At 35.2% G+C, this 72089-nt stretch overlaps 1 pseudogene; it reads left to right on the top strand.

The window, feature by feature from the left end:
- The first annotated feature begins 18809 nt into the window (after positions 1-18809).
- LOC110212351 (cell division cycle 5-like protein pseudogene) lies at positions 18810-46792 on the top strand (annotated as a pseudogene).
- The last annotated feature ends 25297 nt before the right edge of the window (positions 46793-72089 follow it).

The raw sequence follows: 72089 nt of genomic DNA, 5'->3' as shown, positions 1-72089 counted from the left end.
CCTGAGCTCTTACAAATTCCCTTGAGGCATTAAAATTATGCCTCAACAATGAATTCTGGAGTGACAGAACCAATGAAAAGCATGGAGTGAAACAATTTTCCAGCCCAAGATCATTTAGTAGGTCAGTAAAAATCGTCTGTCTTTCTAAGGTCAATAGTAGAGCACAGTGCAGTGTATGCAGCCCCTGGAGGGCCAGAAGTATATACCTGGGGCCATGAGTAGCAGGTCATACCCATTGCAAGGCAATTGCAGGCCTTCAGAGCAACTGAATTGGCAGCAGCACCTTCCAGATGTCTAAGACCAAAGATGATAAGGAGTTTGGACAACTACTCAGAAGGACATTATAGGGGATACCTTAAGAAGGACTTCAGGAAAAGTCTGTCTCACTTGGGTAAAAGGGAATCAGATCAGCACAGAGGTTATCTGGGCAAGGCAGGAGGACACTCATCCCCAGTACAGATAAGCATCTGAGGTCCCTTTTTCCTGGCTCAGCAGGCCAGCAGTGAGGCCTCCAGACCTAATGAAGGCAAATTGCAGGTCCCAGCATCCAGGCACAACAGACACGACTAGGCTAGGCCTCCCCCATTTCAACAGGCAAGGCAAAAGCCTTGAGACACCAGTATGGAAAGCCAGTGACCAGATCCTTGGACCCCAGCATAATAAGCTTGAGATAATGTTCCCTGTGTCCCAGGGGCAGAGCTCAACTTTAAAAGCCATGAAATAGGCTTAAAAAGGAATAAGAAGCAGAAGAGAACCCTGATCATAGAAAGATACTATGGAAACTGGGAACATCAAAACGTGAACTCAGAAGAGGACAACAGCATCAAATTGTGTATATGTGAAGCCTCAAAGGGGACTATAAATTGATCTCAAGCCCCAAAGTCCTTTTGAAAGAGTTCAAAAAGTATCTTAAAACTCAAATGTGAAAGGTAGAAGAAAAATTGAAAGAAATGAGAGTTATGCAGGAGAATTATGAAAAAAAGGCAACAGGTTGGAGAAGGAAGCACAAAAACTCACTGAAGAAAATAACTCCTTAAAAAATAGAATGGAGGGGTAAAAGCAGTGACTTGCTTGAGCTCTCCCCCAAACCCCTGCAAATACCTATAAAAATGGCTCTAAACAAATTCTAAAGCAGCAGAACCCACAACAAGACAGAGTGAAACAAATTTCTAGCCCAAGAAAATCTGGATGGTTGATTGGAAAGGTATATTGTGCTGGGCGGGGAGAGGGATGCAGTTTGGCTTGGGAGCTCAGACTGCAGCAAACCTGGAGCAGGCCTCAGAGGGCTGAATCACGGGCAGCTGTGGCTGTTTCCTGACTTCTCAAGCCACACACACCAAACACAACTTAAAAGGTCAGTGGCGAATGTCTGTGTCTGTGGTGGTGAGAGAGGAGCATGGGGACTGAGCTCCAGCTCTCGAGTTTGGTCCCTGGGTGGCAGCTGCCTCCTGAGCTTCTGGCCCATAGACTGAGGGAGAATCGACTGATGGATCAGAGGGGGATTTCAGGGATCTCTCTGCTGCTGCAGGATTCTCTGGCTTTGCCTGTTCTTGGATCTGGGTCACACTTATGGGTGGCGTGGTGGCGCTTGTAGTGGCTGTGGAGAGAAAATCCTGCTCACAGCTTCAAGACACAAAAGAATGCCTGTGGTCACTCATAGACCAGAGCACAGGACAGGAAAGGAGTATACACCTCACCCTTGATCATAGCAATTTGGAAGAACTGAAAACTTACAGGTCCCTAGAAGTATCTCTGAAAACAGCTGCACAAAACCCCTGAAGCTTGGGACAGTACATTCTCCACACTGGAAACATACTCCTACCTTAACAAAGAGTTTATAACTCAAGTAATTCACCAGGATCATGAACAAGCAGCACAAAAAGAGTCACACTACATTATCTTACCTTGGTGACAAAGAAGATCAAAACATATAACCAGAAGACAACAAAGCCAAAGCTCCTATATCCAAAGCCTCCAAGAAAAATGTGAATTGGTCCGAGGACATGGAAGAGCTAAAAAAGGATTTTAAGAAGCAAGTAAGAGAAGTAGAGGAAAAACTGAGAGTGATGCTAAAGGAGATCCCCAAAAATACTAAAGAAAATGACACTTTAAAAATAGCCTAACCCAAATGGCAAAAGAGCTCCAAAAAGCCAAGAATGCCCTAAAAAGCAAAATTGGCCAAATGGAAAAGGAAGTCCAAAAGCTTACTGAAGAAAATACTTCCTCAAAAATTAGAATGGAGAAATTAAAAGCTAGTGACAATTTGAGAACTACAGGCACTGTAACACTAATCTAAAAGGATGAAAAAAAATAGAAGAGAATGTGAAATATCTCACTGAAAAAAACAACTGACCTGGAAAATAGATCCAGGAGAGAAAATTTAAACATTATTGGAGTATCTGAAAGCCATGGTCAAAAAAAGAGCCTAGACATCATCTTTCAAGAAATTAAGAAGGAAAACTGCCCTGATATAGTAGAACCAGAGGGCAAAATAGAAATTGAAAGAATCCACCGATCACCTCCTGAAAGAGATCCCCAAAGGAAAACTCCTAGGAATATTGTAGCCAAATTCCAGAGTTCTCATGTCAAGGAGAAAATATTGCAAGTGGCCAGAAAGAAACAAGTCAAGTATTGTGTAAACACAATCAGAATAGTACAAGATTTAGCAGCTTCTACATTAAGGATTTGGAGGGCATGGAGTATGATATTCCAGAGGACAAAGGAGATAGGACTACAACCAAGAATCACCTACACAGCAAAACTGAGCATAATCCTTCAGGGTAAAAAAATGATTATTCGATGAAATAGGGGACTTTCAAGAATTCCTGAGGAAAAGAACAGAGCTGAATATAAAATTTGACTTTCAAATTCAAGACTCAAGTGAAACATGGAAGAGGTAAACAGGAAAGAGAAATCATAAGAGACTTATTAAGGTTGAACTGTTTACATTCCTTCAAGGAAAGATTATATTTGTAACTCATGAGTACTTTTTCAATATTAGGGTAGTGGGAGGGAAAAAATATATGTATGTATACATAGATAGAAGGCACAGGGTGAGTTGAAGATGAAGGGGTGATATCTGGAAAATAAAATTAAGGGATGAGACAGGATTATACTGCGAAAAGGGGAAAATAAGAAAGAGAATGGGGTAAATTATCTCACATGAAACAGACAAGAAAAGGCTTTTACAATGGAATGGAAATGGGGGATGGTGAGAGGGAATGAGTGAATCTTATTCTCATAGGATTTGGCTTAAGAAAGGAATAAAATACACAATGGGGTGTGGAAATCTGTCTTACCCTACTTGAAAATAAGGGGGGAAGGGGACAAGAGAGCAGGGGGTTGATACAGGGGAGGGCAGATTGGGGGAGGGGATAATCAAAAGCAATAACTTCTGAGGACGGACAGGGTCAAAAGAGAGAATAGAATAAATGGGGGGTATTATAGGATGAAGGGAAATATACTTAGTTTTTCACAACAGGACTACTGTGGAAGTGTTTTGCATGACTACACATCTATAACATGTATCAAGATGCTTGCCTTTTCAATGAGGGTGGATGAGGAGGGAGGAAGGGAGAATATTTGTAACCCAAAGTTTTAAAAACACATGTTAAAAATAAAGAAAAATAATTATAATAATAAAATTAAATTAGAAAAAAAGTAGAACTGGGCAAATGGGGGGAAAAGTCACTGGAATAAAGAATTCCTTTAAAAGTAGAATTGGCCAAATGGAAAAGGAGGCACAAAAGCTAATTGAAGAAAATAATTCCTTAAAAATTAGAATTGGGGGGCAGCTAGGTGGTGCAGTGGATAGAGCACTGGCTCTGAAGTCAGGAGGACTTGAGTTAAAATCTGGCCTCTGACTAAACACTTGACACTTACTAGCTGTGTGACCCTGGGCAAGTCACTTAACCCTAATTGCCTAAAAACATAAAAAAAATTAGAATTGGGCAAGTGGAAGTTAATGAATCTATGAGACATCAAGAAGAATCCATTAAATAAAATCAAAAGAATGAACAAAAATGGGGGGGAATACCTCATTGGAAAAACTGACTCAGAATTAGATACAGGAGAGATAATTTAAGAATTGTGGGACTACTCAAAGGACATCATAAACCAAGGAGTCTGGACAGCATCTTCCAAGAAATCATTAAAGAAAACTGCCCTGATATCCTAGAACCAGAGGGTAACATAGTCATTGAAAGTATCTACTGACTTCCTCCTGAAAGAGGACACATGAGAGTCATTAAAAGCTTAAAAAAGACTGAAATTTCAAATGCACTACATAGATCTGAAGATGACACACTGTGGCAGAATGACTACAAAGTAAGCACAACTACTATAAGTGGCACTGAGGATGACATGTCAGATAGAGAAACTAATGATACTGGTGCAGAAACTTCAGACACAGAAGATTAAATTTTGTAACTCCATACTTCACAACACTGTAGTAAATTTTTTCAAGTGTCATATTTCAACTACAATGCAAAAAACAATAACAACTAATACATTAACTTTCTCTTTTACACCAGAAAAATGCTCCCAAATGGTCACGAAGAAATAATGTGGATCGATTTGAGCTATTCAATTTTAACATATATTCATGAGTATTCTCTACATTCTAATCTTGCATCAAAGACAGTTTACTAATAAATGATTTTTAGGCAGTTTGAGAACATTAAAAAAATTTTACGTAATGGTTACACCCCAGTTTTTGGCAAAAATATTTGGCATAAAATCAAATTAAGCAGTGATTATGCAGTGAAATATGGTGTACAGCAACTGGTATAGCATCCAAATTCTTACAGAAGAAGTTAAGTGAGTTACAGGAATAAGTAGACAGCAAAATTATCTTAGTGACGGACCTCAACTTCCCCCTCTCAGAAGTACATAAATCTGATCAAAAAAATAAGCAAGAAAGAAGCTGAGGAGGTGAATCAATTTTTAGAAAAGTTAGATAGGATAGACTGTTGAGGAAAATTAAATAGAGATATAAAGGAATATTCTTTTTTCTCTGCAGCAAATGGCACCTACACAAAAATTGACCATTCTTGGGTCATAAAAACCTCCCAATCCGATGCAGAAAGGTAGAAATATTAAGTGTGACCTTTTCAGATCATGATGCCATAAAAAAAAAATATGCCCACCCACTTTATGTATACCCCTTTAACGTGGTGTAATAAAAATACAGTTCTCAAGACTTACAAGTGTCATCTTCCTTTTTAGGGATGTGAACAGTTTGCCCTTATTAATAACATATTGTTTATTTCTGTCCCATTTGCCTTTTTATGTCCTCTTGAGTCTTGTATTAGAAGATCAAATTTTCTGTTGAGCTCTGGTCTTTTTATCAGGAAGGTATGGAAGTCCCCTGTTTTGTTGAATATCCATCTCCTCCCCTGAAAGATCATGCTCATTTTTGCTGGGTAGTTGATCCTTGGTTGTAATCCAAGCTCCTTTGCCTTACAGAATATCATTTTCCATGCCCTACACTCTTTTAATGTAGAAGCTGCAAGGTCATGTGTAATCCTGACTGTGGTTCCATGATATTTCAATTGTTTCTTTCTGGCTGCTTGCGGTATTTTCTCTTTGACCTGGTAGTTTTGAAGTTTGGCTACTATATTCCTTGGTGTTTTAAATTTGGGATCTCTTTCAGGAGGTGATCAATGTATTCTTTCTATGGCTATTTTACCCTCTGGTTCTAGGACCTCAGGGAAGTTTTCCTTAATAATTTCCTGAAAGATACCATCCAGGTTCTTTTGTTCCTCATGATTTTCAGGTAGATCAATAATTTTTAAATTGTTTCTCCTGGATCGATTTTCCAGGTCAGTTGTTTTACCAATGAGGTATTTTACATTTTTATCTACTTTTTCATTCTTTTGTTTTTGTTTGACTGATTCTTGCTCTCTCGTACAATCATTAGCTCCCATTTGATCAATTCTAATTTTTAACAAATTGTTTTCTTCCATTAGATTTTGTACCTCCTTCCCCATTTAGCCAGCTGTATTTTTTAGGGACTTGTTTTCTTCAGTGTACTTTTTTTTCCAGCTGGCCAACTGTATTTTTAAGGACTTGTTTTCTATGGTTATTTTTTGTCCTTACTTTTCCAAGCTATTGACTCTGTCTTGCATACCTCTCTTTTCTCTTCCATTTTTTCTTCTACCTCTCTCATTTGAATTTTAAAATCCTTCTTGAGCTCTTCTAAAAAGGCTGTTTGGGCTTAAGACCAGTTCACATTCCCTTTTAAGGTTCCAGATGTGGGTTTGTTGTCAATGTTGTCTTCTTCAGAATTTCTGCCTTGATATTCACTCTTCCCGTAATAAGTATCTATCATACATTTCTTTTTGCTCATGGTGTTTGACTATTTCCTGGCCTTTAAAGAGATTGGCCTCTCCTGTGGGGGAGCAGAGGGCATTGACCCAAGCTTCTTGTGTTGGGAGCCTAGTTCTTGGTCACTGGCTTTGCCTGATGGGGCCTCCAGTGTTGGCAGTTGGAGGCTGTAGGATTCTGGCAACTTACCTGGTGTTGGGCTGGAAACATCAATACTGGAATTCTAGGCATAGGATTGGATAGTGAGGCTCCTAGAAATTTCCTGCTTACCCACACCTTTCCTTCTTTTTGCTTTCTTCAGCTCTTTTCAGATGGATTTTGTATAGTGTTTATTCGCCTGCAGCCCCTTGGAGAACTGCTTCCCTTAATTTTCCTGAAGCACTGGGAGAGCTGGTTGCTGTAGAATGCCAATGCATCTGGTCATTTTCTGAGCTGGTTTCCACTGGTTCCCCCACCCTCAATGAGGTACTTGGGGTCCAGGTGTTGGTGTTTCCCTGCTCCACCATTTGGGCTTTAGGATCTCCTCCTGGTATGCTGAGGTGGGACTTTCAATAGCTTGCCAGAATGCCTCCCATTCTATACGGCTCCTCTTCCTGCTGGGTAAGAGGGGCCTTTCCAGTTAATCCTTCAAGCTACCTGGGTTGTTGGATTGCTGCACCCCATCTTCTCGTTCAGCTTTTCCAGAGGCTTTCCTGGGGTGATAATTTCTGGGCTTTCAGCAGTTAATGAGGGAGATTAAGAGAGACTCACCTCTTTGCCATCTTGGCTCCTGGAAGTGGAAGTCTCAAAGATAGGATAAAAAATAATTAGAAACTAAATAATCTAATCCTGAAGAATAAGTAAGTCAAGGAACAAACATAGAAATAACCAATAATTTCATCAAAGAGAATGACAATAATGGGACAACATACTGAAACTTTTGTGATGCAGCCAAAGCAGTTCTTAGGGAATGCTTTCTATCTCTAAATGCTTGCATGAATAAAATAGAGAAAAAATAGACCAATGAATTGGACATGTGATCTAAAAAAAAACTTGAAAAAGAACAAATTAAAAATTCCCAATTAAACACCAAATTAGAATTTCTGAAAATCAAAGGAGAGATTAACAAAATTGAAAGTAAGAAAACTATTATAATAAATAAATGAAACTAAGAGCTGATTTTATGGAAAAAATAGACTAAACTTTGGTTAATTTGGCTAAAAAAAGAAAGCACAAAGCCAAGTTACCAGCATCAAAAATAAAAAGGGTAAATTGGCCACCAATGAAGATGAAATTAAAGCAATAATTAGAAGTTATTTCTCCAAAGTATATGCCAATCAATCTGACAATCTAAGTGAAATGGATGAATATTTACAAAAAATATAAATTTCCCAGATCAACAGAAGGAGAAATAAAATACTTAAATAATCCCGTTTTAGAAAAAGAAATTTAACAAGCCATCAGTTAACTCCATAAGAAAAGAATCTCCAACAATTTGGAGCTATGCCCAAAGGGCTACAAAAATGTGCATACCCTTTGATCCAGCAATACCACTTCTAGGGCTATATCCCAAAGAGATCAAACAAATGAGAAAAGGACCCATATGTACAAAAATATACATAGCAGCTCTTTTTGTGGTGGCAAAGAATTGGAAATTGAGAGGATGCCCATCAATTGGGGAATGGCTGAGCAAGTTGTGGTATATTAATGTAATGGAATACTATTGTGCTGTAAGAAATGATGAACAGGCTGACTTCAGAAAAACCTGGAAAGACTTATATGGTGTGATGCTGAGTGAAGTGAGCAGAACCAAGAGGACTTTGTACACAATAACAGCCACATTATGCAATGACTAAGATTGTTAAACTGAACCTTTCTCAGCATTATTAGGATCTAAGACATTTCCAGAGGCCTCGGGATGGATAATGCTGTTCACATCCAAAGAAAGAACTATGGAAGTCGAATTGCTATCACTTAGTTTTACCTTCTGTTGAGTTTTGTTTCATCTTTCTGATGGTTCCTCACATTGGTTTTAATTTTTACTTACAACTTCGCTAATGTGAAAATATGTTTAATGGGTATGTAAATGTGAAGCGTATTTCAGATTGTGCACCATCTTGGGGAGGGTGGGAGGGGAGGAAAAGGGAAAAAAATTTTCAACTCAAAAGCATATGAAAAAAATAAAAAAATTTAAATAAAAAATATTTTACAAAAAAGAAAAAAGAAAAGAATCTCTAGGCCCAAATGGATTTACAAGTTCATTCTGCCAAACATTTATAAAATAATTAATTCCAATACCATATACATTATTTGGAAAAAATAAGCAAAGAAGGAGTCCTGTGAAATTCCTTTTATGACACAAATATAATGCTGATACCTAAACCAGGAAGAGCCAAGGCACAGAAAGAAAAATACACACCTATTTCCCTAATTAAACCTGATGCAACATTTTTAAATGAAATATTTATGAAGAGATTACAGCAACGTATCATGAGGATAATATAATATGATCAGGTGTGATTTATACCAGGAATATAGGGTTGGTTCAATAGTAGGAAAACTATCAGCATAATTGACCATATGAATAACAAAACTAACAGAAGTCATGTGATTATCTCAATAAATGCACAAAATGCTTTTGATAAAATACAGCACCAATTCCCATTAAAAACAATTGAGAACATAAGAATAAATTGAGTTTTCCTTAAAATGATAAACAATCTCTACACTTAAAATGATAAACAATATCTATGTAAAACCATCAGCAAGCATATGTAATTGGGAAACATTCGTGATAAGATCAGGAGTGGAACAAGGATTCCCATTGCCAGCACTATTATTCAATATTGTACTAGAAATGTTAGTGTTAGTAATAAGAGAAGAAAAATAAACTAATGGAATTAGAATAGGCAAGAGGAAACAAAATATCACTCTTTGCAGATGATTTGATGATATAATTAGAGAATCTTAGAGTATCATGTAAAAACAATTAGAAATAATTAACAATTATAATAAAGTTCCAGGATATAAGACAAACCCACATAAATCATAAGTGTTTCTATATACTACAAACAAAGCCTAACAGTGAGAGAAAGACAGAGAACTTCTATTTAAAATAACTTTAGACAATACAAAATATTTTGGAGTTTACCCGCCATGACAAATTCAGGAACTTTATGAATATAATCACAAAACACTTTTCTAACAATTAAAGTCTGATCTAAATAATTGAAAAACAATATCAATTGCTCACAGGTAGGCCAAAATATTATAACAAAAATGACAATTTTAACTAAATTAATTCCCTTATTCAGTGTCATACTTATCAAACTGTCAATTAGAGAATTAGGAAAAATAATAGCAAAATTCATCTGAAAGAACAAATGATCAAGAATATCATGGGAATCAATGAAAAATAGTGCAAAAGAAGATGATTTATCTGTACCAGAACTAAAATTATATTATATTATATTGACAATTATATATATTATATTGACAAATTATATTATAGTGACAATCACCAAAGCTATTTGCTCCTGGCTAAGAAATAGAGTGGTTAATACATGGAATATGTTAGGTATACAAGACACAGTACTTAATGACTAGACTAATCTACTGTTTGATAAACCCAAAGACTCTAGATTCGGAGATAAGAACTCACTATTTGACAAAAACTGCTGGGAAAACTGGAAAATAATATGGCATAGACCAACATCTCATATTGTATACCAAGATAAGGTCAAAATGGATACATGATTTAGACACAAAGGGTGATACTATAAGCAAATCAGGAGAGCAAGGATTAGTTTACCAGTCAGATGTATGGAGAAGGGAAAAAATGTATGACCAAACAAAAGATAAAGAATATTGTGAAATGCAAAATTTATAATTTTGAGTACATTAAATTAGAAGATTTTGTACAAATAAAGTCAATGCAACCAAAGTTAGAAGAAAAGCAGCAAGCTGGAAAACAATACTTACAGCAAATATCTATGATAAAGGGCTCATTTCTAAAATATATAAAGAACTGAGACAAATTTATAAGAATAGAAGCCATTCCCAACTGAGAAATGTTCATAGGATATGAACATGCAGTTTTCAGATGAAGTTAAAGCTATTTATACTTATATGAAAAAAAATGTTCAAAATCACTATTGATTAGAGAAATGCAAATCAAAATGTCTCTGAGGTACTACATCACATCTATCAGATTGGCTAACATGACAAAATGGGGAGATAATTAGTATTGGAAAAAATATAGGAAAATTGGAACAATAACAAGTTAATGGAGTTGTGAACTGATAAAATCATTCTAGAGAACAATTTGGAACCATGCCCAAAGGGCTATCAAACTGCGTATACCCTTTAATCCAGCAATACCACTGCTAGGTCTATATCCCAAAGAGGAAGGAAAAAGGACCCACATGTATAAAACTATTTATAGCAGCTCTTTTTGTGTTGGCCAAGAATTGGAAATTGAGGGGAAGCCCATCAATTGGAGAATGACTGAAGAAGTTGTGGTATATGAATGCAATGGAATACTATCATTCCTTAAGAAATGAAGAGCAGGCTGATTGTGGGGAAAAAAAAAACCTGGAAAAACTTACTTGAACTGATGCTGAGTCAAGTGAGCAGAATGAGAAGAACATTCTACACAGCAACAGCAACATTCTGTGATGATTAATTATGATAGACTTTGCCCTTTTCAGCAATACAATGATCCAGGACAATTCCAAAAGACTCCTGATCAAAAATGCTAACCATATCCAGAGAAAGAACTACTGAATCTGAATGCAGAGAGGAACATATTATTTTCACCTTTTTTTTCTTTCTTGTCCTTTTCCACTTTGGTTCTTATTCTTCTTTCATAACATGACCAATGAGGAAGTATGTTTAACATGATTTAACATGCCTATGTCAGATTGCTTGCTGTCTTGGGGAGAGAGTAGGGAAAGGAAGGAGGGAGAAAAATTTTAAACTCAAAATCTTTTAAAATGAAAGTTGATTAGAAAATGTAATCGGAAAAAATAAAATGCTAATGCTACTTAAGAAAGTAATTTGAAGGTGCAAATGGGAATGAGGAGAGAATTAACAACTGAAGAGTAAGGAAAGGCCTCCATTGGGAAATAAAGTTTGTGCTGGACCTTTAAGGGAGATAGAGAGCAAGTGAGAACATTTGAGGCATAGGGGACACTTTATGTAAATGCACAGAAATGGAAAATAGAATGTCATGTATAGGAAATAGCAAGTGTGCCATATTGACTGAAATGTAGAGTCTGTAAAAAAGAATAATTAAAAACCATTTTAGAATTGAGGATGAAGCTTCTACTTCCTTTGTAACATGGAACAAGTGACTTGTCGTCCCTAGGCCTCAATTTCCTCATATTTCAAATAAAGTCTCTTCCAGATCTAATACTTGTGGTTCTGTTTGACAATCTAGTGAAAAATTGGGTAGAAAGTCACTTAAGAAGAGTAAATAACAATTTTCTGAAATTATAAATAATATCAATCACTTAGGAAATGGGGTTTGATGGATATAAGTTCTATGTGCAAACAGCTTGAGTATGATTGATAAATAAATGTTGGTAGGATAACAGAGACAGAGCTAGATGGGACCTCCAAGGCCCTCTGGTCTAATCTGGTCTAATGTCAAATGACTTGACAAATTTATGTAGGTATTCAGGGTCAGAGATGGAATGACTGACATCTTCCAGTTTTGTCACATGGAGTCCACTAGTTCTAACTGACTTCTCTATCTAGCTTCTGTTTGAATAATTGGTACCTGTGACAGTACTTTCTATTTTGAAGGACCCATAGGCTCAGTGATAGTCAAAAGACAAGTTTGATAGTCAACACTTGCTCAGTCTTGCTCCTATCTGATTAGAGGCCTTGAGAGTGAAGCAATGAATTCTTCTCAAGCCCTTCCTTTAGGTTTTTCTAGCTAACTCTGCTTCCTGTCTTCTGCTCTGTTTAATTTAGACTCCACTCCTTCTTACTTTTCTCTCAAATTACATAGATTTCTATAACCAAATAATTTTCCCTGTTCTTCATCTCCCTTCCCACTTCTTCCAGGGAAAATCATTTCACACAAGAAAATCATGAAAGCAAGAGCTTTTACAGTGGAAAGGAAAATGAGTGAATTGACAATTGACACTTATTCTAATAAGAATTAGGTCAAAAAGAGAATAACACACATTCTCATTTGGTCATAGAAATCTATATCATTTGACAGGAAAGTTTGAGGGGAAGGAGAAAAAAGAAGGAGGGGACTGATAGAAGGAAGAGTTGTTTAAGGGAGGCAGTGATCAGAAGCAAAACAGACTTTTGAGGATGGATAGTGTGGAAAAAAAAAGCCAAATACCTTAAAAATGCAGAAAAGCATAAATTTTACATGCATATTTTCCAGATATAACACAAGAAAAATTACATTCAATAGAGTGATAAGGAAATGTAGATTAAAATTAATTGGAAATTAAATAATCTAATCCTTAAAAATGAGTGGGTCAAAAAAATCAAAGAAACAATAAGTCATTTTATGAATGACAACAATGAGACAACACACCAAAATTTATGGGATGTAACCAAGTAGTAAGGGAAAAACCAATTTCTAAAAGCTTGAATCAATAAAAATAAGTAGATCAATGAAGTAGGCATGAAATAAAAAAAACAGAAAATTAAAAATTAAAATTAAAACTAATTAAAAATCCCTAATTAAACACCTTATTGTAAATCTTGAAAATCAAAGGGAGGATTAATAAAATTGGAAGAAAATCTTTGAGCTAATAAGTAAAACTACAACCTTGTTTTATGAAAAAAAGGTCATTGGTTAATTTGATTTTGAAAAGAAAGAAGAAAACCAAATTATGAATATCAAAAATGAAAAGGCTGAATGCACAACTAATGAAGATGAAATGAAAACAATTTTCTAGCTGTTTCCCAATTGCATGCCAATAAATCTGACAATCTAAGTGAAATGAATGAATATTTACAAAAATATCAATTGCCCAAATTGATGAAGAAAAAGTAGGATACTTAAATAATACTCTCTTAGCAAAAGAAATTGAACAATCTATCAATGAGCTCTCTAAAAATATCCCCATGACAAGATGAATTCACAAGTGATTCTATCAAACATTTAAATAACAGTTAATTTTAATACTATATAAAAAATTTGTAAACTAGGAGTCCTACTCAATCCATTTTATGACACAGGTGTGGTACTTATAGTTAAGCCAGGAAGACAAAAAAAAAAGACAGCAAACATATATATAAACATAGGTATACAGAGACATACACACAAATGCACACACACAGACATTCACACACACACACACAACACACACACACACACACATATATATATATATATATATACATAGAGAGAGAGAGAGAGAGAGAGAGAGAGAGAGAGAGAAGAGAGAGAGAGAGAAAACAATTTCTGTAATGAATATTAGGGAAACCTGTCAGCATAATTACCTCTATCAATAACAAAGCACCAAAAATCATATGATTATACCAATAGATAAAGAAAAAAAAATTTGACAAATATAACAATAATTGGTATTAAAAAATAAATTAGAGAGCATGGAAATAAGTGAGTTTTCTTTACAATTAAAAGTAGTATATATCTAACACCATCAACAAGCATTATATATAATGGGGATAAGCTAGAAGTCTTCTTAATAAGATCAGGGGTAAAGCAAGGTTTCCCATTGTCTCCATTATTTGCTATAGCAATAAGAAGAAAGAGAAATTTAAGGAATTAGAATAGTTAATGATGAGACAAAATTCTCCTTCTTTGCAGATGATTTCATGATATACTTAGGGTATATACTTGGTATACTGTCCTAGAGATCAACCAAAAATTAGTTGAAATAATTAAGAACTTCAGCAAAATTGCAGGACATAAAATAAACCCACGTCAATCATCTGCATTTCTTTGTATTACTAACAAAAGTCGAAGAGTAGGAAAGAGAGAAATGTTATTTAACATAATAATAGACAATATAAAATAGTTGGGAGTCTACCTGCTAATACAAAATCACAGACTACATGAGCACATTTTTATAAAATACTTTTCACATAACTAAAGGCACTTCATTGGATAAATATTAATTATTCGTATTTAGGCCGAGCCAATGTAATAAAAATGATAATTATACCTGTTAATTTACTTATTCAGTATCAAACCACTAAAACTACCAAAAATATTTTGCAGAGCTAGAAAAATAAAAACAAAATGAATCTAAAAGAACAAAAAGTCACAAATATTAAGGAAAATCAGTGAAAAATATGAAGCAAGATATCCTAGTAGTACCAGATCACAAACTTTATTACAAAACAGCAATGATCAATACAGTTTGATGCTAGATAAGAAATAGAATGGTAGATTACTGGAAGAGATTGGGTACATAATGCACAGTAATAAATGACCGTAGTGATCTAGTGTTTGTTAAACCCAAATATCCAAACTTTCAGAATAAGAACTCATTATTCAACAAAATTGCTGAGAAAATTGGACAGTAGTTTGGCAGAAATTGATATAGAATAGATACTATATATCTAAATAAAGTCTAAATGGGTAGATGATTTAGACATAAATGGTAATACCCTAAGCAAATTAGGGCACCAAGGAAAATTTTATGTGTCAGATCTATGGATAAGGAAAGGATTTATGGCCACAGAACAGAAAGATATAATGTTGATTATATCATATTTTAAAAGTTGTTTCAGAACCAAAACTAATGCAGTAAAGTTTAGAAGAAAAGGAGGAAACTAGGTGGGGTGAGGGAAGTTTACAGAAAATTTCTCTGATAATAGCTTCATTTCTCAAATACATAGAAAATAGAATTAAATTTATAAGAATATGTCATTTCCCAAATCATAAATGGTCAAAAAAGAAATAGGCAGTTTCCTTTAAGAAATCCAAGATGTCTATTATCATATGAAAAAGAAAATACTATTTATCACTATTGATTTAGAGAAATGCAAATTAAAAATTCTCAGGAACCACCTCACACCAATCAGAATAGCTAATTGACAGAAAAGGAAAATGAAAAATTTTGGAAGGGATGTGGGGGAAAAAATGGAACACTAATTCAATGTTGCTGAAGTTGTGAACTGATCCAACCATTCTGGAGAGCAATTTGAAACTATGCCAAAAGGTCTATCACACTGTGCATACCCTTTGACATAGCAATAGCATTACTGGGTCTGCATCCCAAAGAGATTAAAATAATGGTCCTTACCTACATGTATAAAAATATTTATAGGAGTTCTTTTAGTGGTGGCAAAGAAATGGAAATTGAGAGGATGCCTATATATTGGGGAGTAACTGAAAAAGTTGTGGTATGTTACTGTGATGGAATACTATTATGTTATTTAAAAAAAATGATGATCAGGATGGTTTCAGAAAAAAAAAAAACAACAACCTAGGAAGACTCATTTGAATTGATGCAAAGTGAAGTGAGCACAACCAGGAGAATGTTGTACACAGTAATAGCAATATTGCATGATAAGCAACTATGAGTGACTTAGCAATAAAATAATACAAGACAATTCTGAAGGAATTATGATGAAAAACGCTGTCTCCCTTCAGAGAAAGAACTGATGGAATCTGAATGCAAATTGAAACACAATTTTATTTTTACTTTATTATTCTTGCATTATTGTTTGCAACATGACTAATATGGAAATATATTTTGCAAAATTTCACATGTCTAAATGATGTCAAATTTCTTGCCTTCAAAATGTATGAGAGAGGAAGAGAATTCAGAACTCAATTTTTTGAAATAAATGAATGTCATAAATATATAAAATTTAAAAAAGAATTCAAAAGCCCAGCCCCACTGTTTACTTTATGATGAGATAGATCAAAGGAGAATATCTGTGCCTACCACCTCCTTCAATTACATTAGAATCTTTTAGAAAATTTTTCAATTTTTTTGATTATATTTACCACGAGCAAAACATAAGTTTCTTGAGGGCAAGTACCGTTTCACTTTTGTATTTATATACCCAGCACCTTACACAGTATCCAATAGCAACACATTATATGCTTAATAAATTCTTGTTCAATTAAATTTAATTATATTACTAATAGGAAGGACATTACATACAGAAATCCCTCCTTTGCTGATTTAGGCAGTATTACCCCCCCTCCCAGTTTGAAGGAAAATAAATCAGGAACCAGTTGAAAAGTATTTTTTAGCAGACTAAACAAATGCAAGGAAATTGGTAGTCTAGATGTTGACTTAAAAAAACCCTAGGTGGTCTGGTATAGAAAGTTAACAGCATTCAGAAATCCAGATGCTACCTTGGAAGAGAAAACACAAGGCAGATGGTGAGCAGTTAAGGTCTCTGTGATGGCATGACTATGGGAAAGAGATAAGCAAATTCTGAGCTAAACCAATTATCTCCTGTGTAGGTGACTATGAAAAAATAGAAAACATGGAGATAATCAAAGGAAGTCACAATAATCTGTAATAAGATTTGAATTGAATAAATGTTCCAAAGCCTTCCACATTTTTCTATGCAAGAAAAGGAAGCACAGACATCTTGAAGGATTTCCTTAATTCTACCCAGGCAAAGGACTACTTATCACACCAGTGGATGATTTTCCCTAACCGCCATTTCATCAAGGAGATATGTTTATTGGATTAGATAAAAGAAGGGAAAATGTAAATTAAGACTGGATCATTGACTCAATTTTTTTTTGTTTTCTTAATACCAAAAGTATTTATCCATGCATTCATTTGACAAACTTTTAACACAAGGCTCCGTATTTGGAATTGTAAAGGATACAAAAACTACAGTGTGTGTGTGTGTGTACCCCTGAAGAATCTTCAATCTTGTAGGAAATAAGACACATAGACAAATAAACCTGATATAACGTAGAGTGTGAAGGATATACTAGAGAAGTACAAATAATGTGAGATGATAGTTGGAAGAGGAGATATTTTTGGCTGTGAGGATCAAGAAAGGCTTAATTGAGGAGGTAATAGTTAGAAGAAGGCTTACATAATTTTAGATAAAGGAATGGGATGAGAGTATTTCAGGAGTTAACAAACTCATGGTGTCAAGTCATCAGCAATGATTTATTAAATACCTATTATATACCAAACTCTAAAAATTACATGGTAAAATCAATCCATCAAATAAAGACTTGGTAAGCTAATACTATGTGCCAGGCACTGCTCTAAGTGCTAGGGATATAATTAGTAACAATAAAAAAATAACTAACATTTATGTAGCACTTAAAGGTTTGCAAAGCACTTTACATTTCCTATGTCATTTGGTATTCACAACCATCAAGTTAGATCAGTGCTATTAATATTCCTGTTTTACATATGAAAGGCAAGAGTTTGAGAGTTTCAGTAACTTAGCCAGTGTCATACTATTAGTAAGCAACTGAAGAAAGATTTGGGCTCACATCTTCCTGACACCAAGACTAATGCTCTGTTCATTGTACTGCCCATATGCCTTTTTTTTTTTTTTCAGGGAATGACATTTAGCTGAAATATGGAAGATTATATTGGAAATACAGGTTAGGGGAAAGTCACAGAGGGCCTTATCCTTCAGGCTTAGGAATTCATAACTTGGAAAACAATTGAGAGCCATTAGAGATTTTGTACAAGGGCATAATATACATGAAGAAAATTATTCTGTAAATAATGTATAAGATATATAAGAGGTGGAAAGATTAGGGTATGGCACATGAGTTATGATGCTATTTAAAATTCCAATCCATTCAATTAAAGAGACAAGAAGTAACGAGCACATAGACTACTGTGATTACAGTGGGTTTAAGGTTACTATTTGTAAAGCGACCCTAAGTTTGAACAAATCAGTCATTCTTCCCCTGAGATATTATGAATATCCTTGTTTATCCAACTAAGGTAGAGTCCTATTTCCTATCAGGTTTACTTTATGTTTTGGGTGGTTTTGCTAAATTGTGATTTTTCTACCTTAATGTTTTATTATGTGCTTTATGAGATGGTTCTGTGTAGGACTTGTTAATTTTTTTTCCACTCAAAGCCCCTTCACACTTCTGAAGTTTCCCCATATGAGGTCATGACACACACTTTAAGAAATGCTGTGCTCCTCTTCCCTTAACCTGTCCTGCGTAATCATTTAAAATGGTGAGGTACACTCTTGATCCACAGAACCCCCAAAATCATACAAGTCAAGGGGTTCAAATCTCTGGGTCCACTTCAAGAACACCCATGAAACAGCCCAAGCTATCAAAGGCATGCATATCTGAAAAGCTACCAAGAATTTGAAAGATGTCACATTGAAGAAACAATGTTTTCCCTTCAGGTGATATAATGGTGGAATTGTCAGATGTGCCCAGGCTAAGCAGTGGGGTTGGACACAGGGTCATTGGCCTGAGCGCTGAATTCTTGCTGCATTTGCTTAAAAATGCAGAGAGTAATGCAGAACTGAAGGGTTTGGATGTGGATTCTCTTGTCATTGAGCATGCCTAGATTAACAAGGCCCTCAAAATGCAATGGCGTACTTCCAGGGCTTATGGTCGAATCAACCCATACGTGAGTTCTCCTTGCCATATTGAGATGATACGTACTGAAAAGGAACAAATTGCTCCTAAACGAGAAGAGGACGTTGCTCAAAAGAAAAACATATTCCAGAAGAAACTGAAGAAACAAAAGTTTATGGCAAGGGAGTAAATATGATATTAGAATGCAAATAAAAGTGAAATGAAAACATTTGTTACAGTAAATATTTTTAAAGTAAAAAAAAGAAGTGCTACATTATAGTAGATGGAGAGAATGAATATATTTGGAAATATAGCTAATATAAAAATATCAACAAAATTTTGGAAAAGAAAACAAATCAATAAATTTGCTTCTTTAAATACAGATAAACACACAAATAAATCTTTTTAAAATTTTGACTTTTTTTTGAAGAAGAACGTTAATTTCCCATCACAAAGTGTCAAGTTCTCCTATCTCTTTTGCTTCAGGGATATGATTCTCAAATTCCCTGAGCAAACTTTGCATCAGGGAGAAGAAATTCCATGTCTAAAGAGAAACAGCTCTTTTAAGTGATCTCTTCTTTTTATGATTTTTTCTAGAGCAGTTTTTCTGGCTTTATCCTTTACCATATTATATTCTACATTGCAGTATAAGTATGCATAGTAGTAGTATTTATTATAAGTATTTACAGTCTTCCAGGAGATGGAGTACTAGATCCTTCATGGAAAGGTATATCTATTTTTTAACCTTTGGATCTCCAGTATCCTGGCATTGCATGTTGCTCATGCAAGGTGTTTAAGAATTATCTGTTGGATGAATACATTCATAAATTATACCAATATTTATTCATGTATTCATTCAACAAATCTAAGTATTTCCACCACAGAGTAAATAAAAAAGATTTTTCCATGTCTGTCTAAATTAACCTGACACTGGCATAGCAGGAAAGAAACCATATAAAAGTTAATTTTTTTATGCATCAAGCTTGTTTAGTCAGTTACTTATTCAGTTTATGATTCTTTTTCAAACAGCCTTTTTATTTATATATAGTTCACAAATCAGGTTTTATCTATCTGCAAACTTTCAAAGGGCAGGGAAGCTGTATTACCTTCACCTCAAGCACTGATGAGACAAAGAAATAAAAATTAGTAAAACTCCTTGAATAAAGAGTTACACCAAAAATATTGTACCCTTACAAATTTTATTCAGAAGCATATCGTTGTTGCTGTTGTTGTTTAATGTTTGGTTTGTTTTGTTGCTTTTTAGGGAAAAATCTTATTGCAAACTTTGGTCAATGAACTACAAGACCTTCTACCAGACAAACAGAAAAAAAAGGCATGGTTCAGAATTGACAAATATATTTCATCTTCTTCTGGTCAAGTTGGATTACAATTTCTCATTATTCCCTTTTCTACTGGTGTTTTGTTAGTTTAATCTCCTTACTTTACTCCACATCATTGTTTAAAAGTCTTTCCATGTTTCTCCGAATTACTCAAATTATTTCTTACAGTGTAACAGTATTCCACAACATTCAAGTATCCTAGTTTGTTCTGCTATTCTGTAATTCATGGGTACCCACTTTATTTCTAACTCTTTTCTCCAACAACAACAAAAAAAACAGTTGCGGTTTTTGTGGACTCTCAGAAGGGGATTCTCTGGGTAGAGGATATGAACATTTAATCCTTTAATATTTTGGAATCAACAAGGTTAAGTTTTTTCCTGTAATTACACAATCACTGTTGGAAGTGATCACTTGAAATTAGTTTGGAACAAACAGGTAAAGAAATATATATACAAATATATATATGTATATATGTGTGTATATATATGCATATATATGTATGCATATATATATATATACACACATATATTATTGTTAATTAAAGCAACATTTTGTTTTCATCATTTCAAAACTGTCTTCAGAAAAAAAAATGCTATCGATCTTTTTTTTTTACTTTTGTCCAAAGGGATGGAAAAGTCTGTGTGAAGTTGAGGAGCACATTTATGAAGTTATGATAACAAAAACATAGATATTCATTAACTTAAGAAAATAGATTAAAATAAAACAACTAATAGCAGTTAATGCCAACATAATCAGTCAAGTATTCTGATTGCATTTGCCATTGCAACAACTGAATAAGAGTTGTGTAATAATGAAGTAACAGTAAAAATGTAACAGAATTTTTTGGGAGGATATGAACATTTAATAACCTCACTCGGACCCAATACATATTCTTCCCTTTTCCCCAGTCCTTCTCTTCTATTGTGGGATTTCCTGCAACAGAATTTCTGCATAAGATTCTTCATATACAATGCGATATTGAATTTCCAACAATGAAAATTGCTGAGCTCCAGCCCAGGTAGGACCTATTGGCCCTTATTGAACATGCTTAATTTCTTTTCTAGATTAACACAGAATAGTTATGCCTGAGAGAACAACATGTGGTGCCTGTGCAAGTGGCAAATAGTTTAGTGAGGGATATTAATCAGATGAATTTTTTAAAATGTTTGCTTCTGGCCTTAAAGTCTTTGATCTGGAACAAATAGTATTGGAATTCACCCGATCTGGAGTTCTGTCAAATGATAGAGGGTTTGTATCTGGGCAACTGCTATACTCATATCTCTTTAGTATCCATCATTTAAAGAGGAGTGCGCATGTAATTTCTATCAAACTTCTAGTTATTGATAGCTTACCCTTTCAAATGTGGACATTACTCAGGTTGAATAATGCTCCTTAAACATTTTCTCTGAAGTCTAAATTTTGACAAGTCACATTTTGTTCTTATGATCGTCAGTGTTAATATCACCAGGATAATTAATTAGTTCTACATTCATTTTATGATTAGAGTCTAATCAATCCACACTGCCAAATTGAATTGGATTAGATTTCAGAAGACAGGAATTCTAATCCCAGTTTTACTAAATATACATTTCAATTTAAACAATTCAACAAACATTTATTAAACACCTTCTACATTCCAGACATTATACTAAGCTATGGGAATATAAGAGGAAAAATAAAAGAATAACTGCCTTCAAGGAGCTTTCATTATGCTGAGGGATATAACATGCTAATAGATAAGTAAATAGAAGATAATTTGTGGATAGAACATACTAAACACTGGGAAGGCCTGGTTTTCCTGGAAGATGGATTTATGGGAGATGAGGAAACATGTTTAAAGACATATAAGTCCTTACTTACAATTATAGATGCAATAAGTATCATAACCTAGATTCGAACATATAATTTTGAATTCCAAATGCTGTCTATGAGTCTACTATACCTCACTACATAGACATGCTATATCACGTTTTCAGAAATATAAACCAAATGGAGAGTACTTATAACATTACATATATAAACAGTAATAATAGACATTTATATAGTGTACTAAGATTTACAAAGTGTTTTACATGTATTATCCATTTTGGTTCTTATAATAACCTTATAAAACAGAAAATTTAGGTATTATTATCTGCATATTACCAATGAACAAACTGTTTGATGAGGTTAAGTTCTTTCCAATGTCAGAGGTGGTATTTAAACTCAGGCTTGAAACAAACAATTGAAGAAGTTTAATGTTCATTTTACTATAAATTTATATGATAGTTTTATTTTAATCCTTTGAAAAATATCTTCCGACTAAACACTTACTCTCTTGACCTTTCTTAATTTTGTGAAATGAAATGGGAAGTGGGGGGATGGCACATTGCTGATACCAAAAGAACATAGAGATTCAGTGATTTAAGGAGGAAGTTTCTATAGCAACCAAGTTAAGAGAGATGAGTTAGTTTTCCCACCAAAAAGCAAAGAAAACATGTAAGATAGCATATAATTAAATGAAATCTAAACAGAAATGATATAGCTTAGAGATGGGCTTGGTGGGTCATCAGGACTCAGCTACCAGTGTGTAATATATGTGCCACTCTGGGCTGGATATTTTAATTCATTTATTGATTGTTACATTTCGTGTTATTCAAATTCTAACAGCAGAGTGTAGCCATGGGTAAAATATCTTCCAGAAGGACCAAGGCTTCCATGAATGAAGAAATGAAGAAACTGGAGTAGTTCTGTGCCCCACTTCTTCCATTGGCATTTTGGTAGGAATAGAATGAAGAATTATTGTCAATTTCAAATGACTCAGTGATATAAGGAGGTGTAGGGAAATAAGTTCCAGGCAAAGAAGGGCTTTAAATAATGTTAGAGAGATACAATCAATGTTCTGTGTGAGATTTAGGAGGGTCAAAATTACTTTTGACCAGTAATATCATGGAAGTATTCTTGAGGGAGGTAGAATTTGAGACGTGCCTTAAAGGATACACAGAATTTTGATAGTTGGTGATGGATGAAGAGGTATATGCATAGAAGAGGAGCTAGCACAAGCAAAGACACAGAGAAAGGAAAATGCATTTATGACTATATTAGTTGTCTAATATCATGATAATTTTGAGAGCTTGACAGGAAATAGTTAATGATGAGGCTAACACTACAATTTGGTAACCAGAATAAGGGGTGACTTTAAATGCCCTCCATAAGTCACCTATTGAAAATCCTTGTCTCCTCAATATGATGCTAACTTTTCAAAGATGAAAAATGACTAGCAATCACTAGAATGAGTATTTTGAATTCAATAGTTATTTATGCTGATAACAAAAGTTTTTGTGTTTTCAACATAGATCCATTTATAATTTCTTACAATTTCTAAGTAAAATTTTTGCGATTTCACAGCAAATATATATGACTATTACTGCCACATATTTTTAATCAATACTTGTGTAGAGATATTAAAATGGTGGGCTGAATACTCTCTTATTAACATTTGTCCAAGAATGTTGATACCACTTCATTTTCTTCTGTTGACAAAGGTGTGTTCAATTTTCCTGCCAACATATTTTAAACTTTTTAAGAAGTGATTCATAGAAGCAGATGGCTCATTTTGACATCTGCTTCTAGCCAGATTAAGAAATCTTTGTTCACAAGAAGGTGTCCCATGAAGCAAAGCAAATTTACAATTGCATTCTTTGTTTTCTGACAGTGGACACCAAAGGTACTATCATCTATGTCCCAGAACACCTACTATAATGCACTGAAGTAAATGTTTAGAACTACTAACGTTAATCAGTCAGGGGAACCCAAACACATGGTTTCTACACAGTCAATTAATCCTCAAATGGACTGTCTCACAACATGAGTGTTTCTTGTAAGATAAAGCTCATGTAGGAACAATGCTTTGCTCAATTTCTAGATTTAAAGTATATTTGAGTCATTTTCAGACATGCTTCACTATCCCTAAAGTTAAAAAAAAATACCTGAAGGTAATGGAAGATTGTTCATATTTGCAAAAAAGAGTTTGAATTTAATGAATTATTTATGCCCACTTGTTACCCTCATTTCCTTAGCGTGTCTAACCAGAAAACAAAATGGACTGTTCTCATACCCAGTCATTTCAACGGTTTTTGCATTTATGAAAGTTAGTGGTAACATCTTATAGTGCTAGACAAGGTCATTGAGCTCATTGCTATAAGATAATCAGTGACTAGTGCACAGTATTGAATAAATCACTTTGTGATTTACCTCAGTTATATCACCTATGAAAAGTCAACTATCCTTAAATGATGAGTGGACAGAATGCTTTTTGTTTCCTTGTTTGTTTGTTTTAGACTTTTTAAACAACATGATTTTTTATCATTTTTGTGGTTTTTTTGTTTGCAATTTTCTATTTCCTCCCTCATTTTAATATTTCTTCTTTCTTCTTTATTTAGTTTTATATTTTACCCAGTTATATGTAAAAACAATTTTTAACATTTGTTTTTGAAACTTTGAGTTTCAAATTCTCTCCCTTCCTCCCTCCACATGTCCCCTCATTGCAAAGGTAAGCAATTCAATATAGGTTATACATGTGTAGTCATGTAAAACATTTCCATAATAGTCATGCCACGAAAGAAACAGACAAGTAAAAAAAAATCAAGAAAAATAAAGAAAGTAAAAAAGTAAGTGAATCTGTATCCAGACACCATCAGTTCTGTCTCTGGATATGGATAGCAGTTCTCATCATAAGTCCTTCAGAGTTGCCTTGGATCATTGTATTGCTGAGAATAGCTAAGTCATTCACAGATGATCATCTTACAATATTGCTCTTACTTTCTACACAGTACTTTTCACTTTACATTAGCCCACGCAAGTCCTTCCAGGTTTTTCTGAGAGCATCCTGCTCATCATTTCTTGTAGTACAATGGTATTCCCTCATAATCACATACTATAACTTTCAATTAGAAAAGAACTGATATAAATATCCTTGCATACGTAAGTCCTTTCAGTTTTTATTTTTGTTTTATCTTTTAGAATACAGATCTAGTAGTGGTATTACAATATCAAAAGGCATGCATAGTTCTTCAGCTCTTTGGAGATAGTTCCAAATTGCTCTACAAAATGGTTAAATCAGTTCACAACTCCATCAACAATGCATTAAACTTGCATTTTTCCCACATCCTCCCCAACATTTGTCATTTACCTTTTCTGTACTATTAGCTAATCTAATAGGCATGAGGTAGTACCCCAGAATTGTTTTAATTTTGCTTTTTGCAACCAATAGTGAGTTAGAATATGTTTTTCATGTGCCTATAGATAGCTTTGGCTACTTCATCTGAAAACTGATAATATCTTTTGACCATTTATCAATTCTGGAATGGCTCTTATTTTTATAAATTTGACTCAGTTCTCTACATGTTTGAGAAATGAGTCCTTTATCAGAGAAACTTGGTTAAAATAGTTTTTTTCAGTTATTATTGCTAATTTTATTCCCCTCCATCCTATTCCCCTAAATCCCATTTATTTTAATTTAATGTAACCAAAATAATCCTTTTTGCATTTCATAATGTTCTCTATCTCTTGTTTGGTAATAAATTCTTCCTTTCTTCATAGATCTGGTAGATAAACTACTACTTGTTCTCCAAATTTGCTTATGGCATGATCTTTTATATTTAAATCATATACCCATTTTGACCTTATCTTTGTATATGGTGTAAGATATTGGCCTACGCCTAGGCTCTGCCATGCTATCTTCCAGTTTTCCCAGCAGTTTTTGTTAAATAGTGAGCTCTTATGCCAGAAGCTGGAGTCTTCGAATTTATCACACAATTGATTACTATAGTCATTGACTACTGTGTCTTGTGTACCTAACCTATTCCGCTGATCCACCACTGTATTTCTTAGCCAGCACAAAGTAATTTTGATGACTGCTGCTTTATGATACAATTTAAGATCTGATATGGCCAGACCATCTTCCCTTGCATTTCTTTTCATTCATTTCTTGTAATCTGGATGTTTTCCTGTTCCAGATGATTTTTTTTAAATTATTTTTTCTAGCTCTATAAAATAAGATTTGGTAGTTTAAATTGTATGGCACCGAATAAGTACAGTAATTGAGGTAGAATTGTCATTTTTACTATATTAGCTAGTTCTGCTTGTAACTGATTTTTTTTTCCATTTTTTTTAGATCTGACTTTATTTGTATGAAAAGTGTTTTATAAATGTATTTATATACTTCCTGGGTTTGTCTTGGCAGATAAACTTCCAAATATTTTAAAATGTTTATAGTAGCATTTAGTGGAATTTCTCTTTCTATCTCTTGCTGTTGGGCTTTGCTGGTAATACTTAGAAATGCCCATGATTTATGTGAGTTTATTTTATATCCTGCAACTTTGCTAAAGTTATATATTTTATTATTTCAGGTTATTTTTATTCGATTCCCTAGGATTTTCTAAATATAGCATCATATCATCTGCAAAGAGTGATAGCTTTGTTTCTTCTTTGCCTATTCTAATTCCTTCAATTTCTTTTTCTTCTGACTGCTACAGCTAACATTCCTACTACAATATATAATAACAGTGATGATAATGGGCATCTTTGTTTCACCTCTGATCTTATTGGAAATGCTTCTAATTTATCCCCATTGCATATAATGTTTACTGATGGTTTTAAATAGATGCAACTTAAAATTTTAAGGAAGACAACAACATTTATTTCTACATTCTCTAATATCTTTAGTAGGAATGAATGTTGTATTTTGTCAAAAGCTTTTTCTGCATCTATTGAGAAGATCATGTGATTTCTTTTAGTTTTGCTGTTAATATGGTCAATTATGCTGCCTCATTTGGACCAGCCGTGCATTCCTGGTATAAATCCTAAGTGGTCATATTATATTATTCTTGTATGAGCTGAAGTAGTCTCTTGACTAATATTTTATATTCAGCATCTGTATTGTATAGGGAAATTGGTTTACATTTTTCTTTCTCTGTTTTCACTCTTCCCATTTTAGGCATTAGCAACATATTTGTAACATAAAATGATTATGATAGGACTCCTTCTTTGCCTATTTTCCCAAATAGTTTATATAGTGTTGTAATTAATAGTTCTTTAAATGTTTGTTAGAATTCATGTGTAAGTCCATCTGACCCTGCAGATTTTTTCTTAGGGAGTTCATCAACGGCTTATTCAATTTCTTTTTCTAAAATGAAGTTAAGTGATTTATTTCATCTTTTGCTAACATGGGAAATTTGTATTTTTGTAAATATTCATCCATTTCACTAAGATTGTCATTTATTGTCAGGTAGTTAGGCAAAATAGTTGCTAATTACTGTCTTAATTTTCTCTTCATTAGTGGTGAATTCACCCTTTTCCTTTTTGATACTGGTAAATTGGTTTTCTTTCATTTTTTAAAATCAAATTAACCAAAGGTTTATCTATTTTATTGTACTTTTTCATAAACCCAGCTCTTAATTTTCTTTATTAGTTCAATAGTTTTCTTATTTTCAATTTTATTAATCTTTCCTTTGGTTTTCAGAATTTCTGATTTGATATTTCATTGGGGATTTTAATTTTTTTTCCTTTTTCTAGTTTTTTTTTTTTTAGTTTCATGCCCAATTCATCAATCTCTTTTTCTATTTTATTCATGTAAACATTGGGATATATACATTTTCCCTTATGAACTACTTTCACTGCATTCCATAAGATTTGGTACGTTGTCTCATTATTATGATTCTCTTGGATGAAATTGTTAATTGTTTCTATGATTTGTTGTTTTACCCAGTTTTCTCTAGGATTAGACTATTTGGTTTCCATTTAATTTTTAGTCTAAGGCCTCTGATATTTTAGTGTAGAAGCTGCAGGAACCTGTGTAATTCTGACTGTCATTCCATGATATTTAAATTGTTTCTTTCTGGCTGCTTGCAGTATTTTCTCCTTGACCTGATAATTATGGAATCAACTACAATATTATTTGATGTTTTCAATTTGGCATCTCTTTCAGGAGGTGATTGGTGGATTCATTCGACTACTATTTTACCCTCTTATTCTGGGACCTCAGGAAAGTTTTCCTTGATGATTTCTTTTTTTTTTTTAAATAAGCTTTCATTTTATCTACTAATTAATGTAGCATAATAGCAAAGTATAAGAAATATGCATTTCTGATTCAAGTTTATTACAAAGTAATAGAGTAGTTATAGAAAGCAGAATTTAAAGAAATTTTAAAATGATCGAATGTAGTGCCTAAAGATAGGCTTGCATTGATGATATGATGAAAACATTGTTCTTGTCTTTGGGATATTTTAGCAGCAAAGAATAAACATTATTCTCTTTCTTTAAATTTCACAAATATTCTGGTAGATGCCGAATAGCATCATTTATATCTTGGCAAAATTGCTTGCTCACACATTCACAAGACAAGCCAAGTGTTGTTGGTTATCCTGGTACATTATTTGAAGTTGTCAATCCTTTAAATGTGATATTGTTGTTCTTGAAACATTATTCAACAACTGCGTTAAAATAACTTGAAAGCCAGTCTTTCTAAATGTCACCCATGTTTTCTCATTTAATTGTCCAAGAACTAAAAGCAATCAATGAATGTAGCTTTAAAAACACAATTTTTAATTTATTTATTTATAGTTTTCAACACTCACTTCCACAAGATTTTGAGTTCCAAATTTTCTCCCCATGTCATCCCTCCCCACCAAGACAGCATGCATTCTGAATACCCTTTCTATTAATCTGCCTGCCATCATCCTCCCTTTTCTCTTTTCCCCTTCTCTTCCCTTGATGATTTCTTGAAAGATGCTTTCCAGGCTCTTTTTTTGATCATGACTTTCAGATAGACCTATATTTCTTAAATTATCTTTCCTGGATCTATTTTCTAGGTCAATTGTTTTTCCAATGAGCATTTCTTTTTTTTCCATTCTGTTGATTTTGTTTGACTGATTCTTGATGTCTCATAAAGTCAGCTTCCATTTGCTCAATTTTATTTTTTAGTGAATTGTCTTCTTCTGTTAATTCCTGTACCTCCTTTTTCATCTGACCAAATCTACTTTTTAAGGAGTTGTTTTCTTCAGTGTGTTTTTTTTCTTTCCATTTGGCCAATTGTATTTTTTAAGGAATTGTTTCCTACATTCAATTTTTGTCCTTCTTTTCCTAAGCTGTTGACTCTCTTTTGCATACCTCTCATTTGTTTTCTTAATTTTCTTCTATTTCTCTTACTTAACTTTTAAAATCCTTCTTGAGCTCTTCTATAAAGGCATTTTAGCTTGGGACCAGTTTATGTTCCCCTTTGAGGTTTCAGATGTGGGTATATTGACAATGTTCCCCTCTTCTTAATTTATGCTTTGATCTTCCTTGTCACCATCACAATTCTCTATGGTCAGTGGTTGGGTTTTTTGTTTGTTTATTTTTGTTTGTTGTTGTTGTTGCTTTTTCCTCATAGTGTTTGCCTTTTTCTTGGCTTTTAAAGTTGATCTATTCTTCTGGGGCATAAGGGGAACTGTCCCAAAATTCTTGTGCTGAGAGCCATGGGCCTGGTCACTGGCTTTGTGTGCTTGGGCCTCAGATGTTGGCAGCTGGAGGCTGTAGGGGTCTGTTAGCTTACCTAGGGCTGAGCTGGAACTGGTGGTGGTGACTGGTGGCTGCTGAGGCAAGTGGTTTTTCTGTATTTTCCTGGGGATACACAGAAGCTCTGGGGGGGGGGGTCTTGCATTGATGATGCATGCTTACCTATGGCTGCCCTGAAGCACAGGGAGTTTCAGCTCTTGGAAGACTTCTAGTATTGGTGCTTGCTTGCTCTACCACCCTGGGCCTCAGGATTTTCCACTGGTTTGCTGAGCTGGGGCTTGCTGGGATGCCTCCTATTCTGCACTGCTTCCCTTCCACTTTGTACTGCTCCCCTTCTACCAGAGTGGGTGGAACATTTTTCCTTGATCTCCTGAGCCTCTCGGGTTAAAAGACTGCTGCACCCTGTCTTTCTTTCTTTCTTTCTATCCACTGCACCATCTAGCTGCCCCCAAGCACCCTGTCTTTCTGAGGGCTCCAATGTTCCAGGATTTTTCCTGGGGCTATATTTTTGGGAGTTTTTCAAGGCCAATAAGGGAGAGTGACAGTGACTTACTGCTTACTCCTTCATCTTGGCTCCCAGAAGTTCTTGAATCTGTACAGATTGTTTTAAGGAAGAGTTTTTTCCTGCCTCATCTCTATTCCTCTCAGAAAAACAAAATAATAAAATAAAATGGAACTATATTTCCTTTACTCCTTGAACTACATAACTCATCTTGGATTGGCATAGTATATAAATGGTTTTGACATATTGAAAGCAATGCTGATTTCTTTGATGCCTGTACTTTTTTGTAGTATATTAAAATATCCTGTAGGCTAGGTTGTCATATAACCTGTTAAATATTTATGTGGACCTATTGGAAAGAGCTCCCTATTTAAAGAATTGTAATTATGGCCTTGGCATTTATTGATAAATGACCATACCTTGAACATATAGAGTGTCAAGATACCCCAATTCTATTTTTTCCTGATAAAATCTTTTATTTAGTCTTTTGTTTTCCCTATCTACATATTAAAACAATGTTTAAATTCATTTTTACATGTCTTTTTGCAGTAACCCCATAATTAGGAACATTTAAGAGACTTCATAATCTATATGAAATCCTTCTTGTTTTTAGATTTTCATAGGACACTTAGCACAGCAGTGGTAAACACCTTTGAAGAACATGTTTTTTTTTAAATTTTATGCCTTGTTTTAAAGTATTAATTGAAAGATCCTCTAATAAATGCTTTCCTTTGCTACAAAGTTCAAGGAATAGAACATAATGACAACTCATATCTCCAGAGGGCAGCTGTTACATCTCTTTTCAAGATTCTAGAGGCATCCTTGAGGATTTTGGAGTTTGTTTCTAAGAATCATTTATGGGATCCCATTACTCTGCTTCCAGTATTTAGTAAAGTGGTAAAGTAAGAACTGCTGGTATAAAATATTCTCCTCCAAGTGTGATGCACATTTCAACACTACATATGAATCTGGGAAGAGGCTACATCTTAGAGAGCACCTGAGAGAAAAGTGAACTTCGTAGCTCTTGGTGTCCAGAAGTATTTTTCTCCTCTTTGTAGAGGTACTCAAGAAATGTTCATATTCCATGGTGTAATTTGTGGCTGGGCTTCTTGTAAAGTCTTGAAGCCTCCTTTCCTTGGTGAACCTAGTCTATCCTCAAAGGTCTGACTAGTTTGCTTCCAATGCAACAGTGTTCCAAAGATGTGGCTTGGAATAGAATACCAATGGGAAATCAAAAGTCTAATGTCTTTCAAAATCCACAATCCTTAAAATATTTATTTTTCAAAATGTTATATTAATTTATGTTTATATGCATATATGCATATATGTGTGTGTGTGTGTGTGTGTGTGTATATATATATATATATATATATATATATATATATATATATATATATATATAAAATATAAATTTATATGCACATGATCAGGAAAACATACCTTTTTTCCCCTCTTCTTGTTCAGTAATACCCTTGATATAAATCTCTCCTTTGATAGTCATTGGTGTTTCAGGAATGAGATCCGGTCTTTCAGGATGACATATGCCTCCTCAGGCACTTAGATCTGGCCAACAACCTGTGTCATCCATGTGACTTGCCAGGTTAACAGTTTTGTCCCATATACTACACTGTTTATTTTTTTTTGACTAAATAACTCTTGCTACCACAGATCCATGGATGACACCAGTATGTTTAAGTGTACATATTAGTTCCCATATTATACATTTCATTCTTTTCATTCTGAGAGTCATTATGGAAACTTATTGATGCAAAGAAAATTGCATGGAGGTTTTGTTACTGTTGCTGCTGCTGTAGCTAATGCAGTTTTTCCCAAGCTTGTACTAAGCACTTTAATCAACAGAAACAAAACACAAATCATTAAAGATCTTACTTTATATAAATCTAATGGCACTGCTTCACAATAGATTGAGGTCTTTGATCCTAGATGTCATATCAAGGGCATGTATAGGCAGGAAATCATAGGGATGATGTACAGTTCAAGTGCTTGAATTGTGTCCACAAAATACTAAAAGACACCACAGGAAAAATTCATGCAGATTGTGCAAATCCTCAAAAGAGTATATTGAGATACATAGATAAGAAACATACAAGATGAACAGACATATATAGTTTGAGGTTGACACCACTGGGAGGAATACTGGAATCTGGCAAGGTCACAGATAGATTAAAATATTGAGGTATGAACATGCTTTGTTTTTATCTAAAATGGAAAAGAAATTGCTAATTAAATCAACAACATCATCATATATGTAGAATATAGTACATTTTAAAAACTCTTACCTAAATTTTAAACTAGTTTCAAGTATTTCTCAATTCAATAGTGTTTTTTTTTACTAGTTTTGAGTATTCCTCTCAATTTTAAGGGCAGAAACTCAAAGTCAGGGTTCCTTGTAACAACAATAACGCGAAGGTAGATTGGTTAAAAGCCTAAACCTAGATGTTATGAAAGACGTCTATTAATTCCAGTTCCACCATTGAGGATATCTTTTGGTTAACCAATTTATTCTTTTTGAATTTAGTCACTTTTTCTGGCAAAATGAACATGGTTAGTATTGTCTTTAACTTCTTTAATGTAAGAAGAAGAAATAATCTTGGGAAACTCAAAGAAATTCATCTGTCAAATCAACTGGTATTTATTAAGTGTTTTTTTTAAAAAAAAAGCCAAGAAGTTTTGCTTTGGGTGAAATCAAGAAGACTCTCTTAGTTGAGCTGAGATAACTTGCTACCAATGGAAAAATGCCCTCACTCTGTATTGTCTAGCATATATTCTTCTATGTATACCTTCTCTGATTGTTGTTTTTCTACGATTTGGTAAATTTGTTTCTTTGGTATTTGCTATGTGTGTTTCTTGTGGAACTGGTATTAAGTAGGAAAGGTTCAAGCCTTGAACATAGAGCTTAGAGTTTCCCTTTCCCTGAGAAATGACAAAGTAATAAAATGTTTGATGTAATCTGATCATATCTACTAGAGGAATAGTATTTAAGGAAACAGATAGATATGTTTCTATCCCAGCACCTCTTCTCCCTGAGTAGAGTGAAATGGTGGCTTTTGGCCACCAAGCTCCTTCTCTTGGCAGGAACTCTAGAGAGGTTTATTTTGCCTCCCTTCAAGCCACATGATAATTGGACTCACAAGACATGGAAGCCTCACTACACATACGAGGCCCACTACAATCATTCTCACTCCTTCCTTACACTTAAAGTAGAAGTTCTGGGAGGAACCAGTCAGTAAAAGGAAGTGACTGCATGAGTGCAGTGTAGTTATAATTGTGAGAAGTCCAGGATTAGAGAGAACTTCCCTGGTCAGGAGAACAAAGAATAGAATTTTATCTGTGAAAATAGAGATTTTTCTCAGATTAGGTACATTTAACCTGGATTCTCTGAACCTAAAAAAAAAAAAAAGAAAAACTCTGATAATTATATTTCAACATAATTTGCCCCTTTGTGATTCTATTCATTTTATTTTAAACTAAAATATCATTCTGAGATGGGGTTCAGACCTCCCATATTGCCAAACAGGTACATGATACAAAAAACACCTCCCCTCAATGGTATCTTGGTCTTCTTTCAATTATACAATTTATGATATAAGTCATTCAACAAGCATTTATTAAGAGATTATTGTGTGACAAATGCTCTGCTAAGTGTGAGGGTTTCAAAGAAAGGTAAAAAGTGTTCCTGTACTCAAGGATTTCACATTGTAAGGGAGGTAATGTTCAAGTAACTATGGGGATACAAGATATATAAAAATAAATTGGTATAAATCTAAGGGGGAAAGTACTAACATCAAAGGAAATAAAATCTTTGGAGAAGGTAGAGTTTTAGCTGAGTGTTGAAGGAAGTCACAAAGAGGGAGAAAACCCCAATCATGGGGTATAGCCAATTAAAATTCATGAATTCAAGGAAAGGAATGTTTTGTTTGAAGAAGAATAATGAGGCCAGTGAAATTGAATTATAAAGTTTGGGAAGAAAATAAAATATAAGAAAACTGGAAAGGCAGGGAAAGACTAGATTACAACTAGCTTTAAAAGCTTGAAGATTTTATATTTGATTCTGGTTGTGATAAAAACCCACTGGATTTCATTAAGCTGGTGATTGACATGGTCAAGCTACAGGATGGACTAGAGTAAGAGAGACATGGGGAATGAAGAAGAATACCTTACAGAAGTGATGGCTTGATGGGTACCAGAATGATAGATTTCAAAAGAGGAGACATACGAGGTATACTGTGAAGGTTTAAACAAGACTGGGCAACAGTTTGGATATGCGGAAAAAGTTTGAGTGAGGCATCAAGGATGGCACTTAAGTTGAGAGCCATGGTTACTGGGAAGATCAGGGTTCTTTCATATGTAGTCAGAAAGGAGAGGATGATGGGAAATAGGTACATTAATGAACTATTGGCAAAGTAGTATACTGATCCAATCACTCTGGAGAACAATTTGAATCTTTGCCCAAAGGCCTATAAAACTGCATACTTTGATCCAGCAAGACCACTACTAGATCTGTAGATCACTACTAGGTTTGTAGCATAAAGGCCACTTGTGGCCTTCCAGGTCCTTGAGTGAGGCCTTTTGACTGAGTCCAGATGGAGTTTCACAAAACAAATACTTCTATTAAGAGGATTTGTTCTGTGATCTTTGGATTTAGTCAAAGGGCTACACTTGAGGGCTTAGAGGGCCACACATGGCCTCGAGGCCACAGGTTCCCCATCCCTGCCCTAAGAGACCAAAGAAAAAGGAAAGGGACCTAGATATACAAAAGTATTTATGTCAACTCTTTTTTTGATGACAAATAATTGGAAATTAAGTAAATGCTTATCAATGAAGAAATATCTGAACAAGTTGTGGCATACGAATATGACGAAGTGTGGCATTCAATGTGCCATAAAAAATGGGGGGTAAGTGATTTCAGAAAAACAAAACAAAACAAAACATGGGAAGGACTATGTGAACCCATCCAAAGTGAAGTGAAAACAGCTAGGAGATAATTATGCACAGTAACAGCAATATTATAATGATGATCAATTTTGAAAAACTTAACTACTTGGATTGATACAATGATCTAAGACAATTCCCAAGGACTCATGATGAAAAAATGAGATCAACCTCCAGAGAGAGAACTAAGGAAATCTGAGTATCAGTAGAAATGTAATTTTCTTGCTATATATTTCTTTGGGTTTTTTTTTGCAATATGGCTAATATGGAAATACATTTTCATGATTTAGCATGTATAATAGACATCGTATTGTTTGCCTTCTTAGTAGGAAGAGGGGGGAGTGAAGGAGAGAATTTGAAACTCAAAATTAAAAAATAATGAATGTTAAAATAAACAAATAGGGTTTTTTAAGGAGAAAGTTGAGAAGAAGCGCTTTTCGGAGGAGTTATGAGTTCTTTTTGAGGTATATTCAGTTTGAGATGAAAATATTAGCTAACATTTACATGGTGCTATAAGATTTATAAGTGTTTTATAAGAATTAATTCACTACCTCAACAACTCGGTAAAGCAAGTGCTATTTTTAATCATTATTTCCTAAAATATGGCACTGAGGCAAATATAGGTTGATATTGTCCCAAATCCATCCTGCTAGTAAATGTCTGAGGTTGGATTTGAAGTCAGATCTTTTTGACTCCAGGTCCAGTACAAAAGCCTATGTGATTTGTCTAGGTACCTTTGTGAAATATCTATAGGATACCTTATACAAGTTGCTTAATAGTTAAGAATATGAAATTGAAGATTAGGAGAGAGTTAAAATCTGTGTAACATGATCTGAGAATAATTTTAATTGAGTTGATAATTGAACCAATGGAAAACGATAGTGATCTTATCACCAAATGAGGTAATATAGATGAAAAGAAGTCCCAGGGTAGAGCTTCACTCTTGGCTCCATTCCTGAGTTACCAGAACATTTAATCTCCTTGTCAGCAGCCTTCTGACTCTGGAAAGCCTATCCTCTGAGTTCCTCTCCAGTGATTAATGAATTCTAGCTTTCATGAAGTGCCCAGGCCACCCATGTTCATTTTGCTCTTGGCTCTATTCCTGAATCTTCCTCATTATCATGTAAGTTCCTTGAGGGTAGGAACTGTCATTTTCTGTTTGTATTTATATTCAAAGTGCATGATTCATAGTAAATTCTTAATAAATATTTTATCTATCTATCATCTTTGAATGCAGCTAAGTTGTGAGTCTTCAAGTAGCACTAATATTCAGGTTTGACACTAAAATTTGCAAAAGGATTTTTCTCTTTCTCTGATCTCTGTTATCTAATATCTTTTATACTCTGTGTTTTGTTAGGCATTGTGTTCACTTCTGGGTACAATCGATCCCCTGAGTATTTGATAATGACTTGAAAGATTGGCAGCTTGAAGGCTAAATAGGATTGCAATTAATTCAATTTAGCTAGTTAACATTCTTTCTTGTCAATAGAGGTAAAATCACTCCTACGGATTTTGTTGAAAAGGAGGATTGTCATTTTCACATTGACTGCCCTTTATGTCCTCTGAATGTTAGTTGTTAAAGATTATTAGATTTATACTCTTTGGACTACCTAGTAACAAACTTTATTCTTCAAAAATAAGTTAAACGGATTGTAAAATCATAATTTGAGGATTTTAAGATGATAACTAAGAGTCTGCTCCCTAGTGTCTAGAACATTAAAGAAGGGAAAATAGTAGGATACTAATTTCATTTGCTTCCTAATGTTGTATACCTGTTATTTCATTTTTTATCTGGTAACCCATAATTTTGATTAGTTATTTTGTATGGCATTTTGAGATCTAGTATAGCTAGCCTGTCTTCAATCTCATTTTCATTTTATTATTTACCCCAGACTTTTGTTTCTCAAGATCAATTTCATTATTTTTTCCTAGCTCCATGAAATAATCCCCTGATTAACAATCATTGGTTAATGATTAATTAATTATATATTATAATATATGTATTGCATTATTATATAACATAATTAAAACAATTAAAGAAAAAACTATCAATGATCTGTACTGTGCCCAGAGAGTACTTACCTATCCTTACCTTCGACCCAGAAATATCACTACTAACATATCCAAACACTTGAAAGTTTTTAGAGGAAAATGACATATACATACATTCACATATAGTATGTTCATATTATATGCATATATATATATGTTAATGTATTGTGAGTGGTGTGTGTGTGTGTGTGTGTGTGTGGGTTTGTGCATCTGTATAGGCTCTGTCATGATGGCCAAGAAGTAGAAATTTTTTTTAAAAAGTAGAAAATAAAGGAATGCTCATAAATTGAGAAAAGGCTAAGCAAATTGTGGTATGTGAATGAAATGGTATATTATCATACTATAAGAAATATTGAAAAGGTAAATAAAACATGAGAAGGCTTGGGTGAAGTGATGTGGAATTAAGTGAGTAGACCTAGGAAAACTATAAAATGATAACAACATTCTAAAGGAAAATATCTTTGAAGAATTCAAGAAATCTTATCAAAATAATGATGAATTATAATTCCAGAGCATTGATGATAAAGAATACTACCCACATACTAATAGAGAAATGATGCAGTTGATATTCAGAATAAGACACACATTTTTGGCCCTGTCCAATATGGGACTTTATTTTTTTTTTTGGCTATGCAAATTTGTTGGAGGCAGAATTTGTTTCCCTTCTTTCTTTTTTTTTCCTTTGTCAGTAATAGAGAAGATAGAAGAGGGTGAAAAATTTACATTAAGTAAAAAAAAAAATACCACAAAATAAAACAAGAAAAAATAAACATAACAAGGGAATGGAAGGAGAGAGATAGTGAACTTTTTAAGTATTTTACTAGAGGGCAGAGTCAATTTGGCAAAGTGAGTCACATTTTTGCCTAGTTCTCTCAACATACCTATTCCACAACTACCCAGAAAATGAGCCCAACCAAATTCTGATTGGGAAAGCCAAGAAAATGATTCAGTGGTTCATTTTTTGGAGAGAGATAAACAGGTCTCTGTTTAGGAACTAGCCAGCAGTACAATATGATAGCCACAGCAGTAGTTGCAGAGTAGGAATGTCCCAGTACCCAGGGAGAGAAAGAAAACCAAGATAGAATACTGTGGCACAAAGTACTGGGGCAGAAAGCAATACCAGGAGAACTCTGCACTAGTGCTGGAAGGAGAACAGGTGCCATCTAACAACTATTTCACCCAGTACCTAGTACCATGTCAGAGATAAAGTGTACAAAGTATAGTGGCTGTGATAAGATGTGTGACCCTAGCTGAGTACTGAGAATAAAATGAATTCTAGAATCTTGGCTTTGTAGCTCTAGGAACAGGAGCAGAGCAGTGAGGAAATTCAAACTTTTAGCCCAGCTCATAAGCCAGAAGTAGACAGGAAGCATTCAAGTATTCAAGGAGGAAAAGGGAACAAAGAAAATACCAGGGCAAGAAGTACAAAAGCAGTATGAAGTCCCAGTAAATCCCTGAACTAATACTGAGAGCAGTAATAGGGGCCATCCATTACACTATTCTGGGTCATAGATCTAAGGTAAAGAGAAATGACCATGACTGAACTCAGCTGCTTGAGTACTGAGAAGAAAACAAAACAAAAATATATAGAAACTCAGTTGCATGGCTCTGAGCACAGGATGCCCATCATTTGGGGAATGGCTGAACAAGCTGTGGTATATACACGTAATGGAATACCATTATGCTATAAGAAATGATTAGCAGGCTGACTTCAGAAAAAACCTAGAAAGACTTATATGAATTGATGCTGAGTGAAGTGAGTAGAACCAGGAAAACATTGTCAACAGTAATAGCCCCACTGTGTGATGACTGACTGTGATAGACTTAGCTCTTCTCAGTAATGCAAGGATCTAAGAAAACTTTAAAAGGCTCATGCTTGAAAAAGCTATCCACACTCAGAGGGGGGGTAAAAAAAACTTTGAATCTGAACACAGATGGAAGCATACTATTTACTCTCCTTTTCTTTCATTGTTTTGTTTTGATTCTTCTTTCTCGTGGTTACTCCCATTAGTTCTAATTCTTCTTTACATCATGTGAAAATATGCTTAATATGAAAGTATAAGTAGAGCCTACTTCAGATTGCACGTCATCTTGGAGAAGGGGGAGGAAAGGAAGGAGGAGAAAAATTGAAATTCAAATCTTATGGAAGTGAATGTTAAAAAATAAAAGTAAATAAATAAACTGTCTAATTATTAAATAAACAAATGCCCTCGGAGAGTGAAAAAAAAACATTTTTTTTAAAGAATTGGCTCTAAGAGGGAATAACACAGCTATTCTTTTGGGTATAGAAATCTATCTTACCCCACAGGAAAGTAAGAGTAGAAAGGGTGAAGAGAAGGAAGAGTTAATATAAGGAAGGGAAGATTGGAGTAAGTGTTAGAAGCAAAACACCTTTGAGGAGGGACAGGGTGAAATGAGAGAGAGAACAGAATAAATGGAGGGGATTGGACAGAGTGAAATATGGTTAGAAATATGAACTATAAAAATAAAATTAAGTAAGTTTCTCTTATGAAGGCCTCATTTCTCAAACATATGGAAAACTGAGTCAAATTTGTTTTATTTTGCTTTTTTTTTTAAACAAACACAGTCTTTAGTCAGACTTCTGAGCTCTATTTTCTGAAGGGCTTATAGGTGACAGACCATGTAGAATAATGAGTTGGAAATGAATGACAAGTATCATTCTCAATATATACTTAATATTCTTAGAATAAGTAAATACCTAACAGTCTTTGAACATTGATCTTGTCTTTCTTTTTAATTTTGAATTTATTTATTTTTAGTTTTCAGCATTCACTTCCACGAGATTTTGAGTTCCAAATTTTCTCCCCATTACATCCCTCCCCGCACCCCAAGATGGCATGCATTCTTTATATCACTTCTCTTAATCTGCCCTCCCTGCTATCTCTCCCTACCTTCTCTTATCCCTTACCCCTTCTATTTTCCTATAGGGCAGGATAGATTTCCATACCCCATGTCCTATATTTCTTATTTCACAGTTGCATGTGAAAACAATTTTTTTACATGTGTTTTTAAAACTTTGGGTTCTAAATTTTTCTTCCTTCCTCCTTCTCCACCCACACTCATTGACAAGGCAAGCAACTCAATACAGGTTATATATGTGTAGTCATGCAAAACTTTTCCGTAGTAGTCATGTTGTGAAAAACTAAGTATATTTCCCTTCATCCTATCCTGTCCCCCATTTATTCCATTCACTCTTTTCACCCTATCCCTCCTTAGAAGAGTTTGCTTCTTATTATCCCCTCCCCCAATCTGGCCTCCTCTCTATCATTGCCCAGCTCTCTTGTCCCCTTCCTCCTCCCTATTTTCCTATAGGGTAAGGTAGATGTCCATACCCAATTGACTGTGTATGTCATTCCCTCCTTAAGCCAAATCCTACAAGAATAAGATTCATTCATTCTCCCTCACCTTCCCCCATTTCCTTTCCACTGCAAAAGCCTTTTCTTGTCTGTTTCATGTGCGATAATTTATCCCATTCTACCTCTCCCTTTATCTTCCTCCCAATATAATCCTCTCTTACCCCTTGATTTTATTTTCCAGATTTCACCCCTTCTTCGTCACCCTTCAAGTGCTATCTATCTATCTATCTATCTATCTATCTATATATCTATCTATCTATCTACCTATCTGTCTGTCTGTCTGTCTATCTATCTATATCTATGGATAGATATAGATAGATAGATACATACATACATACATACATACATACATACATACATACATACATATATTTTTTTTTCCTCCAACTGCCCTAATACTGACAAAAGACTCATGAGTTACATATGCCATCTTTCTATGCAGGAATGTAAACAGTTCAAACTTTATAAGTCTCTTATAATTTCTCTTTCCTGTTTACCTCTTCATGTTTCATTTGAGTCTTGTATTTGAAAGCCAGATTTTCTATTCAGCTCTGGTCTTTTCATCAAGAATGTTTTAAAGTCCCCTATTTTACTGAATGACCATTTTTCCCCCTGAATGATTATACTAAGTTTTGCTGGGTAGGTGATTCTTGGTTGTAATCCTATCTCCTTTGCTCTTCAGAATATTATATTCCATGCCCTCCAGTCCCTTAATGTAGAAGCTGCTAAATTTTGTGTTATCCTGATTGTGTTTCCACAATACTTGAATTGTTTCTTTCTGGCTGCTTGCAACATTTTCTCCTTGACCTGTCAACTCTGGAATTTGGCTATAATAATCCTAGGAGTTTTCCTTTGAGGATCTCTTTCAGGAGGTGATAAGTGGATTCTTTCCATTTCTATTTTGACCTCTGGCTCTAAAATATCAGGGCAGTTTTCCTTGATAATTTCTTGAAAGATGATGTGTAGACCTATTTTTTCAATCATGACTTTGAGGTAGTCCAATAATTTTTTTTTAAATTATCTCTCTTGGATCTATTTTCCAGGTCAGTTGTTTTTCCAGTGAGATATTTCCCATTGTTTTCTATTCTTTTTTGTTCTTTTGGATTTGTTTTACAGTGTCTTGATTTCTCATAAAGCCACTAGCTTCCATTTGCTCCATTCTAATTTTTAAGGAAGTATTTTCTTCAGTAAGCTTTTGGACTTCCTTTTCTTTTTCACCAACTTTGTTTTTTAGAGCATTCTTTTCCTCATTGGTCTTTTGGACCTCTTTTGCCATTTGGGTTAGGCTATTTTTTAAGGTGTTATTTTCTTCAGTATTTTTTTTTTTGGATCTCCTTTAGAAGGCTGTTGACTTGTTTTTCATTATTTTCTTGCATCACTCTCAGTTTTTCCTCTACTTCTCTTACTTGCTTATCAAAATCCTTTTTGAGCTCTTCCATGGCCTAGGATCAATTCATATTTTCTTGACTTTGTTGTCTTTTTTCTGGTGGTATGTTTTGCTCTTCTTTCTCACCAAAGTAAGATTCTATGGTCTAACTCTTTTTGTGTTGCTTGCTCATGATCAAAGCCAATTACTTGAGTCATAAACTCTTTGTTAAGGTAGAGGTCTGCTTCCAATCTGGAGAATGTACTGTCACAAGCTTCAGGGGTTTTGTGCAGCTGTTTTCAGAGATACTTCTAGGGACCTGTAAGTTTTCAGTTCTTCCAAGGTGCTATAATGAAGGGCGAGGTGCTCACTCATTTCCTAGCCTGTGCTCTGGTCTATGAGTGATCACAAGCACTCTTTTCTGTCTTGGAACTGTGAGGATGATTCTCACTCCACAGCCACTGCAAGTTCCACCACACCAGCACTCCCTTTGCCACAGGATGGCCTCCTAGAACTGTTACCCAGATCCAAGCACAGGCAAGGCAAGAGAATCCTGCACCAGCAAAGAGATCCTTGCAATCCCCCTCTGATGAGCCACAGCCCTCAGTCTGTGGTCTGGAAGCTCCAGAAGCAGCTGCCACCCCAGGGCCACACTTGGGGAGTAGGACTGGGACCATAGGCTTCTCTCTTGCCATAACAGACACAGACTTTTCCTGCTGATCTTCTAAGTTGTCTTTGGTGTTCATGGGTTGAGAAGTCAGGAAACTGCCACAGCTGCCTGCAATTCAGTCCTCTAAGGCCTGCTTCAGGTTTACTGAGGCCTGCCTTGCCTGTGTGCCCACACCAAACTGCGCTTCTCTCCCAGCCTTGCATAATATATCTTTCTGATCCACCATCCAGATTGTCTTGGAGTGGAAATTTGTTTCACTCTGTTTGTGGTTTCTGCTGCTTTAGAATTTGTTTATAGTCATTTTTTATAGGTATTTGGAAGGGTTTGGAGGGAGGGCTCAAGAAAGTCACTGCTTTTACTCTGCCATCTTGGCTCTGCCCCAATCAGAACTGAGTCAAATTTATAAAAATAAGAGTCATTCCCCAATTGATAAATGAAAAATATGTGATCAATTTTCAAATGAATTAATCAAAGGTATCTATAGCCATATGAAAAATAGTACTCCAACTCAGTACTGATTGGAGAAATAAAAATTAATACAATTCTGAGGTACTACCTCATACCTATTAGATTGGCTAATAGGACAGAAAAGGTAATTGCTAAATGTTGGAGGGTGGGAAAAATGAGACTTTAATGTGCTATTGGTGGAGTTGAGAACTGATTCTTCATTCTGTAGAGAAATTTAGAACTATACCCAATGGCTATAAAACCATGTATGCCCTTTAATCTAGCAATATCACTTCTAAGTCTGTAACCCAAAAGTTGTGATATGTGATTTTGACAGAATTCCATTGTACTATAAGGAATGATGAGCAGGATGTTCTCAGAAAAACCTTGAAAGACTTTCATGGGCTAATGCATAGTGAAATGTTCTGTGTACACAGTAGCAGCAATATTGTAAGATGATCACCTATGAATGACTTAGATATTCTCAGCAATACAACCATCTAAGACAACTCTGAAGGACTTTTGATGAAAAATGCTATCCATCCCCAGAGAAAGAACTGATGGTGTCTGACTACAGATTGAAGCATACTATTTTTTAAATTTTCTTAATATTTATAGATTTTTTTTCTCATCTATGTTTTCTTTCACAACATGACTATTATGGATATGTTTTTTATGACTACATATGTAAAATCTATATCCAATTTCTTGCTTTCTCAATGAGAGGGGTAGGGAGGAAGGGAGAGAATTTGGAACTCAAAGTTTTAAAAACAAATGTTAAAATTCTTGCTACATGTAACTAAGGAAAAACAAAATACTGAATTTAAAAAGATACTAAAACAGAAAAAGTTTTTTTAGAGAAATTTGCTGAAAACCTTTTTTCCAAGTTTTCTTGTTTTCCTTCGAATTTTGGCTGCATTGGTTTTGTTTCTGCAAAACTTTTTTTTTTTAATTTCATGTAATTAAATTATCCATTTTACTTTCCATGATTGTATCTCTAGTTTGGTCATAAACACTTCCAATTCATAAATCTGACAGGTAAAATCTTCCCTGACCCTGTAATTACTTATGACATTACCATTTACTTCTAAATCATTTACTTATGTTGAACTTATTTTGATTTGCTGGTTTTCAAAGGAAAACTATCCACAGCAATATGGGGAAGGATGCTCTAAATCTGAGAGCTGCAAAACTCCACTGAACTTTAACTAGATTTAAATATAATAGGAAATATTTTTTTAAATGCAAACAACCATCCTGTGCAGAGCATTCTGAAGTTGAAAGTGTTGCTGGGAAGAAAGGTCGGTTTTGGGTTCGGGGGCCTCCATCATTTCAGTGTTTGCCCAGTCACCATTGGCTAATTGATGAATTGCTCACTTTTCCCCTAAGATGCCTCTGATTATGATCACGGGGGTAAGTACATATGGAGAGATATAGAGGATGAAATTCTCAAAGCAGCAGTAATGAAATATGGCAAGCACCAATGGTCTCAGATTCCTTCACTGTTGCATAGGAAATCAGCAAAGCGGTGCCAGGCCAGATGGTATGAATTGTTGGACCCAAGCATCTGAAAAACAGAATGGTCTAGGAAGAAGGAAGAAAAGTTTTTGCACCTGGTCAAATTGGTGCCAACCCAGTGGAGAACCATTGCCCCAATCATCTGGCAGACAGCTGCACAGTGCTTAGAGCACTACAAATTCCTTCTGGATAAAGCTGCCCAAAGAGACAATGAAGAAGAGACAGTAGATGATCCATGAAAACTTAAACCTGGAGAGATTGATCCAAATTCAGAAATGAAACCAGCCAGACCTGATTCAGCTGATGTGGATAAGGATGAACTTGAAATGCTCTCAGAAGCTGAAGCCAGTCTGGCAAACACACAGGGAAAGGCCAAGAGGAAAGCAAAAGAAAAACAACTGGAAGAGGCAAGACACCGTGCTGCCCTCCAAAAAAGAAGAGAACTTCAAGCAGCTGTCAGAAATTCAGAAGGAAAAAGAAAAGAGTAGTAGATTATAATGCAGAAATTCCACTTTAAAAAAAAAGCCTGCTCCAGGTTTTTATGACACATCTGAAGAAAATTATCAGGCACTTGATGCTGTCTTTAAGAAATTACAAGAAGATCTTAATGGGGAATTAAGATCTGAAAAGGAAAGTAGAGATAGGAAGAAAGACAAACATTTGAAAAGAAAAAAAGAATCTGATTTACCATCAGCTATTCTTCAAGCCAGGGGAGTATCAGAATTTACTAAAAAGAGAAGCAAATTAGTACTTCCTGCACCTCAGATTTCTGATGCAGAACTTCAGGAAGTTGTAAAAGTTGGCTAAGCAAGTAAAATTGCACTTCAAAGAGCAGGGGAATATGGCATAATGCATTCTGCTTCCAGTATTCTTTTGGCTGAATATAATACCACCTACAATACTATTGCTCTGAGGACACCCAAAACTCCAGCTGACCAAGATCAAATTCTTCAGGATGCACAGAACTTGGTGGCTCTTAACAAGGACACCCCACTGAAAATGGTGTATTACACCATTGCATGAGAGTGATTTCTCTGGTGTGTATACTCAATGACAGATCATCTAGACGCCAAACACAGTCAGGACTCCTTCTCATGGAGCTGAAGGTTTGACTCCTAGAGGTGGGATGACTCCTAAACCAGTTGCTTGCACTATCCAGAACCCCTCTAAGGGACAAAGTACACATAATCCTGAAGAGTGATTGGCAGATTACAATGACCTCTTGTATGTGAAGCAGATGGAGAGAGAATCTCGTGAGCATCTCCATTTAGGGTTGATGGGCCTTCTTGGTCCTAAGAATGACTTTGAGATTTTTCTACTGGAAAATGCTAAGAAGGACCTGGAAGACTGTGACATTGATGAAACTTATGAATAAGATGCTGCTGATGTAGAGGCTCAAAAGCAGGCTATCCAAGAAGCAGAATATGTAAAGGAATTGAAATGAACACACAAAGCTGTTCAGAAGGATCTGCCAAAACATTCAGAGGTAAATGAAACTATCGTAAGACCCTTAAATGTATTACCACCACTAAGAGACCTACAGAAAAATGAAGAACTAATTAAAAAAAAAAGATGATCACAATGTTTCATTATGATCTTCTGCATGATCCTTATGGAGAACAAGCTGGAAATAAAAAAGGGAAAATTCTAGGATTTGGAAGTAATAATACTGAGCACATAATTTACCTGGAACACAGTTCTTATGAGAAATTATGCAAAGATGAACTGAAGAAGGTTCAAGACATTCTGACACAGGAGATGGAAGTAATAAAGCAAGGAATGAGCCATGGCGAGCTGTTGAACGAATCTTTTAACCAGGTGTGAAAAGAATGTTACAGTCAAGTTCTCTATCTACCTGGGCAGAGCTGATACACAAGAGTCAATTTGGCTAGAAAAAAGGACAGGATTGAATAACTTGAAAAGAGACTTTAGATAAATAGAGGTCACATGACCACAGCAACTAAGAGAGCTGCAAAAATGGAAAAGATGAAAATTTTGCTTGGTAGCTACCAGTCTCGAGCAATGGGACTAATGAAAGAGTTGATTTATGGGACCAAATCGAGCAAGCTCACTTGGAACTTCATACTTTTGAGGAGCTAAAGAAACATGAGGATACAGTAATTCCAATGAGCCTGGAGTGTCTAAAAGATGTCCAGCAAGAAAGATAAAAGGACCTTCAGCAAAGATATGCAGATTTGTAGCTGGAGAAAGAGATTTTAAAGTCAAAATAGTGAAATATCATTAGCATTTTGTTATAGAAATAATTAGATGCTGGTTTCCATCCTCTGGGAGAATGAAGCTGATGTTTTATGTTCATCAAACCATTTGCCTGTTATCTGTGACTTTTCATTTGTTCGTTGTTTTGAATGGATTCCATCATCTAGACTGTCTATGTATACACTGTGGCTCAACAAGGATTTTTAGAAGTTAATTTACTGAGAGAATCATCATTCTTTTACTAATGCCACTTTTGGTAATTTTTTTTTTAGTTTTGATGTTTAAAAATAATATTTTTTTTCCATTTGAAAGTGTTCTTAAAAATGTTACCTGTGAGTAAATTATTGAATAAAAATTAACTGTAAAAAATGAAATGCAAACAACCTTGATAATGTTAATCTGTTGTTTTCTATGTTGATGTGCTACAAGCAAGGGATATTTTAATTTAATTTTTGACACTATTGCTCTACATCAATAATAAGCAGAGGAAGGAAAATTTAAGCAACTTTGAAATTCTGTCTCATGCCTAAACACTGGTAAAGATGACAAAAGAAAAACTGATAAATGTAGTAGATTCACAAAAACAAACATATTAGTGCACTTCTGCTTTTGATGTAAATTACACCAGCCATTCTGGAAAGCATTTTATAAATCAGCCAAAAAAGTTATTAAATTGTTCATTCCATTTGACCTTGCTATAGCAATACTAGGCACAGAGATTTGAATACCAGGCCTGAGGTCAGGAAGACTCATCTTCCTGAGTTTAAATCTGGCTTTGGACATTTATTATCTGTGTGACCGCGCACAAATTTCCTTATTCTGCTTGTCTCAGTTTCCTCATGATTGGAGAAGGAAGCAACAAACAACTCCAGTATCTTTGCCAAGAAATCCCCAAATGGGGTCTTGAAAAGTTAGACACAAATGTAAAACAACTGAATATTACAAACATTCGTACTGCATTTCTTTTCATGGTAACCAAAATGTTTAAATTAAAAGTGGTGGGGAGAAGATGTCCTTCTATTTGAGGAGGGCTAAAGAAACTCTAGTATGTGAATGTAATCAATTATTTTGCCATAAGACGTGATGAAATGGAAAGCTTCACAGGAACAATGAACACTTCTATGACCCAATATAGAGGAAAATGATAAGAACTAAGTGAATAATTTATTTGGCATATTTTTCTTCTTTTTTCTTTTAATTAATTTGTTTTGATTTTTCAACAATCACTTCCATAAGCTTTTGAGTTTTAAATTTTTCTCCCCCTCTCTTCCCACCTCCCTCCCCAATATGGCACACAATTTGATCTAGACTATACATATACCTTCCTATTAAACATATTTTCACATTAGTGATGTTGTAAGTAAGAATAAGAACCAATTGGAGGAAACACCAGAAAGAGGAAACAAAACACAAGAGAAGAAAAAAATGGCAAATACTATGCTTTGATCTGCATTCAAACTCCAGAGTTCTTTCTTTGGATGTAGATGGCATGTTCCATCATGAAGCCTTTGGAGATGCCTTAGATCCTTGTATTGCTGGGAAGGGTTAAGTCTATCAATATTGGTCATTGCCCAATGTGGCTGTTACTGTATACAATGTTCTTCTGGTTCTGCTCGCTTCACTCAGCATCAGACCATACAAGTCTTTCCAGGTTTTTCAGAAGTCTACCTGCTCATCATTTCTTATAGCACAATAATACTCCATTATATTTATATACCACAACTTGTTCAGCCATTTCCTAATTGTTGGGCATCCTGTCAATTTCAAATTCTTTGCCACCATAAAAAGATCTGTTATAAATATTTTTGTACTTGTGTTTTCTTTTTTCCCATTTGTAGGATCTCTTTGTGATACAGCCCTAGAAGTGCTATTGTTGGGTCAAAGTGTATGCACATTTTTATAGCTCTTTGGGCATAGTTCCAGATTGCTCTCCAAAATAGTTGAATCATTTCACAACTCCACCAACAATGCATCAGTGTTCCAATTTTCCCACGTCTTCTCCAACATTTATGATTTTCCTGTTTTGTTATGTTGGCCAATCTGATACCTCAGAGTTGTTTTGATTTGCATTTCTCTAATCAATAGTGATTTAGAGCATTTTTTCATATGACTATAGATGGCTTTAATTTCCTCATCTGAGAACTGCCTATTCATATCCTTTGACCATTTATCAACTGGGGAATGGCTTGTATTCTCCTAAATTTGATGTAATTCTCTATATATTTGAGAAATGAGGCCTTTATCAGAGACACTGGTTGTAAAAATTCTTTCCCGATTTTCTACTTTCTTCTTGATTTTATTGGCTTTGTTTGTGCAAACCTTTTCAATTTAATGTAATCAAAGTTATCCATATTGCATTTCATAATGTTCTCTATCTCCTGTTTGGTCATAAATTTGTTCTCCATAAATATGATAGGTAAACTATTCCTTGCTCCCTCAGTTTGCTTACAGTATTAGCCTTTGTATCTAAATCATGGACCCCTTTTGACTTTATTTTGGTATATGGAGTAAGTTTTGGTCTATGCCTAGTTTCTGACACACTGTTTTCCAGTTTTTCCAGTAATTTTTGTCAAAGAGTGAGTTTTTATACCAGAATTTGGTGTCTTTGTGTTTATAAAATAAAATATTACTATAGTCATTGACCACTGTGTCTTGCATACTTAATCTTTTCCACTGATCCACCACTCTATTTCTTAGCCAGTACCAAGCAGTTTTGATGGTTGCTGCTTTATAATACAATTTAAGATCTGGAATGGCTAGGCCACCTTCTCCTGAATTTCTTTTCATTAGTTCCCTTGATATTCTGGACATTTTGTTATTCCAAATGAATCTTGTCATTATTTTTCTATCTCTATAAAATACTTTTTGGTAGTTTGATTGGTATAGAACTGAATAAGTAAATTAGCTTGGGTAGAATTTTCACTTTTATTATATTAGCTCAGCCTAACCATGAGCAACTGATGTTTTTCTAATTATTTAGATATGACTTTATTTGTGTGAAAAGTATTTTGCAATTGTGTTTATATAGTTCCTGGGTTTGTTTTGGGAGGTAGACTGCTAAATATTTTATAATATCTACAGTAAGTTTAAATGGAATTTTTTCTTTCTATCTCTCGCTGTTGATCTTTGTTGGTAATATATACAAATGCTGATGATTTATGTGCATTTACTTTATAACCTGCAACTTCGCTAAAGTTGTTTATTATTTCAAGTAGTTTTTGACTTGATTCTCAAGGATTGTCTAAGTATATCATCATATCATCTGCAAAGAGTGATAGTTTGTTCCTTTTTTGCCTACTCTAATACCTTTAATTTCTTTTTCCTCCCTTATTGCTAAAGCTAACATTTCCAGTACAATACTGAACAACACTGGTGATAATGGACATCCTTATTTCACCCTTGATCTTATTGGAAATGCTTCTAGCTTGTCCTCATTGCATATGATGCTTGCTGAAGGTTTTAGGTATATGCTATTTATCATTTTAAGGAAGACTTCATTTATTCCTGTGCTCTCTAGTGTTTTTAATAGGAATTGGTATTGTACTTTATCAACAGCTTTTTCTGCACCTATTGAGATGATCATGTGGTTTCTGTTAGTTTTATTGTTAATATGATAAATTATGCTGATAGTTTTCCTAATGTTGAACCAGTCTTGCATTCCTGGCATAAATCTTACCTGGTCATAGTGTACTATTTTTATGATAAGTTGCTGTAATCTATTTGCTAATATTTCATTTAAAATGTTTGCATCTATATTCATTAGGGAAATTGGTCTATAAATTTCTTTCTCTGTTTTGACTGTTCCCAGTTTAGATTTCAGCACCATATTTATATCATAAAAAGAATTTGGTAAGATTCCTTCTTCACTTATTTTCCAAAATAGTCTATATAATATTGGAATTAATTGTTCTTTAAATGTTTGATAGAATTCGCTTGTAAATCCATCTTGCCCAGGAGAATTTTTTCCTAGGGAGTTCATCAATGGCTTGTTCAATTTCTTTTTCTGAGGTGGAGTTATTTAACTATTTTACTTACTCTTCTGCTAATCTAGGCAATTTATATTTTTGTAAATATATATCCAGTTAACCAGGATTGTCTAATTTATTGGCATAAAATTGGGCAAAATAGTACCTAATTATTGTTTTAATTTCCTCTTCCTTGGTGGTGGATTCCCCCTTTTTATTTTTGATACTGGTAATTTGGTTTTCTTCTTTCTTTTTTATTTTGTGGTTAGATTTATCTAGTTCAGAGAGGGGGAGGTTGAGGTCCTCCCCATTATAGTTTTGCTGTCTATTTTCTCCTGTAACTCCCTGAACTTCTCCTCTAAGAATTTGGATGCTACACTATTTGGTGCATATATGTTTAATAATGATATTACTTCATTGCCTAGGGTACCTTTTAGTAGGTATCTCTTTTGAAAAAATCTATTTTTGCTTTTGCTTTGTCTGAGATCAGGATTGCTATCCTGCTTTTCTTACTTCAGTGAAGTTTAATATATTCTACTCCATCATTTTACCTTTACCCTGTGTGTGTCCCTCTGTTTTAAATGTGTTTCCTGTAAACGACACATTGTAGGATTATAGTTTTTAATCCATTCTGCTATCTGTTTCTGTTTTATGAGATTATTCATCCCATTCACATTCCCAATTATGATTACTATCCATGTCTTTCTTTCCATCCTTCCCCATCCAACCATTTATGCATTTCTTTCTCCTTTCTCCTTTTCCTTCCTCACTAGTGTTTTGTTTTTCATCACCACCTAGCTAAGTCCACTCTCATTTCTTTTAGCTCCTTCCCTTTTCTTCTCTTTTATACTTATTACTTCTTTCCTTCTTTCCATCCCCCCTCCCTTTTCTTTCCCCTTTTCCCTCCTACTGCCTATAGAGCAAGTCAGAGTTCTATACCTAACTGATTATGTTCCTCTCTTCTTGGGCCTAATCTGATTACAGCAAGTTTCAAACAGTGCTTATCTCCTCCTTTCTTTCCCTCTACTGTAACAGGTTTTTGTGCCTTTTCCTGTAAAGTAATTTACCCTTGTCTACCTCCTCCTTTCCTTTTCTCTCAGTAGATTTTCTAAATTAGATCAGATTAATCCACTTACTTTGATCCATTTAACCCAATTAATTAGATATTTTTATCATTGTATCAAAGTCAACTTATACCCACTCCCTCTATGTATACCCTTTTAATAAGGTGTAATACCATGACACATAGAAAGAAAAGCATAAGTTCTCAAAAGTTACAAGTGTCATCTTCCTTTATAGGGATGTAAACAGTTTGCCCTTATTAATAACATGTTGTTTCTTTCTCTCCCATTTACCTTTTTATGTCTTTCTTGAGTTTTGTATTTGAAGATCAAATTTTCTGTTGAGCTTTGGTCTTTTTATCAGGAAGGTTTGGAAGTCCCCTATTTTATTGAATATCCATCTCCTCCCCTGAAAGATGATGCTCATTTATGCTGGGTAGTTGATCCTTTGTTGTAATCCAAGCTCCTTTGCCTGACAGAATACCAGATTCCATGCCTTACCATCTTTAAATGTAGAAGCTGCAAGGTCCTGTGTAATCCTGACTGTGGTTCCATGATATTTAAATTGCTTCTTTCTGGCTGCTTGCAGTATTTTCTCTTTGATCTGGTAATTTTGGAATTTGGCTAATACTATATTTATTGACATTTTCAATTTCAGATCTCTTTCAGGAGCTGATTAGTGTATTCTTTCTATGGCAATTTTACCCTCTGGTTCTAGGACCTCAGGGCAGATTTCCTTTATGATTTCCTGAAAAATGCTGTCCAGGCCCTTTTTTTCATCAAGATTTTCAGGTAGACCAATAATTTTTAAATTGTCTCTCCTGGATGAATTTTCCAGGTCAGCTGTTTTACCAATGAGGTATTTTAAATTTTCATCTATTTTTTTCATTCTTTTGTTTCTGTTTGACTGATTCTTGCTCTCTCCTAGAGTCATTAGATTCCATCTGACCAATTCTAATTTTTAACAAATTGTTTTCTTCTATTAGATTTTGTACCTCCTTCCCTATTTGGATAAGTGTATTTTTTAGGGACTTGTTTTCTTCAGTATACTTTTTCCCCCCTTTGGCCAACTGTATTTTTTAGGGACTTGTTTTCTTCAATGTACTTTTTTCCAGTTGGCCAATTTTTTTTTTAATTAATTAATTTATTTTTAGTTTTCAACATTCATTTCCACAAGATTTCCCTATCTTGTCCCTCCTCCTATCCAAAAATGGCATGCATTCTTAATACTCCTAATCTGCCCTCCTTTCTATCTTCCCCCCTCCTTATCCCCTTCCCCTTCAATTTTGCTGTAGGGCAGGACAGATTCCCATATCCCATCTCCTGTATATCTTATTTCTCAGTTGCATGTAAAAACAATTTAAAATTTTTTTTTAATATTGGGTTCCAAATTTTCTTCCTTCCTCCCTCCTTACTCACCCTCACTGAGAAGGTAAGCAACTTGTTACAGGTTATACATGTGTAGTCATGCAAAACACTCACATAGTAGTCATGTTGAGAAAAACGAAGTATATTTCCCTTCATCCTATCCCAGCCCCCATTTATTCTGTTGTCTCTTTTGACCTTGTCTCTCCTCAAAAATGTTTGCTTGTGATTACGTCCTCCCCCAATCTACCTTCCCCTCTATCATCCTTCTGCTCTCTAGTTCCCTTCCCCCCCCATTTTCTGTAGGATAAGATAGATTTCCATACACAATTCAGTGTGTATGTCATTCTCTCCTTAAGCTAAATCTGATGAGAATAAGATTCGCTCATTCCCTCTCACCTTCCCCCCATTTCCCCTCCACTGTAAAAGCCTTTTCTTCTCTGTTTTATGTGAGATAACTTACCCCATTCTACCTCTCCTTTTCTCCTTCTCCTGGTATAATCTTCTCTAACCCCTTAATTTTATTCTCCAGATATCACCCCTTCATCTTCAACTCACCCTGTGCCATCTGTCTATCTACCTACCTATCTGTCTATCCATCTATCTATCTATCTACATACACATAATTTTTCCCCTCCAAGTACTCTAATACCAACAAAGGACTCATGAGTTACAAATATCATCTTTCCAAGCAAAATATGAACAGTTAAACCTTAATATGTCTCTTAAGATTTCTCTTTTTTTTTTGGGGGGGGGAACGGAGCCAAGATGGCTGAATGAAAGCAGTGAGTTGCTTGAGCTCTCCTCCAAACTGTTGCAAATACTCATAATAAATGGCTCTAAACAAATTCTGAAACAGCAGAACCACAAAAAGACAGAGTGAAACAAATTTCCAGCCCAAGACAACCTGGATGATTGATCAGAAAAGTGTATCGTGCCGGGCTGGGAGCACAGTGCAGTGTGGCAGCAAACCTGGAGGCAACATAATTATCTTCCATAATAAAGACTCAGTTAATTGGTAGACCTGTCTAAAAGAAATAATGGAGATACGCTAAGTGATATATAATTCCAAATAAGTAATCAATGGTTTAAGTGTTTAGTGTTGAAAGAGTAGTTTAAATCTTTTCTAAATAGCCCATATAGTATTATTAGTTTTTGGATTCTGGCTTTATTTACAATTTATCCCTATATATCACTCTGAATAAGTAGTAAATGTGCTTAACATCATCCCCAATCTAAATCCCATTTTTGAAGGGCATTAATATTCATTGATGCCTTTTATAAAGATATGTAAAGAAAACTATAATCCCATTTCTTACAATGCTAAATTATGAACTAGAGTCCTAGACCTGAGAAACCATAGGTTTTAGAGCTCAGTGATCTTAGAGACCGTAGTTACGACCTACTTCAAATTCCTCATTTCACAGACAAGTAAATTGATGCCTCGAGAAGTATAACACCTTGCTCAGGGTCACATAGGAAAGATTAAGCACAAGTATTCTGTATCCAAATCCAGTTCACTTCCTACCATTTCATGCTTTCTCATATCTTAAATCTCCTTGAAGTTTTCTTATCCAACACCCTGCTCTCAAGCTGAACTATATAAAATTTATGGGAAAAAAAAAACAGATGGCTCTCACATCTCCTCTTCCCCTTTCTTTCACCTGCCCCATATCCAATGAGCTACCTTGTTAAATGTTCTTCCATAACGTCTATCAATCTGTTCTATTTCCTCTGTGTCAATTTTCCTAGTTAGTGACTTATCCCCTCTTGTCTCTAGTTTAATAATTGCCTTAATAACCATCTACCCACTTCTACAATCAAACTGTGACACATTTTTCAAACTGCCTTTCTAAGGTAAAGGTCTTTCCCAATCACACTTCCACTCAAAAATGTTTAGCGGTGCCCTATTGCCTATTGCTCCTATCCCATATTGACAAAATAGAAATTCACAGCCTGATATCTAAAGCTCTCTGCATTGTGGATCCAACTTACGTATTCAGACTTACTTCATATTATTCTCCTTTGCACATTCTGTTCTACTCCAATGGTCTTACCAATTACTCTTCATGTGATTCTACCTCACATCTCTATGCCTTTATGCAAGTTATCCCTCATGCCAGGAATGCAGCCCATCCTTAAGTCCATGTCTTAGAGTACTTATTTTTCTTTAAGGCTCAGCTCAGTTGACATTTGCTTTCTGAAATCTTTCTTGATTACCCAATTATTCATGTTCTTTACTTCATCAAATTACATTTTCTCATATGTGTACATATTCCATCTACTTAAGAAAAAAGCTTTTTTTTTCCCTTTACATCTGTGAAACCTAGTACAGTGCCTTCAACATAATAATCATTTAATAGATATTAGTGGATTTGCATTGAGTCAAGTTGAATAAGAAAAGCCAGTGTGCTTCTGCAGCTCTTTAAAGTGGGACAGCCTTAAAATATCAGATCTACTTATGGGTTTGGGTTACCACAACATATAGCACTGGAGAGAAAACACTGTGCCATGAATGCGATGATTCAATATTTTTGGTTATGGACTCTGGTCCTCAACTTATACCATAGGCCTGTGAACTATCCTCACCAGGTACACCAAAGGTACAAAAGAAGGAGGGTATTTTGTGCTCCAGTACTATTGTGATATCTGAACTTCATCTCCAATACATCTGTAAAATGATGAGATAGTATAATAGTACTATATCCTAAACAAAATTAATGAAAAGGCTCCATCAGAAACACAGTTGATGAAAGGCACCATAGACTCAGTCCAGATCAGAAAATCGGCCCTTCACCACATGAGGAAGGTAGTAAGGCTGCCATTGTATAGAAAACATCTGGAGAAGAGATGGCTAGAGACCTTCCATAATTGCTGTTTCATATCATATTAGCGAACTATGGAAGAGACACAAAATCACGCTTAAGTGAGGTAAGTTTCTCCTCATAAATTCAGACAGTTGAATTATCCTCTCACATATTCCTTGAAGACTCACTCAGATCTTATTCTGTGAATAATCCGTAATGCGTAAAGGTACAAAGTAACTAATTCTGCCATTCTTCCTCCTCTTTAAATATTTAAATACACACACTCTAATACTAATGTTGGACAACCTCATTACAATGACTCCCTGGTCCTTCACTGCTTCTGTACCAAACTATAAGCTCAACATCATCACTGGCCATTATGCTGACCACTTGTCTCGTATAGCTAACACATTACCACCCTATGACATTGTAATTTTAATGCTAACTTCTTAAATGAGACAGTGAGTGGGATATTTCCTTAACAGAACTCTCCTCTGCTTCTGTTTTTCCATCCTTAAAATGAAAACAAGTTCTGTGATATTTAGAACCTACCCATTTTCCAAGATACTATAGTGCTTAGTGAAATGGTGAGTACAGAGTGAATTGCTCTTCTACTAAGGAGTTCATTTATTTTCACAATATGCCTATGAAATGGCTGTAATTACACCCAGTGATTCAACAATAATGATTCTAAATCTTGAAGACAGAGAGAAAAATTCACTGTTCATGTTATAAAGAAATGGCTCATTTCATAACAACTTAGGCTCCCACTTCAATGTCCCTTATTGCTGAGCTTACAGAAAATCAAAGAGTCACCTCGAAGTGTGATTTCTGCTTCACACTGGGGGGGAAAAAGGAGCAAGGAATGGACAACTTGCTTTTGCTGAAAATGCTTTTGATAACGTTGTCAGGATACATTTCCAACAAATGAATTTTCTAGTCAGAGTATACAATTATTTTTGTAAACTTTACCGTATACTGTAATATTGCTTTCTAGAAAGATTCCACAAGCTTGTAATTCCACTTCAGTGTTATGATAGCTTATGTATTGAAATATATTAATTTAAATCAAGTAGCTATTAGGCAAGTACAAATATTTTTATTTATATTGTTTCTAAGTAAGCTGCTATTTTTTTTAAAGTGAGGCAAATTCAAATTTTTAACATCAATGTAGAAGTTGAGAACCCAGATGGCCTAGTAGAAAGAGGACAAGAATTATAGTTAGAACACATGAGTTTGTACTCTGACTCTGATTCTTAATATCTATATCATCATGGGCAATTCTTTTGATATCTATATTTGAAATCCATCCATGAAATGAAAATATTTATAGTAATCCTATCAGGGATGTTGGCATAAGGATCAGAGGAGATTGATCAACAAGCATTTATTAAGATCATACTATGTATCAGGAACTATATTAGATAAAGAGGAAATGAAAAGTAAAACAAAATTTTTTTGTCTTCAAGAAATTTAAATTTTATTGTGATAAAACTATCATCTCTCTATCTGTCTGTCTGTCTGTCTATCTCTATCTGTCTATCTCTATGTTTATAGATAAAATATAGACCAAAAATGCAAGATAGTTTGCCAGAAGGGTGGAGGGCTTACAGTAACAGCTCATGGTCAAGGATTAAGAACAAGCTGGGTTAGCTCCACAAAAAATTTTATTTTTACAAGTATAAAACAGTACTAAGTGTACGTGTGTGTGTGTGTGTGTGTTGTTGTTGTTGTTGTTGTTGTCTTTATTAATACCTAAACTTTGAATATCTTATCAAGACAATTATGAATACCCCAAGGAATGTTCTTCATTATCCATTTGCTTTATTCTCATTTTTAAGATTTTTTTTTCTGGTAGGTTTCCTACCTATGTTATTTGAATGAGTGTCTTAATTTTGGTATTATGAAATATATGCTTATGTAAGATACCAAGTAAGGAGATTGTATAATAGAAACATTCAATGAGTAGCAAATTTTTTTCCAACTTAAATTATTTCACATGTCATTTAATTGCTTGCCTCAGTTTCCTCATATGTAAAATGAGCTGGAGAAAGAAATGCTACACCTTTCAGTATCTTTACCAAGAAACATCCAAATGGGGTCAGAAAGAGTCAGATACATGAAAAATGTCTGAACAACAAACTACTGATTACATTTAAGACACAGTGATAGATTGTTGAGATTTATAAAATATAATCCTTTCCCTGAAGTAAGATAAAATATGGTTGAGTAAATGAAGGATATAACTAAAAATATAAATAACAATTTAAAACATATAGATAGAGTCAGGAAATAGGACTATAATTGCATCCATCTGAAGAAATTCTAGCAACAAAGGTTGGCACCTCTTCATTTAACATTTTACACTTTAAGAGTTATCTATTATAGTAAGAAGGTAAGTGACTTACTTGCACAAAGTTACATAGTCTATGTGTAGCAGGGTAAGAGAGGAACCAAGGTATTATTGGCTCTGAATTTAACTGACGAGCCCATTTCCTATCCAAGAGCTACATATTTTGTGTTAAATGAATGATGTCGACAGAATGTGTTTATCAGAATTCAAAAGAAAGAGAAAACCAGAGGTACATTTCATACGAAAAGTCAGGAAGAAGAGATGAGACTTGAATTGTTCCTAGAAAGAAAGAAAGGGTGTAGAAAAGTGGAGCAGAGAAGCAAGAATATGTATAGCCTGGGTTTATAGCCTGATCAAAGTCAAGATTTCAAATTATTTGATTTGAAGTATCTAATCAGATGTTGGAAAAGATTTGAAATTTAACTAATTCAATACAAGGAAAGACAGAGCATACAACAAGACAGTTCAAGTTTCTTTTAATTTTTAAATTTTATTTTTTTATTTTTTCTAAATGTTTTTTATTAATTTATTTATTTTTAGTTTTTAACATTCACTTTCATAAGATTTTGAGTTCAAATTTTCTCCCCATCTCAGTCCTCCACCCACCCCAAAATGGCATGCATTCTGAATATCCCATTCCCTAATCTGCCCTCCCTTCTATCTCTCCCCCCACCACACTTCTCTTATCACCTTCCCCTTCTATTTTCTGAGAAGATGGGGCAGATTTCTATACCCCATTGCTTGCATATCTTATTTCCCAGTTGCACATGAAAACAATTTTTAACATTCATTTTTAAGACTTTGAGATCCAAATTTTCTCCCTTCCTCCCTCTCCACCCACCCCCACTGAGAATTCAAAAAACTCAATACAGGTTATACATGAGTAGCCATGCAAAACACTTCCATACTAGTCTTGTTGTGGAAAACGAACTATATTTTGCTTCATCCTAACCCTCCCCACTGTCTCCCAATTTATTCTACTCTGTCTTTTGACCCTGTCCCTTCTCAGAATTGTTTGCTTCTGAATACATCCTCCCTCAATATGCCCTCCCCTCTATCATTCCCCTACTCTCTTATCCCCTTCATAGCTATTTTCCGGTAGGATAAGACAGATTTCCATACCCGATTGAGTGTGTATGGTATTCCCTCTCATGTTCCCCCTCTTCCCCTCCAATGTAAAAGCCTTTTCTCGCCTGATTTATGTGAGATAATTTACTCCATTCTACCTCTCCCTTTCTCCTTCTGCCAGCATATTCTCTCTCACCCCTTAATTTTATTCTCCAGATATCACCCCTTCATCTTCAACTCACCATGTGGGCTCCATCTATCTATCTAGCTAGCTATATTTTTTTCTCTCCAACTACCCTAACACTGACAAAGGTTTCATGAGTTACAAATGTCATCTTTCCATGTAAGAATGTAAATAATTCAAACATAATAAGTTCCTTATGGTTTTTTTTCCTGTTTACCTCTTCATGGTTCTCTTGAGTCTTGTATTTGAAAGTCAAATATTCTATTCAGCTCTGATATTTTCAGCAAGAATGCTTGAAAGTCCTCTATTTCGCTGAATGTTCATTTTTTCCCCCTGAACGATTATACTCAGTTTTGCTGGGTTAGTGATTTTGGAGGTAATCCTATCTTCTTTGAATTCTGGAATATTATACTCCAAGCCCTCTGGTTCCTTAATGTGGAAGCTACTAAATCTTGTGTTATCCTGATTGTGTTTCCACAATACTTGAATTGCTTCTTTCTGGCTGCTTGCAAAATTTTCTACTTGACCTGAGAACTCTAGAATTTGGCTACAATATTCCTAGGAGTTTTCCTTTGGGGATCTGTTTTAGAAGGTGATAGGTGGATTCTTTCCAATTTCTAATTTACTTTCTGGTTCTAGAATAACAGGTCAGTTTTCCTTGATAATTTTTTGAACGATGATGTCTAGGATCTTTTTCTGATCATGGCTTTCAGATGGTCCAAAAATTTTTAAGTTATCTCTCCTGGATCTATTTTGCAGGTCAGTTGTTTTTCCAATGAGATATTTCACATTGTCTTCTTTCTTTTCATTCTTTTGGTTTTGTTTTACAATGTCTTGATTTCTGATAAAGTCACTAGCTTCCATTTGCTCCATTCTAGTTTTTAAGGAAGCTTTTCCTTCAGTGAACTTTTGGACTTCCTTTTTCATTCGGCCAATTCTGCTTTTTAAGGCATTCTTCTCCTCTTTGGCTTTTTGGATCTCTTTTGACATTTAGGTTAGGCTATTTTTAAAGGTATTATTGTCTTCTGTATTTTTTTAGGTCTCCTTTAGCAAGCTGTTGACTTGTTTTTCACGATTTTCTTGCATCACTCATTTATCTTCACAGTTTTTCCTCTACTTCTCTTACTTGCTTCTCAGAATCCCTTTTGAGCTCTTCCAAGGCCTGGGACTGATTCCTATTTTTCTTGGAGGCTTTGGCTGTAGGAGCTTTGACTTTGTTGTCTTCTTCTGGTTGTGTGTTTTGATCTTTGTCACCAAAGAAAGATGTTGTGGTCTGATTTTTTTTTTGCATAGTTTGCTCATGTTGCCAGCCAAATACTTCAGTTGTTGTTGTTGTTGTTGTTGTTGTTTGGTCAACTGGAGTTAAGTGACTTGCCCAGGCCTGCACAGCTAACGAGTGTCATGTGTCTGGTGTCAGATTTGAACTCAGGTCCTCCTAACTGCAGGACTGGTACTCTATCCAGTGCACCACCCGGCTTCCCTAATTACTTGAGTTTTAAATTCTTTGTTATAGGAGGGGTTTGCTTCCAGTGTGGAGAATGTTCTGTCCCAAGCTTCAGGGGCTTTGTGCAGCTGTTTTCAGAGATACTCCTAGGTACCTTTAAATTTTCCATTCTTCCAAGTTGGTAAGATCAAGAGCAAGGTGTTTACCCCTTTCCTGGCCTGTACTCTGGTCTATGAATGACCACAAGCCCTCTTTTCTGCCTTGGAATTGTGATGACGATTCCTTCTCCATGGCTAGTACAAGGTCCACCACACCAGCGCTCCTCCTTGCTACCCAAAACTGTTACTCAGATCCAAGCATGGGCAAAGCAAGAGAATTCTGCCTCAGCACCAGCAAAGAGATGCCTGCAATCCCCCTCTTATCAGCCACTTGATTCTCCCTCTGTCTGTGGGCTGAGCTCAGGTAGCAGCTGCTGCCTGGGGCTAGGCTGGGACTGTGGTTAGGACTGAGCTTCTCTCTCACCTTGGTCACAGACCTTTCCTACTGACCTTCTAAGTTGTCTTTGGCATTTGTGAGTTCAGAAGTCTGAAAATCCCCAGAGCTGCTGGTGATTCAGTCCTCTGAGGCCTGCTACCAAATCACTGAGGCCGGGTCTTTGTCTGCACGCCTATGCTGAGCTGCATTACTCTCCTTGGCTGGTGCGATGGACTTTTCTGATCAACCATCCAAGTTGTTTTGGCCTGGAAATTTGTTTTACTCTGTCTTTTTGTGGGTTCTGCTACTCTAGAATTTATTTAGAGGCATTTTTGATAGGTATTTAGAGGGCTTTGGGGGAGAGCTCAAGCAAGTCATTGCTTTCACTCAGCCATCTTGGCTCTGCCCTCCTCAATAAGTTTCTTTGTGAACGAGACTTAAAACAGAAAGGGGCAATCAGGGAGGATTATGGAAAAGGGTCAATTCCAATGGAGCCCTAGATGAAGTTGTTCCCCTAATTCAGTAAATTGTGATGGGTTCTCACAGAGCTCTTTAAATCGATCATAACTACGAATTGGGGGAAGTAAGAGAGGAATGTGAAACTGGAAGGAAGCAAAAATAATACCTATATTTTACAACATGGCAGCAATTACTTGCTGAAGGGCAACATTACTCCCAGGTACTGGACATTTGAAGTTGTTTCCCTAAAGATTTAGAACACACGTTCCATCAATTTCATTCAAAACTAATCCCATTTTCTATTTGAATTGAGGCAATCAAATTCTACTTAACCAGCTAGTATGCCCTTGTAAAAATCAATATGCAGCTGAATTTTTCAGTTGTGCCCCCAGAGGCCTGAGAGTTTATAACAAGTTATAACTGTTGAAGACTAGTCCACTGTAGTCCCGGGGTAATGGAGGTTATACATGTGTCCATGTGTGAATGTGTGTGCTTGTTCATGTTCTTGTGCAGGCTTTGGTATCTCTCACACATTCTGCCTCTTCACTTGATTAACAGGAGCCTACATCCTGTGGGGGATAAAGAGAGGGTACTCCATTTTGATGACTTTTATTTCGTTTGTCACCCAGCAGTGGACTTTCTTCTTATCTTTATGGCATTTGGGCCTATTGACTCCACAGAAATCACAGGGCCAACTTGCCTCTGACAGCAATGGTGAGTTATTAATGTTCTGAACCTGCTGGAGGTTTCAAACAGTTTCTAAAACGATCCCCTACAGCTCTGAATTGCACTCTGACAGAGGAGATAAACCTGTCAGTTCTGAAGAGTGTTTGATCACTGAGACTAACTTCCCAGGCCATTCACCATCTATCTTTTAAAACATGAATCTCTTTCTGGCACGTGCCTGGTTAGACTCAACAACATCATGCAAACAAGCATTTAGAGCAAGCATCTGGGATGATCCAAAATTTAGTATACCAGTATTTTTGACAGTTCTACAACACACAATAAATATTTATTGTGTATCAATTGCAAGCTGCTTAAGGACAGGGACTTTTTTTTAATTTGTTTTCTGTCCTTGCACCCTCAGTGCCTGGCACAATATGTGGTGTATATAGCAGGTGCTTGTTCAATTCAATGTAGCACCTATTCTTTATAGATGCTTTTATTTTTTAAAGAATAAACTTAAAAATATAAAAAATTGACAAAGCCAACTGATTTTAAAGTAAACAAATCCTACATTTCAGGGGGAAGTTTTCCCTACATGGCTTTATTTTTATATTTCTTCCCTCTCTTTGATTTGCACATAGAACTAAACAAACAGTAATTTCAAAGGTCCAGTGAATAAGCTAAATTGCTGATTGTTAATCAAGCAGATTTATTTTTAAAATCATAATCATGATGAAGTAATAATGACAACTGAAATAATTCCCAACTTCATGTATTTGAGAGCTTGTAAATATACTTAATGGGCAGTTTAGGGATTATATGCAGAGCTTGAATAAAAATTTCTTAAAAAGGGATTTGGGTAGTTCAGTATTTTCCTGGAGACAGTGAAGATTAATGCCCTTGACTATATCCTATATAGCTGTACCAAATAAAATAAAAAAAATAAATAAATAAAAGATGAAGTTAGAAAATATGTTATATAGCTAAAATACATAAAAGTATTTTAGAGGGCCTTAAAGCCCATTTCATATAAAAACATCCAGAAAAGTACGAATGGTGGTGACAATTACAGCAGACAACCAGCTGGCCACTCAGAAAATAAACTCCAACAAAGGGAAACCAGGAATTGGGTAAAATGACAGTTGATATATTTCTTTTTCAGGGTCAATGATGTTTATGAGATTTCCCTGACTTACCAAAGAAGACATACCCTATAGCCTGTTCTTGTTTTAAATTGGGATCTTAGCAAATTACTACAAAAATTTTATTCAATCGTAGGTATTCTTTTCAGGTATACAGGCCACTTTGTGGACTGGAAAGCTATCCATCTGATTTTCAAATGAAGATCACAAACATAAACATAAGAAAGTGTGTTGGACTGAGAAGTTGGGGGCAATAGAACTCCCATTCTGATTCTGCTATTTACTAGCTGTGAAAGCTCAAGTAAGTCATTTGCCCTCTTTGTGCCTTAATTAGATCAATATGCCCAATCATTGCAAAGGGCTCCTGGAACCCATTTGATCCAAACACTGTCATTCTGTTCTATATTTAGGTCTACAGGAATGTGGGGCTGATTTGCATAGTAAACAGAAACATGACTTACATAAGCTAAATAAATGTCTTGTATACCCACACTCATACCCCTGACTCCAATATGTATGTATATCAAATGTATGTATATATTGTGATTTTAAACATATTAAAATCACTTAATCGTGCTTCTGAATTCATAGTAGCTTTTAGCCATAATTATATGTAAATGTGTGTGTGTATGCAAAAATTTTAAATAAAGTATTAGCAAATAGATTACAGCAACTTATCACAAGAATAATGCACTACGACCAAGTAGGATTTATGCCAGGAATGCAGGGCTGGTTCAATATTAGGAAACCTATCTGCAGAATTGATCATATTAACACCAAAGCTAAGAAAAACCACATGATTATCTCAACAGATGCAGAAAGAGCTTTTGACAAAATACAACACCCATTCCTATTAAAAACACTAGAAAGCATAGGAATAAATGGATCTTTCTTAAAATAATAAATAGCATCTACCTAAAACCTTCAGTAAGCATCATATACAATGGGGACAAGCTAGAATCATTTCCAGTAAGATCGGGGGGGTAAAACAAGGATCTGCATTATCACCACTGTTGTTCAATATCGTACTGGAAATGTTAGCATTAGCAATAAGAGAAGTAAACTAAAGCTTTGATCTCTAATATCAAAATCCAAAAGAAGCATAAACATATAAAAAGTGGGAAAAACCTAAGGGATTCAATAGAGCTAAACTATTTACATCCCTACATAGGAAGATGATGCTTGCAACTCTTAAAAAATTCAATCACTAATTGTAAAGCTAGAAGGAATATGCATAGACAGAAGGTAAGGTTATGAGGTGAATTGGAATAAATAACTTTAAAAAAATTAAGAGATGATAAAGAGGAGTGGACTGGGGCAAAAGGAAGGGAGAGGTAGAATGGGGTAAAATATTTCACATGAGGAGCCATGAAAGACCAATTTAAGTAGAGGGGAAGATGGTAGTGTAGGTGATGAGCATCACGTGAACCTTACTTTCAACAGTATTAGCTCAAATAGGGAATAATACACACAACATTTTGTATATAGAGATCTATCTTACCACACAGTAAAGTAGTAGGGGAGGAGATGAAGTAGAGGAGGAGGAGATGACATAAGGGAGAGTAGATCAGGGGAGGTGGTAAACAAAAGCAAAAAAAGATGGAGAAGCTGAAAGGAGAGAAAGAGACAGGAGGAAGAATAAGACAGAGAGAAATACACAGGTAGTAATCATGTCTGTGAATGTGAATGGGATGAACTCTCCCAAATAGGGAAGCGGATAGCAGAGTAGATCACAAGCAAGAATACTACAATATGTTTTTTACATGAAACACAATTAAAACAAAGAGACACATATATGAAAGGTAAGCGGCTGGAAGAGAATCTATTATTCTTCAATTGAAGTTAAAAAAGAGGGGTAGCCATCCTGATCTCAGAGAAAGTAAAAGCCAAAATATACCTACTTCAAAGAGATAAGGAAGCAGGTGGACTTCAGAAAAGCCTGAAAGGACCTATATGAACTGATGCTGAGTGAAGTAAGCAGAACCAGGATAACATTGCACACAGTAACAAGCACATTGTTTGATAATCAACTATGAATGACTCAGTTCTTCTCTACAATACAAGGATCTAAGACAACTCCAAAAGACTCATGATGAAAAATGCTATCCACATTCAGAGAAAGAACTATGGAATCTGAATGCAGATCTAAGCACGCTATTTGTTCTCCTTTTCTTTTCTTGTTTTATTTCTTCTTTCTTGATAGTTCTAATTCTTCTACAAATCATGACTAATGTGAAAATATGTTTAATTAGAATGTATATGTAGAGCCTATGTCAGATTGCATGCCATATTGGGGAGGGGAGAAGGGAAGGAGGCAGAGAGAAAATTTAAAATTCAAAAGCTTATGGAAGTGAATGTTGAAAACTAAATATAAATAAGTTAATATAAAATAAAAAAAGAGATAAGAAAGAAAACTACATCTTGCTGAGAGGTAAAATAGGCAATGAAGCAATATCAGTACTAAATATATATTCACTAAGTGGAATATCATCCATATTCTTAAAGGAGAAGCTAAGTGAGTTGCAGGAAGAAAGGGAAAGCAAAATCTCAGAGAAGTTAATTTATTTGCAAGTGATGATAAAAAACAAGTGTAAGAGACAGAATTCAAACCCAGATCCTTCTCACCTGACCTTTTCTGCAATATTGCCTTATATTTCTGTAATTTTTTTAACTAGTGGCCAGGGGATTCGTTATTATCGTTATTGCATGAGTGAATATAATCTGGAACGTTTTACTAGTACGTAACATTCCTTTAAGTAGTTCTTAATAACTGACTATATTTCACCTTTGTGTGCCATCTGCTCTTCCATCCAGGCCATCTTGTCATCTGCCTACCAACACTACCTTGATTTCTCACACCTGGACTATCACCCTCCACACCAGACCTCCAAAGCCCATTCGCTTAGTCCATGAATGAATGAACGACAGGTGCTGATTTGAGAAAGGAATATGTTTGATAACTATTTTATTTCTCTTATCTGTCAAATGTACTTTAAATAAAAATAATTAAATGCTGATACTATAATTTTGCTTTGAAATAAAAATGTTCATGTTACCATCAATTGATGCTGCTTGGTCCTTCAAAGTATTCTTAAATGCTAGTCCTAAAGATCACTTAGCATGTGCAGAGAATTTTACTGAGAATTGAGGATAAAAATGGAGATAATCTCTGCCCGTGAGGAGCTTAAATTCTAGTAAATAAAGACAGTATTATATGGCAAAGTGATGGATAGGAAAAGGCATTTTTTTGGAGGGTCATGAGGATGGCAAGTGAAGAAAAAGGAAAAAGGACACAGAAACTAAAAGAGGAGGGAAAACACTTGAGAAAAGTGTGATGAACTGTGCCATATGCTGCAGAACAGTCAAAAAGGATAAGAATTGAGGAAAAAACCTCACTAGATTTGGCAAAGCAATTTCAGTTAAAGATGTCATCAGAAGCCAGATTATAAAAGGTTTAGAAATAAGCAAAAGAAGGGGAAGAAAAGATAGTATTCATAGACTGTTTTCTGAGGATTTTAACCATATAAGGAAGAAGATTAAGAGAACAATTAATACTCATAACAATCATATCAAATAAGGGCTTTTATATATTGGGGGATTCATAGAAATATTTAAAAGTGAAGATAAATGGGCAGTGTAAAGGGAGAGATTGAAGGCCCAATACTCATTACAATGCACAAGTTAAATGAAATTAAATTGAGAATAGAAATATATTTGTACATTAGAAATATGGATTACTTTCTCACATGAGGATCCCAAAGCAAGATTGGGGACTTCTCATCTGTGGCTCAATTGTTACCACTCAGATAAAACTTGGAAACAACCAAACATGATGCCCCTCCAGGTGTGCTATCAATTCCCATGACAAGAACTGAGTCTCACAATTAGTCAACAAATATTTACTGATTTCTTACTATGTGCCAGCTCCTGTGCTAATACTAGGAATATAAATACAAGCAAAGATGGCAGGCTCTGTTTTAAGGAATGTGTATTAAAATGGAGGAAGACAATAAATAAAAAGGGCACAGGGAAGGTGGGGAAATGGTACCAGGGAATAATAGTGAAGTTTAAAGGAGGGCAGTCTAGTAGGAGATGAAGAGATAGCTGATCTGTGTGCCTTCTAAAAATGGAGCCTTCCAAGAAGTATTCTCTAACTTCTAATGATATAGAAGGGCTTTCAAGAGCAGAGAGTTCTTCTGAGGTGTGAGTCTCAGGGATGAAATGTAATTACAAGAGGAAGAGGTTTCTAGAAAATGATGGAGTAGTACAGAATACTGTAACCTAGTGGGAAATGAAGAGGTGGTCCCCTCCTTAAATGGAGGTTCTTGGAGTAACTGTTGTTATCCGAGAGAGGGTTCCCCAATCACAGAGGGTGTTTCTGAGGAGTAAATTCCAAGACTTAACTTATCTAGGATGATGAGCTTTCTAGGGCATAATGAAGTTCATAAGAGTGTATCCTGGAGCTCTCAAATATAGGAGAGATTTTATTTGCACAGAAAGAACTTACCCACTGGTCCAGTAAAGAGCTGAAAGTTTATCCTTCTTTCCCATGGATCCCCCTTTATTCCACTCCTATTACTATACCTGTGACTTATAGTACTGCCAAGGGTGAGAATCCAATGAGGGATGAAGTCAGAGGGATGATCCTCCATATCTATCACTACCATAGCACCACCTCCCTTTAGATCCTATGGTAGACTAGCTTTTTGTTAAATGTCACAGATTCTTTCCCCTTTTGTTCACCTTTCCTTCTACCAATATGATTTGTTCTTTTCCCACCATAGTGTCTCCAAGTTAGGTATTCTTTTATTTCACATTACTTCTAATTTAAAAATCTAAAGGTCTTTCAAGTAGCAATTGCCTTACACTTGCTGGACTAGATTTCATTTTTCAATCCTGGCTGTCCAATCTTTCCCCATAAATTCCTACTGGCATACTTCCACTGACTCAGTATCTCTGACTTTATCTTGAGGCTTGAAGGGGATTTTCTTGTACATATTAATGTTCCCCAGCCTCTTCAAGAGCAGCAGTGCTACAGCATGCAAATTATTGAAGGCTACTTTAAGAAAGCACCATAAAAGATAGGTAAAGTGGAGGGAAAGGGCGAAGCTGGCAGCTATTCCCAACATTACCAGTGAAACACAGAAGGGGCTAGAGATGAAATCCACTTCTACAAATTAAACTGATGAAACATTGGAAATTGGGAAGATTTCACACAGATTTTTTTTAAAGCCCCTTTACATAAGAAGGATGTCTTCATTTGCATACCTTTATAAGAATTTAGCTGCAACAGACAATGCTAAAATTTGCTTAAAGCCTTTTAACGAAAGAGAAACTAACTTCCTAAAGTATGCCTCTCCAATGTTGGAAATATTCAACTAGTAAGAAGGACTTCGTTTTCCTGGCTCCCTAAAACTTTAACCCATTGCTTGTAATTCTGCCTTTTGGAATCAAGTAGAACAAATGTAATTCTTTTTAATAATGACAGCCCTTTGAATGTTTAAATTTACCTATCATGACCCACTTAGATTTTCTCTTTTGTATTTCAATTTCCTTGGATGGAATGATTGTCTTTCTCTGGACACATTACAAAATATAGAGCTTCAAAATGAACATAATACTCTAAATATATTCTAATGAGGACAAGATACAGAAAGACTACCAGTACTTTCATTCTGTAGATCAAGACTAAACTTGTATTGTTTTGGTTTGGTTTTTGACTGGCATGTCATAGTTTTGTTCTTACTGAAATTAGTTTTCCAGAGTACTGCAAGCTTGTTTTCATGAACTGCTGGACAAGCCATGCCCTTATATAGCTGAGGCTTTTCAGTATTTTTTTCAAAGTAAGAAATGGATTTTACATTTATCCCCTTTAAATTTCATTTTATTAAGTTCTACCCTGTTGAGTTCCTTTCATATCCTGTCTATCATTCAACATACCAGTCATCCTTCCCAGCTTTTTGTCTTCTGTAAATGTGATAGGTAAGGTATGTACGCCTTCATCCAAGCCTTTGATAAAAATCACTAGAGAAAATGGAATGATTTCACAACTCAGATATGCACAAATAAGTACAAGTTCTTCCATACCAACCTAGTTTACCCCTTCTGCAAGCACAGAAGAAATTCTATCTTAGTATTTCAATACCAAAGACCAATCAAAATATAATTGGTTTTAATTACTCCCTCAAAGGAGGTACTTTTCTTTGTGATGATCTGAATGCCATTTGAAGAAGGCCTGAAAAGATTCCCTCTTTCTGAAAACATTAAAGTGAAAGAAGTTGGGAAGCCAAGATGGCAGAGTAAAAAGGTAGTCCCTCTCACTCTCCCCTCTCAACCTCTGAAAACCCAGAAAATATCACCCCAGAAAAAAACCCTAGAACAGCTGAACTAGAAGAAAGACAGGGAGCAGCAGTGCAGCAAATGGGTCTCCCAGTGCCTCAGCAAAAAAAAGGGAAGCAGCACTAAAAAAGTCCCCAGGCAGACAAGTACCCTGGGGCATTCATCTGAAAAGAGCTGAAGAAAGCAACCTAAAGTCTTCCTAAAGTCCAAGCCTTGCTGATTCCAGCCCAACACCAGGTAAGCTCTTAGAACCTCCAACTGTCAACCAGGAAGAGATCCTGAAACCCAGGCAGTAGAGCAGGCAAACACCAACACCTGGACCTCCAAGTGCCTCAGTGAGGGCAGGGGGAACCAGTGAAACCAGCTCAGAAAGCCACCAGGTGCCTCAGCACTCTACCACAAAGGAATCTCCCAGTGCATTAGCAGAAACAAGGGAGACAACACTGCAGGGGGGCCCAGGCAGATAAACACCCTGCAGCACCCATCTAAAAGGAACTGAAGAAAGCTAAAGGAAAGGAAAAACAGGCAACCTAGAATTACCTGAAAGTTCCAGCCTTGCTGATTCCTGCCCAACAAGAGGTAAGCTGGCAGAACCCTACAGCCTCCAACTGCCAACATAAGAGGCCCCAGCACACAAAGCCAGTGACCAAGACCTAGGCTCCCAACACAAGAAGCTTGGGTCAGTGCCCTCTGTTCCCCAGCAGGAGAGCTCAATCTCTTTAAAGGCCAGGGAATCAAGAAACACCATGAGTAAAAATAAACGTACCATAGAATCATATTATGCGAAGAGTGAAAATCAAGGGCAGAAATTCTGAAGAGTACAACGTTGTCAACAAACCCTCATCTGTAACAACAAAATGGAATATGAACTGGTCTGAAGCCCAAAAAGCCTTCTTAGAAGAACTCAAGAAGGATTTTCATAGTCAAATGAGAGAGGTAGAAGAGTCCTTAAAAAATACAATTGGCCAATTGGAAAAAAAGTGCACTGAAGAAAACAAGTCCCTAAAAAACACAATTGGCCAATTGAAGAAGGAAGTACAAAAACTAACAGAAGAAAACAATCTGCTAAAAACCAGAATTGGACAAATGGTAACTAATGTCTCTATGAGAGAGCAAGAATCGGTAAAACAGAAACAAAAAAATGAAAAAATAGATGAAATGTAAAATACCTCACTGGTAAAACAACTGACTTAGAAAATCGATTTAAGAAAGACAATCTAAAAACTATTGGACTACCTGAAAATCATGATGTAAAAAAGAGCCTGGACAGTATCTTTTAGGAAATCATAAAGGAAAACTGCCTGGAAGTCCTAGAACCAGAAGGGAAAATAACCATAAAAAGAATACACCACTCACTACTTGAAAGAGATCCCAAATTGACAATGCCAAGGAATATAATAGCAAAATTCCAAAATTACCGATGAAAGAGAAGCTGCTGCAAGAAGCCAGAAAGACACAATTTAAATATCATGGAACCACAGTAAGGATAACATAGGACCTTGCAGCTTCTACATGCCATGATTTAAAAACAAAAAAAAAAAAACCCTCAGACAGCATGTTTGAAGAAATTATTAAGGAAAACTGCCCTGACATTCTACAATCTGAGGCTAAAATTGTCATTGAAAAAATCCTTTGATCACCTCCTGAAAGAAATCACAAAACAAAAACTCCAAGGAATATAGTAGCCAAATTCCAAAATTATCAGGTCAAAGAGAAAATACTGAAAGCAGCCAGAAAGAAATAATTTTACATTGTGGAACCACAGTCAGGATTACATAGGACCTAGTAGCTTCTACACTGAGGATCAGAGGGCTTAGAAGATGACATTCTGGATGTCAAAGAATCTTGGATTACAACAATGAATAATCTACTCAAAAAAATTGAGCATACTCTTTCAGGGGAGGAGATGGATATAGAATGAAATACGGAACTTCCAAACTTTCCTGGTTTAAAAAAAAAAAGAAAAACAGATGAACAGAAA

The sequence above is a fragment of the Phascolarctos cinereus genome, unplaced genomic scaffold, assembly GCF_003287225.1.
Source record: "Phascolarctos cinereus isolate Bilbo 61053 unplaced genomic scaffold, phaCin_HiC Scaffold_2;HRSCAF=192, whole genome shotgun sequence".
In the NCBI taxonomy this organism is placed as follows: domain Eukaryota; kingdom Metazoa; phylum Chordata; class Mammalia; order Diprotodontia; family Phascolarctidae; genus Phascolarctos; species Phascolarctos cinereus.
This window is presented reverse-complemented; position numbering and strand designations above follow the sequence as displayed.